Raw genomic sequence first — 72,089 nt, 5'->3', positions numbered from 1 at the left:
GGACACAATATTGTTCTCCGTTTTGCTCTACAATCCCCAAGCGTCTTGGGATTCGTCTAAAGCCGGTACATCCGATCTGCCAACTTTTGCCTGGAGCGTCCAAACAGTTTGGGCAACACACTAATATGACTCTCACGAACATGTTCACTGCATTCAGAAAATATTCAGACCCCTTCCCTATTTCCACATTTTGTTGCGTTACAGCCTTATTTTAAAATTGATTACATTGAAAACAAATAATCTACACACAATACCCCTTAATGACAAAGCGAAACAGGTTTTTAGAATGTTTGCAAATTTATAAAAAATAAAAAACAGAAATACCTTATTTACATACAATTGAAGTCGGGAGTTGACATACACCTTAGCCAAATACATTTAAACTCAGTTTTTCACAATTCCTGACATTTGATCCTAGTAAAAATTCCCTGTCTTAGGTCAGTTAGGATCACCACTTCATTTTAAGAATGTGATATGTCAGAATAATAGTAGAGAGAAAGATTTATTTTAACTTTTATTTATTTCATCACATTCCCAGTTGGTCAGAAGTTTACGTACACTCAATTAGTATTTGGTAGCATTGCCTTTAAATTGTTTCACTTGGGTCAAACGTTTCGGGTAGCCTTCCACAAGCTTCCCACAATAAGTTGGGTGAATTTTGGCCCATTCCTCCTGACAGAGCTGGTGTAACTGAGTCAGGTTTGTAGGCCTCCTTGCTCAGACACGCTCAGACAAGCCATTTTGCCACAACTTTGGAAGTCTGCTTGGGGTCATTGTCAATTTGGAAGACCCATTTGCGACCAAGCTTTAACTTCCTGACTGATGTCTTGAGATGTTGTTTCAATATATGAAGGCTGCGTGGTCCCATGGTGTTTATACTTGCGTACTATTGTTTGTACAGATGACCGTGGTACCTTCAGGCATTTGGAAATTGCTCCCAAGGATGAACAAGACTTGTGGAAGTGTACAATTTCTTTCTGAGGTCTTGGCTGATTTCTTTTGATTTTCACATGATGTCAAACAAAGAGGCACTGAGTTTGAAGGTATGTCTTGAAATACATCCACAGGTACACCTCCAATTGACTCAAATGGTGTCAATTAGCCTATCATCAGCTTCTAAAGCCATGACATACTTTTCTGGAATTTTCCAAGCTGTTTACAGGCACAGTCAACTTAGTGTATGTAAACTTCTGATCAACTGGAATTGTGATATAGTGAATTATAAGTGAAATAATCTGTCTGTAAATAATTGTTGGAAAAATGTCTTGTGTCATGCACAAAGTAGATGTCCTAACCGACTTGCCAAAACTATAGTTTGTTAACAAGAAATTTGTCGAGTGGTTGAAAAACTAGTTTTAATGACTAAGTGACTAATTTGGACTTTCATCATTTGTTTTTCAACGGACAGTGACCCAAAACACACCTCCAGGCTGTGTAAGGGCTATTTGACCAAGGAGAGTGATGGAGTGCTGCCTCAGATGACCTGGCTTCCACAATCACCCGATCTCAACCCGTTTACGTTCTGTCAGAACATGTTATGGTTAAATCTCATGTACCCTATGGAGAGGAGAAGGGTAACAATCTGGTTTCATTCACTAATAAGACAGGACAGCTGTGAGTTAGGGAGGAGTGAGGAATGTGGGCCGAGGTCAGGTCAGATGAATTGAGGAGGAACAGTCCTATGACATACATAGATAGGAGGCAGGGTCATGACTACACAAATGAGAGGAACCACTTAAGTTCCTGCCTAGCGACAGAGATGTATTGCCTGTCTAGATGTGCAAGGAGTTGACTCCGCCCAGTAGAGGGTGTAAATAAATGTACTTGAGAAACATGTATTTTTCTTTTCAGCTGTTTGACCCAGTGGGTGAATAAACTTGGTTTGAGCTTTTTCTAGTTGTCCGTTTGAGTTTTAACTCTGATTGTCAGAACCAAACAGTTGGCGTTGTCGACAGGATTCACCACAATTTATAGACGAATCAGTGGAACAGGAGCCGGCATATAAAAAACAAGGTAAGCAATGTTCCTACACCTGTTACTACTCATGCTGACATCTTGGGGAGACAAAAGTCGCATGCTGAATACAAATTACCGGATACGGATCTGAAAAGCTTGAGTTTATTCAGTAGGCCCACTGTAAATACTCCCGGTAGACCTAGGGGTTGGGGCCACCAGAAGGTTAGACTAGGCACTGTGTTCCTAGGAGGGTTAGCCACCAGAAGGTTAGACTATGCATTGCATTCCTAGGAGAGGTTAGCCACCAGAAGGTAAGCCTGAGCATGGAGGGTAAGTCCTAGGGGGTAAATCCCGATTGGGTTGGTTCCTGCAAGTACCATAAAGAATAGGGTAAGTCCCGGAAGGTTAGCCTGAGCAGAGGGTAAGTCCTAGGGGGTAAATCCAGAGTGGGTTTGGCTCCCTACTAGACCCATGACAGCACAGCTGTGGTGGCCGTGAGGCTGTAGAGTGAGCGTGTGCGTGTGTGCGTGTGTGCGTGTGTGTGTGTGTGTGTGTGGATAAATTGTTATGGAAGTGGGCATCAATGTCTTGAAAAGTAATTGATAGAGGGCTTTTATTGGAGCTGTGAATGAGGGAATCTAAACACCCTAGGTGTCTAAAACTCTCGTAACAGGGGGAATAGGAAAGGAAAACAATAGCAAACCATAGATGCGCACAAGAATTCTACCAATTCGGCTCGAATATTAAAACATTTTTGCAAACGGGGAGACTCGTCGAGGCCTGGTAACAGATGGAGTATACAAGGTTGACGTTTACACAGTAACAGCATGGACGAGTTGATAGCTCAGTTCGTCCGGGCCCAACAAGCACAACAGGCGGTTCAGGAACGAACGCTGGAGGAACAGCGACTACAAAACGTCCGCCTCATTGAGGAAGTCAGGAAGCTGCAAGGAGGAGCTTCTCCTGGATCACATCCCAACCAGTTTTTGATCAAGCTAACGGAAGACGATGACATTGAAACCTACCTCTGTACATTTGAACGGACAGCACTACGGGAAGGATGGCCAAGGCCGCAGTGGGCAAGTCTGCTTGCTCCGTTCCTCTCTGGGAATGTCCAAAAGGCGTATTGGGACCTGAATGACGAACAGGCGGCTAACTACGACGGACTCAAACGGGTGATACTCAGCCGCTATGGGTACAGCCTGGCCCATCGGGCTCAACAGTTCCACGACTGGAGGTTCATACCCGACGCATCCCCCCGAGCCCAGATGAGCGACCTACTGCGCGTCACCAGGGCATGGCTCCTCACGGACGTATCCACCCTCTCCGTCCTTGACAAAGTGGTCCTGGATCGCTTCTTACAGGCGCTACCGTATGACATGAAGAGGGCCGCGAGTCTATGCACGCCCCAGACCTTGGAGGGCCTCCTGGAAGCAGTGGAGACGCATAAGAACACTCAGGCACTACTGAGTGGGAGCCGGGACGAGTCGGCGACCCGTCCGTGGGGACGGAAGGACAGCCCCACCGCGGTGTACCCCGAACCGACAGTTGGCAGGGCCAATGGACCGCAAACCCGTGGAGAGACGGCGGGGGTAGGGCCGACTCACCACCGACGACCCCAGGTAGAGGGAGACCAAAGGAGGTGTTTTGAGTGTGGCGCCCGGGAGCACATTGCCTGGAATTGCCCGGCTTGAGAGGAGTCGATGCCATCAGCTAGCCCCGGAGGCGAGGTGGGTCACACCGTGAACTATGTCACCTCCTGTTGGGTGCACCACGAATCAACTGCACCCATGGTCCCTGTGAAGGTGGACGGACACGACACGGAAGCGCTATTAGACTCCGGAAGCATGGTTACGCTCGTAACCACGAGCCTGCTGAACCAGGAGACCGAACGGGTTAGGGAGATGTCCATTTCCTGTGTTCACGGGGACACAAAGCGGTATCCCACCGTATGGACCAACATCGTGACGCCACAAGGGAGCTGTCAGATGATGGTGGGTGCAGTACCAGAGCTGCCGGTACCTCTCCTAGTGGGATGGGATTGTCCGCTGTTCGCGGCCCTATGGGTCTGATTAACGGTTGCAAACCTGTTGTGGGGGGAGAGTCACTGCCACCGATGAAGCAAGACACCATTAAGCTGGGGGCTGGGAAGTCGATGGCGGAGGTTCTTCCAATATTACTTGAACGAGGCATAGTGGTATGAGCACCAGCTCAGTGCAGCAGCCCTTTATTCCCAATGAAAAACATGACTGCAATGGCGTGTTATGGTGGATTTTCACAGCATAAATCTGAAAATCACAACATTGGTGGCGGATTTGACAAACCTTTTGGCATCTATTCCAACTCAGAATGGTACAGTGACATGAAAAATGGATTTTGGTCAGTGCCGGTGGCTGAGGAGTCGCGACACTGGTTTAGCTTTTGTTGCCAGGGGAGCAGTATACATGGGCGAGAGTACCAATGAGGTTTACAAAAAAGTCCAACTTTGTGTCACGCCACATTGAAAGGTTGTAGATTTGGGGGTTCTGTGTTGGTACGGTATGTAGATCATTTGTATTGCCGTCAAAAGATGAAGAAACTCTTATGCGAGACCTCACCACATTAGTAAACTATTTGGCAGAGCAGGGTCACAAAGCATCGTATCAGAAAGCACTGCTAGCGAAACAAGAGGTAACATATTTAGGTGTTTCGATTTCAAAAGGCACGAAGCACATTACATGTTATCGAGTAGAAACAAGGCGTTTTTGGCATGACCAAACACTCCTCGCAGACTCAGGAAAACCCTAGGTGTTTTTCAATCTCGTGAGACACATTATTCTGTTTTATTCTGGAATAGCTTTATAGAATTGACGAGAAGAATGTTTCGTAAATAACTTGATTGTCAGGTTGTGTTGCTACCATGCTGTGTTGACATGTGTTACTGCCATGCTATGTTGTCTTAGGTCTCTCTTTATGTAGTGTTGTGGTGTCTCTAGTCGTGATGTGTGTTTTGTCCTATTCTTTTTATATATATTTTTTTATCCTAGCCCACGTCTCCACAGGATACACAAGGTGACGTCGCTTTAAGACTTCAGCCAGTAGTCCTCCCAACACCAGTCTACAAGATGGGCAGAAAGAAATTCCGACCCAGCTTCAATGAAACCAGAAAGTCCTTTATTGACTTGCAGCTTGTAAGTTTAAATAGTGGATAGGAATAAGGAGATTGATGGGGAAATTAGATGATAGCATTTTGTAAACCTTGAATGAAAGGAACAGCATTCCAAAATCTGTTACACATAACTGCACACTCCAAGACATTAGGAAGGTTTCCATCCAATTTGTGACAGGTTTTCATGTGAATTTTCAAAAATATGCATAAAAAATATGCACATTTTCCAGCAAACTGACTTTTTGCTGATAAAAGCCTTTGCATGATGGCACAGTGCACATAATAAATATCTTTCACCATTAAATTCCAATGTACCAATAAAAAAATACAAGTTTAAAACCTTTTGTCAATAGGGAGGCGCTATTTTCACTTTGTAAAAAATCGTTCCCAAATTAAACTGCCTCGTACTCAATTCTTGCTCGTACAATATGCATATTATTATTACTATTGGATAGAAAACACTCTCTAGTTTCTAAAACCGTTTGAATTATATCTGTGAGTAAAACAGAACTCATTTTGCAGCAAACTTCCTGTCAGGAAGTGAAAAATCTGAAATCGGGGCTCTGTTCCAGGGCCATCCTATTAATTTGCCTGAAATCTATGGATCTACATGCACTGCATACGCCTTCCACTAGATGTCAATAGGCAGTGAGAGGTGGAATGGGGTGTCTAGCTTGATCTGAGGCCGAACAAGAGCTTTTGGAATGACGTGACCAGACTTTTCATTGTTCAGGAAGGCGCGAGAAGGGACCCAAGGTTGCGTTCTGAAAACCTTTCTGTATAGACGTTAGATATCTCCGGCTCTGATTTTATTTGATATATGTGTTAAAAACATCATAAAGTAGTTATTTTAAACCGAGTTATATCAGTTTATATCAGTTTATTATTTGTATTTGTCAAAAAGCAGCCAAGCATCGATCGTCATGTCACCAGAATAAGACCCTCAATATTTATTGGAAAGGAGCATCAAGCTCATCACTTTACACATTCACTATCATGTGAAGTTAAGCATTTGTTTAATCTGTAGCCTAATAAACTGCATGCTTTCCCAAATGGTAGTGGGAGGACCACACAACATATCATTGCGTGACTCTAAGTTTACTTCAATATGATGGTTATTATATCAATATTTGCACATGAATGAGTTTCCACTGCCATTTCGCGCATAATTAATTTTAACGACACAAAAAGATCCCACCATGTCAAACAAAGAAATTGTCTGTAGGAATTTACAAAATTGTACCGGCCGTTCGTGACTTTTTTCCTGCGTCAGGTAATTCATCCGCATTAAATGGTTGGATGTGTCACGTATACTCCCTCTCTGGCCTCTAGGTCACCAGACTGCTGATTATTACGCACAACTGTCACCATCGTCATGTGCGCCAGCTCTTATTGACACTCACCTGGACTCCATCACCACCTTGATTACCTGTCACTCCCTCTGGGTCCTTCCCCAGGCGTTATTGTTTCTGCATCTGTTTCATTGCGGGCGCTGTTCGTGGTTTGTTCATGTTCATTTACTTATTACATGTATTCACTCCCTGAACTTGCTTCCTGACTCTCAGCGTACATCGTTACAGAATGGAATGTGGTCAGTGTTGTGTAAATTAACCCATAAGCCCTAGACCCAAATGGAAGATGTAGGCATTAAACAGGGATTGGTTCTTGATTGATTGTACAGGTAAATGGCTATAAAATATACAAAAATTATTTGTGTGTGTGATGGCAGTGTCAGTGGGCCCCCGTGCTTTGCACAAGTCCTCATATTCTAAAATCAAATTCTCTCTAACAGATTGGGACCAACATGGTTGAGTACCTGCACCAGATGGAGGTGACCAGCCCCCACCCATTTGTGTTTGCTCTTGGGGACTGCTCACAGGTGTTTATAGTCATTAGTACACTGGCATTGGAGCAAGGTACACTGCTTGGGGCACTGGATGTGTGTTTCAAGTCCTATTATGTATTTGATATCAACTTTCCCACTGTTCCCCAGCATGGTAATTCCTACAGACCACATATCAGCTGCCAGAAACAGAATCCCCTGCAGAATGACTGTTGCGAGAATGTATTTTTTCCACTGAATAGTGGATAAGTATCTGCTCTTGTCTGTAGTGTGAGAAGTGACAGGAGGATGTGTTTCTGTGAATTAATAGATCAATGGATACTTTTTTGTTATGTTTTATTTTTACTTTGTTTTACTTTACTTTTAACTTTGACTGTCATTCTATCCCCTGCCCAGCAACTCCACTCCCACTTGTCTCCAATTGCACATCCCAACCTTCAGCTTCCCTCAGCCCATCCCACCTATCTCTGCTGGCCACCCTCTTTGGATTTCTACGCACCGTATATCTTTCAAATATGCTGTGATGTTTAACGTACAATTTCAATCTATCTAATCGAATCCACAGATTGCAAACCATTTTGGGTCAAATAAAATGAGTGAGTGAATGAGTGAGTGAGTGAATCTTTTAGAGAGAGGTTTAGTGCTTTTATATTTAATAATCTCAACCCACCAAATTCATAATATAGATAGGCAGCTTTTGTCTGGTTTAGCGTTCCAGATAAAGCACTTTTTTTTTTGCTCATATGATTTGAAAAACAAATCATCAGGAGTAGGCAGCACCATAAGTAAGTGAGTAAATTGAGATATGACTGTTGTTACGCACGCCTCTGTGAAGAGGGAACGCAACACCCTGCTACAACTCAACTTTCTGTGAAGCGAAAGAGGTATGGACTGTAGGTGCGAGTAAGGATGACAAAAAAGCAGAATTGACCGCTTACTAGGATTTATTTCCTTACACGGTAATATGGGGAAAAGGGGCTGTACGGAACCAAAGCAAAGAAAGTAAATATCAAAGCTCCCCCTCTCCTATCTAACCTGCCTACCCACTACTTACCTAACTTAGCACCACCTGGTGCCCTAACCAAAATACAGGGGGTGGTCCGCCCAGGTCTTACCTAGTGTGCCTAGACATGGAATATACTACGGGTATATGTATGCCCGCAGGCCTCTTGCCTAAGCACTCCCTAGGTGCCTTCCCCTTCCCCCCTGGGAACAAATGAAACAGAATATCAAACAATACTCAAACAAACTAATAAACAAAGGACATCAAATAAGCTCTAGCTGAGCAACAATCTCACACGGAACATACCAACTGCTCCCAGCAACAACTAACACAGTACATACCAACGCTTTCTGATAAACAATCAACACTATCACAATCAAATTATCCAGCAATGATCTCTGCCTAGCAATGATCTCTGCCTAGCAATGATCTCTGCCTAGCAATGATCTCTGCCTAGCAATGATCTCTGCCTAGCAATGATCTCTGCCTAGCAATGATCTCTGCCTGCCAATGATCTCTGCCTGCCAATGATCTCTGCCTGCCAATGATCTCTGCCTGCCAATGATCTCTGCCTGCCAATGATCTCTGCCTGCCAATGATCTCTGCCTGCCAATGATCTCTGCCTGCCAATGATCTCTGCCTAGCAATGATCTCTGCCTAGCAATGATCTCTCTCTTCCTGAACAGAACACTGGCTTTTATATAGCTTCAGGTGGCAATGGTAATTAGAGACAGCTGTATCTTGACGAGGGGGCGGGGTCAGCTCTCCAATCATCCATTGGGGCCGACCAATCAGCTGCTTGGGGAGAATTTCAGGAAGCCATCTCCTGAAACACACACACTCAAATACAAACTCAACACAGAAACTGGGGAACGTAACACTAAGGAGTTAATCAGGGCAATTTTTCCATAAATAGGCAGGTATTTACCTCTCCATGGTTGCAGGATCTTGTCTATTTTTTATAAGTTTTCCATTGAAATTCATTGTGGAGAGCTTATTTATATATTTTGTGATATGAATACCGAGTATGTCTACTTCACCATCAGCCCATTTTATAGGTAAACTGCAGGGTAATGTAAAGGTTAATTAGTGCTGAAAATCCACTTTTTCCGGGCGTTGCTACGGGGTCCCTGAATGAGCTATCGGATAGAAACTTTAGGGTCCGTCTCTATGGGATGATGCGGTTTCAATGCACCTAGTCTTGTGACTCCCAGACTTTTCTAAATGTTGTCATTTTCACGATGGTCAAAATGAATTGAAGTCATTGCAAATGTATGAGGCTGTTTCTCGGCCTGAGAACCTTCTAGAGGGAGAGGACCCAAGCAGAGCTTGCCTTGTTGGAGCATGGCAAACAGTGAGCTGTGTGATGGTGCTAGGAGTTACTGTGGGCCTATGGGTTGAATACAAATCCTCTACTACTCTTCTCACAAAATCTAAGGTTGTGTCCTAAATGGCACCCTATTCCCTTTATAGTGCCCTTCTTTTGACCAGGGCCCGGTTTCACGATAGCGATGGAACTTAGGCTTAGAAGTGTTTTTAACAACGCACCTTCCCTACAACGGCCGAAGATGTAACATGAGTTTCCCAAAACACTGCACAGAGAGAACGGTCGCTAAGTGCATCGTTGGAGCATGTGTCGATACTGATAGGATTGAAAGAACGGGAGCACTGCTCGAGGATCAGCGTTCTCCATTCAAATGTTTCCTTAAGATTAGAATTACTTCACGATACTGATGACGGATCAGCTCCTAGAGAGGTGTTACTACCTACAGCTGCAAATATTGAAGTAGCTTATTCTACTGCTTACCAAATACAAATGCTCGAAATCAGGCTCCACATCATGACATATATTGAGACAAATTACAGACAGTAGCCTACAAGTAGCAACATAGAACGTGAAATGTATTTCAATATGATTGAAATAGGCCTATAGCTTACAGTTTATATTTAATGCAGTCATGTTTCATTTGGTTTGTATCAATTGCAAAGACATTGGCAACTTCGTACTGAAGTTATCGACATTCACAGAGAGACTAATAAACCATGTGATTCTAGGTTTAGCTGAGATCTTCTGTGTATAAAGTGAAGCGTAAGGGAACAAAAGCATCCAAAAATGCCTTTAGCTGTTCTACGAGTGGTCTGAGGCAGGCGTTAGATTACGAGCGTTTTCAAGTGCAACGTTAATAATAATAGCTTAACAATGCTCCTATGATGGTTCTAACAATGAACTTAAGATGTTTTGGGGAAACCGGGCCCAGGGCAGTACACTATGTAGGAAATAAGGTACCATTATGGACATAGCACATAAATATCATGGCGTAGTAGTGTGACCAGAGTTGACTGTAGAATTGTCACGGTGTCCTTACTTGCTTAACAGGAGCAGGGAAGAATAAGCATTGGCCAGCATCAGCAAGATGAAGTTATGAACAGCAGGTAAATAAGTGTGTGCTGTTTTATTAAGGGTACGAATGGATGAATCTAATTTCATTGGTGTACACACAGAGATAGTTCCAAGGGTGTACGTGTCTTTTGCTCTTTTTATGTCATGCAGAGCCATAAATAAATGTTTGCATAATTTGCATAATTTGAACAAGAGCAGATAATAATTAGAGATCAGACATATTTGCCATTTGTGATTAGGCTGAGATCCACCACTGGCTTAATGTCTACCGATGTGGGAGGCAGAGGAAGCTGCTACTCCAACACCAGAGGGATATTCAGCATATCAGGAGGACTGCAGCCCAGTTCAGACATTAAGTTCAGACACTTTAAACTTTAAACTATGCACTTTTATGTTTACATACCCTACATTACTCATCTCATATGTATATACTGTACTCGATACCATCTACTGCATCTTGCCTATGCCGTTCTGTACCATGACTCAATCATATATCTTTATGTACATATTCTTTATCCCTTTACACTTGTGTGTATAAGGTAGTAGTTGTGGAATTCTTAGGTTAGATTACTCGTTGGTTATTACTGCATTGTCGGAACTAGAAGCACAAGCATTTTGCTACACTCACATTAACATCTGCTAACCATGTGTATGTGACAAATAACATTTGATTTGATTTGATTTGAGACATAAGCTGCAAGGCCAGAGTGGCACAGATTTAACACTCAGGCAGAAGGAATGGTGTCTGCACTGGTTTCTCACCTCCCTCTCCTAGTAGGGATCAGCTAACCAAGACCAATGGTACTAAGTGTAAAGACAGTATAACACCTGTAGATACAAGGGAGTATGGGTTGGATATGCTATTGCATACATCTCATCAAATGTATGCAGACCATACCACACATAAGAGGAAGTATTTTTTTCCATGAGGATGGTGAGAGGATTGGGCAAAGAGATGTTGTCCAAGTAGAAGAAAATACTTGAAGTTTTGTCATACTTACACTGTCAACAAATGTCCACCTCTTACTGTCAAACATAATTCACAGTAGGTAACATATTTCATTTACTTTCAGTAACATCCTGTAGTCATTATACAGTGCAATGCATTCTCTACACAGGATATACAGAGGCCCACTGCAAAACCTGAGTTCCTGTCTGATGTGCCACCTATGGGCAAGCAGTCCAAGGAGGAGAAAAAGCAAGAGTGAAGTAAAGGTCCATCCTTTTAGGAAACATGTATTTAGTCATATAAGAATAATCTTAAGAAATCTCATTATCTTCAGAAACAATCTGTCACAATAAATCTCAGATCTTGGGAGAAAGTATGTGTGGTTCAGTAAAATCTGAAATTAGCAGTGAATGTCATTTTATGTTTATTTTTAACCTTTATTTCACTAGGTAAGTCAGTTAAGAACAAATTCTTATTTACAATGACAGCCTACCGGGGAACAGTGGGTTAACTGCCTTGTTCAGGGGCAGAACGACAAATGTTTACCTTGCCAGCTCGGGGATTCGATCCAGCAACCGTTTGGTAACTGGAACAAGGCTCTAACCACTAGGCTACCTATCGCCCCAAAATCAGTCATTGGTGTATCATTCTGTCAAAACCATTACTCATTCACTAATCATATTCAACACATAATGGTGCTAAGGTCCTCGCAACATTGTGTTGTGTAATGTTTACCCAGCAAACATGGCCCCATTTGGTGGGCAGGGGCTAGCCTACACTAAGGCCACAACAGCCAAACACGGGCTAGCCTAGCACAGGCTAGCCCACAGCAATCCCACATCATCCCAACACAGTTTAGCCTAGCACAGGCTAACCCACACCAAGCCCACACCAGCCAACATGGGCTATCCCTCATCAAGCCCAGCTCAGGCTAGCCCACATCAGCCCAACACAGGTTAGCATACACCAGCCCAACACAGGCTGGTCCACAACAAGCCCACACCAGTTCAACACAGGCTAGCCCACACCAGCACAACATGTGCCAGCCCGTATTGGTCTGGTGTGGGCTTGGTATGGGCTAGCATGAGTTGGGCTTGTTGTGGGCTAGCTTATGCTGGGCTAGACCGTGTTGGGCTAATGTGGGACTGCTGTGGGCTACTCTGTGCTGGGCTAGCTTTGTTAGCCCAAAATATGCTAGCATACACCAGCCCAACATAGGCTAGCCCATACCAGCCCAGCATGAGCCAGCCCACACCAAGCCCAACACAGGCTAGCCTACACCAGTCCATCCTGGGCTAGTCCAGCATGGACTTTCCTAAACCAAGCCTACACCAGTCCAACACAGGCTAGCCTACACCAGCCCAACACGGGCCAGCCCACACCAAGCCCAGTACAGTCTAGCCCACACCAATCCCAGCTACTTCATTAGAATATTTGGGGCCATGGTTTGCAAATACCCCAATTCATGTTGTTAAGTAAAAAAATAATACAAGATAGAAATTGCTGACACCATTTAAACCAATGAGGGTTCAGAACTTTAAAGCCAATTATCTCGGGAATCATATTTTTTCAGATTGAACCTTATAGTTCTAAGGTCACAAGTTATTTTTCTGCAACCGTTACTGATAGTGTTGTTTAAGTGTTCTGTTGTGTAACATTAAAAAAGTATTTTGTAAAAGACCAATGATGAAGTCTGTAAAAATAAGTGCATGTGACATATGAAAAATTATATATATATACAGGTGTCTTTTATACAGGTAACGAGTTCAAACAGGTGCAGTTAATACAGGTAATGAGTGGAGAACAGGAGGGCTTCTTAAAGAAAAACTAACAGGTCTGTGAGAGCCGGAATTCTTACTGGTTGGTAGGTGATCAAATACTTATGTCATGCAATAAAATGCAAATTAATTACTTAAAAATCATACAATGGGATTTTCTGGATTTTTGTTTCTGATTCCGTCTCTCGCAGTTGAAGTGTACCTGTGATAAAAATTACAGACCTCTACATGCTTTGTAAGTAGGAAGACCTGCAAAATCGGCAGTGTATCAAATACTTGTTCTCCCCACTGTATATATATATGTATATATATATGTATATATATATATATATATACACACACATATATACAGTACATATATGTATATGTACTGTATATATTGTTTTAAGTGAAATATTAGCTTTTGTCTGAAACTGAAAGACATTAAATTCAAAAGCTAATTTGGCCTATGCACTAACAAGGCTTTTCAGCATAAGCAGCTTGACTACTGCTAGTGTACTGTAGCTTTATTGATCTACTGTACTTGAACAACATATGTACTTACATTGGATGGGTTGATTAGGATTCAAACCTCTCGAACAGCCTAATACATACTCTTAGAGTAGTTTTAGCTCATTAATGTACTTGGTAATGAAAATACGTTTTATCATGTAAGACACACACATGCAATCTGCCATTTGGGAATCTGTTCAATGTTACAAATCTTGATATATACAGTACTTAAAGTGGCTCTTATAGGGACAATCTGCAACATGGCTGTCATTGGCAGCCTAAAGTGGTTGGTTTTATAAATGGTACAGCTCTTTAGCAGTTTAAGATACAGACATTAGATCAACTGTAAAAAGGTTTTACAATTACATAACGGGACAACGAGCCCAAGGGCTGGCATTTATATGCCCTCCAAAGAAAGGTCGGTGGACCAAGATTCAAAATTCAGATTAGGAAGGAAAAGGTGGTGTTTGCTCGGTTGCGCCTATGACATTGTATTCATCAATACCATGTGGTTTGCAAGCATATGACTAGTTTGTGTACAGAGTGTATGGTTGATGAAACAGTGAAGCATGTGTTGATGTATTGTTGTAAGTACCCGTATGTGGAAGAGCGGGAAAGAATGATGTGTAGGTTTATGGAGATTGGAAGGGGATGGGTGGGGTTTGGAAGGGATTTGGGGTATGGGGGAGGGTTTGTTAGAAGTTAGAGCTCTTTTTATTTTCTTCGTAGCACAGGATTATGTAGAAAGGTTTAGTTTTTCTTCATGTTTGTTTCTTTGTTCATTTAGTCTGTAAGCTGTGATTTGCCGCTAGAAATGCCACTAGAAATGTGTTCATTTGAAGGTAGAAATGTGTTCAACATCCACTAAAGTAGCTTGCAAATTTGCTAGATCGCAATAGTATCAGCCTTGGTAACCTGTAAGGGGTCCGTAACTGGTGGCAGGGAAGTCAGACTCAGGAGAGCAGAACTAGGTAATAGCCGGAGCAGTTTAATTGCAAAACCAACAGCATAAAGAATAACAAACATGGGTACAAAACCCGTCGCGCACCAGTAAACAAGTGCACAAGCACTTACAACAAAGATTTCCACACAAAGACATGGGGGTAACAGAGGGTTAAATACACAACACTAAATGAGGAAAATGAAAACCAGGTGTGTAGGAAAACAAGACAAAACAAATGGAAAATGAAAAGTGGATCGACGATGGTGTAACGGCTTTCTTCTGTGGACGAAGGAGATGACCAAAGCGCAGCGTGGTTAGTGTTCATCATGTTTAATAAAGACAATAAACGTGAACACTACAAAATACAAAACAACAAATGTGAAAAACCGAAACAGTTCTGTCTGGTGCAGACACACGAAGACTGAAGACAACCACCCACAAAACCCAACACAAAACAGGCTACCTAAATATGGTTCCCAATCAGAGACAATGACTAACACCTGCCTCTGATTGAGAACCATATCAGGCCAAACATAGAAACGGGAAAACTAGACACACAACATAGAATGCCCACTCAGCTCACGTCCTGACCAACACTAAAACAAAGAAAACACAAAAGAACTATGATCAGAACGTGACAGATGGCTAGAAGACTGGCGATGCCGACTGCCGAACGCCGCCCGAACAAGGAGAGGAACCGACTTCGGTGGAAGTCGTGACATAACCAAAACAAACATAATTATTCGTTTAGCTAACCAAACCATTGGTCCCAGCTTGCTATTATTAAAATTGAATTCAACAATGCCAATAATGTTTTCAATACAACTTTTGCTCTCTCAATTCTAAAAACATGTAAGAATTAACTATAGCCATTAACTACAGCACAGATTGAAGGGTACACTTCCAGCTTTTACTTTTTACTTCCTGGCATGAGTACACTCAAAATGGCTGCCAATCAACCTATTATGCCATCATTGACGCCCTTTCTATTCATTCTTATTTCTATGGGTTTTGCATAGGCGAGTGAAGACCATACTGTAACGTTAGGACGGCCGGTGGGTCGAAAATCCAAGCTGTTCAACTGATTCAAACCGCTATTTTGGGAGCTGAATGGTGGCGAGTAGTGAGGATGCGGCGATGGAGGATATAGATAGGTTGGAGAAGCAACGGCTGCACGGAATCATGGTGGAAGCAGAAGTGCTGGTTGATTCTGATTGAGCAAGCTCGGTGAGAGTGAGACTTTGGCAATGAAATATAGAGCAAAAATAGCAAAGGTTGTAAATTATCATTGGTTTCTTGTTGGCGTGTGATTTGTTAAGGATGTACAAAGTATTCAGATCCCTTCTCCACATTTTGTTAATTTACAGCCTTATTCTAAAATGTATTAAATATAAAAAATTATCAGCAATCTACACACAATACCTCATAATGACAAAGCAAAAACAGTTTTAGAAATTTTGGCACATTTCTTTAAAAAAACAGAATTTTTTTTTTTACGTAAGTATTCAGACCCTTTGCTATGAGACTCGAAATTGAGCTCCAGTGCATCCTGTTTCCATTGATCACCCTTGACATGTTTCTTCAACTTGATTGGAGTCTACCTATGGAAAATTCAATAAATTGGACATGATTTGGAAAGTCACACACCTGGCTATATATTGTTCCACAGTTGAAAGTGCATGTCAGAGCAAAAACCAAGCCATGAGGTCGAAGGAATTGTCCGAGGAGCTCCGAGACAGGATTGTGTCGAGGCACAGATCTGGGGAAGGGTACCAAAACATTTCTGCAGCATTGAAGGTCCCCCAAAAGACAGTGGCCTCCATCATTCTTAAATGGAAGAAGTCTGGAACCACCAAGACTCTTCCTAGAGCTGGCCGCCCAGCCAAACTGAGCAATCGGGGGAGAGAAGGGCCTTGGTCAGGGAGCTGACCAAGAACCCGGTGGTCACTCTGACCTGGAGGAAACCTGCAAGCATGGTGGTGGCAAACATCAAGAGATCCTTGATGAAAACCTGCTCCAGAGCGCTCAGGACCTCAGACTGGGGCGAAGGTTCACCTTCCAACAGGACAATGATCCTAACCACACAGCCAAGACAATGCAGGAGTGGCTTCGGGACCAGTCTCTCAGCAACTCCCCATCCAACCTAACAGAGCTTGAGAGGATCTGCAGAGAAGAATGGAAACTCCAAATACAGGTGTGCCAAGCTTGTAGCGTCAAACCAAAGACTTGAGGCTGTAATCGCTGCTTCAACAAAATACTGAGTAATTTGTCTAAATACTCATTTAATGTGATAATTATATATTTTTTTTATATGAATTAGCTAACATTTCCCAAAACTTGTTTTTGCTTTGTCATTATGGGGTATTGTGTGTAGATTGATGAGGGAAAAAAACTATTTAATACACAGAATTTTATGTAGCGTAACAAGATTTGGAAAAAGTCAAGTGGTCTGAATACTTTCCGAAGGCACTCTATACTTGGGGAGATCCATTTCAAATCAAATCAAATTTTATTGGTCACATACACATGGTCAGCATATGTTAATGCGAGTGTAGCGAAATGCTTGTGCTTCTAGTTCCGACCATGCAGTAATATCTAACAACTACCTTATACACACAAGTGTAAAGGAATGAATAAGAATATGTACATATACATATATGGGTGAGTGATGGCCGAACGGCATAGTTAAGACGCAGTAGATGGTATAGAGTACAGTATATACATATGAGATGAGTAATGTAGGGATTGTAAACATTATATAAAGTGGCATTGTTTAAAGTGACTAGTGATACATTTATTACATCCAATATTTCATTGTTATAGTGGCTAGAGATTTAAGTCAGTATGTTGGCAGCAGCCACTCAATGTTAGTGATGGCTGTTTAACAGTCTGATGGCCTTGAGATAGAAGCTGTTTTTCAGTCTCTCGGACCCAGCTTTGATGCACCTGTACTGACCTCGCCTTCTGGATGATAGCAGGGTGAACAGGCAGTTGCTCGGGTGGTTGTTGTCCTTGATGATCTTTTTTGCCTTCCTGTGAAATCGGGTGGTGTAGGTGTCCTGGAGGGCAGGTAGTTTGCCCCGGTGATGCGTTGTGCTGACCTCACTACCCTCTGGAGAGCCTTACGGTTGTGGGCGAAGCAGTTGCCGTACCAGGCGGTGATACAGCCCGACAGGATGCTCTCAATTGTGCATCTGTAAAAGTTTGAGAGTGTTTTTGGTGACAAGCCAAATTGCTTCAGCCTCCTGAGGTTGAAGAGGCGCTGTTGCGTCTTCTTCACCAACGCTGTCTGTGTGGGTGGACCATTTCAGTTTGTCCGTGATGTGTACGCCGAGGAACTTAAAACTTTCCATCTTCTCCACTACTGTCCCGTCGATGTGGATAGGGGGGTCCTCCCTCTGGTGTTTCCTGAAGTCCACGACCATCTCCTTTGTTTTGTTGTCGTTGAGTGTCAGGTTATTTTCCTGACACCACACTCCGAGGCCCCTCACCTCCTCCCTGTAGGCCGTCTCATCATTGTTGGTAATCAAGCCTACCACTGTCGTATCGTCTGCAAACTTGATGATTGAGTTGGAGGCGTGCATGGCCACGCAGTCATGGGTGAACAGGGAGTACAGGAGAGGGCTGAGAACGCACCCTTGTGGGGCCCCAGTGTTGAGGATCAGCAGGGTGGAGATGTTGTTTCCTACCCTCACCACCTGGGGGCGTCCTGTCAAAGTCCAGGACCCAGTTGCACAGGGTGGGGTCGAGACCCAGGGTCTCGAACTTCATGACGAGTTTGGAGGGTACTATGGTGTTAAATGCTGAGCTGTAGTCGATGAACAGCATTCTTGCATAGGTATTCCTCTTGTCCAGATGGGTTAGGGAAGTGTGCAGTGTGATTGCGTCATCAGTGGACCTATTGAGGCGGTAAGCAAATTGGAGTGGGTCTAGGGTGTCAGGTAGGGTGGAGGTGATATGGTCCTTGACTAGGTCCCGTGTGGCTCAGTTGGTAGAGCATGGCGCTTGCAACGCCAGGGTTGTGGGTTCATTCCCCACGGGGGGACCAGGATGAATATGTATGAACTTTCCAAATTGTAAGTCGCTCTGGATAAGAGCGTCAGCTAAATGACTTAAATGTAAATGTAGTCTCTCAAAGCACTTCATGATGACGGAAGTGAGTGCTACGGGGCGAGTCATTTAGCTCAGTTACCTTAGCTTTCTTGGGAACAGGAACAATGGTGGCCCTCTTGAAGCATGTGGGAACAGCAGACTGGGATAGGGATTGATTGAATATGTCCGTAAACACACCAGCCAGCTGGTCTGCGCATGCTCTGAGGACGCGGCTAGGGATGCCGTCGGGGCCGGCAGCCTTGCGAGGGTTAACACGTTTAAATGTTTTACTCACGTTGGCTGCGGTGAAGGAGAGCCCGCAGGTTTTGGTAGCGGGCCGTGTTGGTGGCACTGTATTGTCCTCAAAGCAAGCAAAGACGTTGTTTAGTTTGTCTGAGGTCACAAAGATGATAAAAGAGGTGTTAGGAAAGGTACAAATCAGTCAGTTACCAGTAGTGCTTTTGTTCTGATTTCATGAGTATCGGAAGAACCATAGGTTGGTGACATCTAAAGTGGAAAGCCATGACCTTTGGAGCAGGGCACTGATTTTAGGTGTGATATCAGGAGTATCGCTGGACATTGAGGCTTCATGTCTTGAGAAAAAGATTCCAGGAGTGTTGGAAGCACATTGGATGGAAAGAAGGAAGATAGTCAGTTTGTTTTCCTGATGTTTGATGAAGAGTATCTGCCTACAAGATTGGGTAAGTGAGATATACTGTAAGAGCTTTCATAAATAAACCGTTACAGTGCCGAAATTGCAAAAAGTATGGCCATATATCAAGTGTGTGTGTCAACAGAATCAACATGTAGTTGAAGAATCTGATGATGTCCGGTGTAGCAATTGTGGTGTAAATTACATTGGCGAGTTCCTGGAGTGCCCTAGTAGACTAAAGGAGTTTGAAGTTGCAAGGATCCGAGATGTACAACAGGTCTCTTACAGAGTGGTGCAGGAAATAGTTGAAAGAGAAAGTGGAGCTGTGAAATTGTAGGTGCGGCTGAAATGTTTTTGGTTCTGGAGGAATTCGTTTTTTTATTATCACATACACTGGATAGGTGCAGTGAAATGTGTTGTTTTATCAGCCGAAGCAGCATTGTATGGAATACTGAATGAATATGTTCCACCCCTCTCAGGCCCCTGAACCTGTGCAGGGATTTGATTTGGATTGGACTGTGACCGAAGGAGTGGGATGGTTTTTTAGTTCATATGTTGTTTTGTACAAAAAAATGACATTGTGCAATGGACAGTTTACTGTACAGTTTACTACCTGTACAGTAGGTGTGGGAATGGACATTAACACTAACTCACGTCAGCCATGGAGAACGAGAGCTGACAGTCCTCAGGAGCGGCCCGCGTCGGCAGCACTGTGTTATCCTCAAAGAGGGCGAATAAGGTGTTTAGCTTGTCCGGGAGCAAGACGTCGGTGTCCACAACATGGCTGTTTTTCCCTTTGTAATTCGTAATATTTCTACATTAAAGTTGATCAGTTTTCACCAATCCCAGTAGGTGGTGGCATGCACCTCTAACATTTGTTGCGGACCGCCATAATACTATAGAAGAAGAAGTAGTAACCATTGAGTAGTAGCTTTAGGACATGGTCATCAGAGATTGGATTATTTTACCAGTGCCTTGCTGCTATTCCAGTTTCAACTGTTCTGCCTGCGGTTATGGAACCCCTACCCGTCCTGCTGTTTTCAACTCTTAATGATCGGCTATGAAAAGCCAACTGACATTTATTCCTGATTTATTATTTGACCATGCTTGTCACTTATGAACATTTTGAACATCTTGGCCATGTTCTGTTATAATCTCCACCCGGCACAGCCAGAAGAGGACTGGCCACCCCTCATAGCCTGGTTCCTCTCTAGGTTTCTTCCTAGGTTTTGGCCTTTCTAGGGAGTTTTTCCTAGCCACCGTGCTTCTACACCTGCATTGCTTGCTGTTTGGGGTTTTAGGCTGGGTTTCTGTACAGCACTTCGAGATATTAGCTGATGTACGAAGGGCTATATAAAATAAACGTGATTTGATTTGATTTGATGTTGAATGTCCAAATATAAATAGCTAGCTATTATATTAAGGTAAAAAGTAGTTTGTTTGTCGCTGGGCAGTGACGTTGTATCGCCGATATTAGCAGACATGTTAACTAGCAAATGAACTATCTAACTAACTAACGTTAGGTCATAGACAACTAACTAGCTAGTAAGCCAAGCTATCTAGCTAGCTGGGCCTGGTTTCCCGAAAGCATCTTAAGGCTAAGTTCATCGTTAGAACATTCGTAGGAGCATAGTTAGATCTCCAAGCTGTTTCCCAAAACCATTGTTACAAAAGTTGCTTTCAAAAACGCTCGTTATTGAATGACAAGTTCAGAACACTCGTAGAACAGCTAAGTACATCTTTAGATGCATTTTTTCCCTTCCACGTCACTTTATACACTGAAGGTCTCTGCTAAACACAAAATCAAGTTGTTAATCTGTCTTTCTGTGTCCACCGATAACTTCAGAACAAATGTGACAGTACCTATGTTTCCATGAACTTGTCCAGTGATTTTGTTGTCGACATTTAGAAAGTTGGCATAAAAAAAATTATGCGCCTGCTAGGGTGCGTGTCGATAAAAACAGCTGGACGTAATGATGTCACATCAACAACAACGCAAAGGTTCTCGTAAAGACCTAGTATCGATCAAAATGTAGTTGTTAAAGTGTTCCCATTACCCATTTAGTCAAATGTACACATAAATAAATTGCCGACATGCTGTATGCCTTCCCACCTATCTGTTTCATGTCTCAGATAGACCGCGAAAGCCAGCATGGATATACAGTGGGGAGAACAAGTATTTGATACACTGCCGATTTTGCAGGTTTTCCTACTTACAAAGCATGTAGAGGTCTGTAATTTTTATCATAGGTACACTTCAACTATGAGAGACGGAATCTAAAACAAAAATCCAGAAAATCACATTGTATGATTTTTAAGTAATTAATTTGCATTTTATTGCATGACATAAGTATTTGATACATCAGAAAAGCAGAACTTAATATTTGGTACAGAAACCTTTGTTTGCAATTACAGAGATCATACGTTTCCTGTAGTTCTTGACTAGGTTTGCACACACTGCAGCAGGGATTTTGGCCCACTCCTCCCTACAGATCTTCTCCAGATCCTTCAGGTTTCGGGGCTGTCGCTGGGCAATACGGAGTTTCAGCTCCCTCCAAAGATTTCCTATTGGGTTCAGGTCTGGAGACTGGCTAGGCCACTCCAGGACCTTGAGATGCTTCTTACGGAGCCACTCCTTAGTTGCCATGGCTGTGTGCTTCGTGTCGTTGTCATGCTGGAAGACCCAGCCACGACCCATCTTCAATGCTCTTACTGAGGGAAGGAGGTTGTTGGCCAAGATCTCGCGATACATGGCCCCATCCATCCTCCCCTCAATACGGTGCAGTCGTCCTGTCCCCTTTGCAGAAAAGCATCCCCAAAGAATGATGTTTCCACCTCCATGCTTCACGGTTGGGATGGTGTTCTTGGGGTTGTACTCATACTTCTTCTTCCTCCAAACACGGCGAGTGGAGTTAGACCAAAAAGCTCTATTTTTGTCTCATCAGACCACATGACCTTCTCCCATTCCTCCTCTGGATCATCCAGATGGTCATTGGCAAACTTCAGACAGGCCTGGACATGCACTGGCTTAAGCAGGGGGACCTTGCGTGCGCTGCAGGATTTTAATCCATGACGGCGTAGTGTGTTACTAATGGTTTTCTTTGAGACTGTGGTCCCAGCTCTCTTCAGGTCATTGACCAGGAAATCAATAATTGACTAATATTTGCCATATTCTAATAATTCTCATGTGCCAACGTATCGCCACAGATCTAGCGCCCATGGGCATGCACTATGCCTAGGCTAGTCCGTGCCATGGTGTAACTTCTCTCTGGTAGATCTGAAATAATTGGATGGTGAAACTTGCCAGCCAACCAGAAAAGCAAGGCGAAGCAATTCAGGCTTTCTTGAAAGTCAGGACAATCCTGACAAAATGGTCGTTAAGACACTAACAGCTTACAGACGGTAGGCAATTAAGGTCACAGGTATGAAAACTTAGGACACTAAAGAGGCCTTTCTACTGACTCTGAAAAACACCAAAGAAAGAAGCCCAGGGTCCCTGCTCATCTGCATGAACGTGCCTTAGGCATGCAGCAAGGAAACATGAGGACTACAGATGTGGACAGGGCAATAAATTGCAATGTCCGTACTGTGAGATGCCTAAGACAGCGCTGCAGGGAGACAAGACGGACAGCTGATCGTCCTCGCAGTGGCAGACTACGTGTAACAACACCTGCACAGGATCGGTACATCCGAACATCACACCTGCGGGACATGGTAACAACAACTCCCCGAGTTACACCAGGAACGCACAATCCTTCCATCAGTGCTCAGACTGTCCGCAATAGGCTGAGAGAGGCTGGACTGAGGGCTTGTAGGCCTGTTGTAAGGCAGGTCCTCACCAGACATCACCGGCAACAACGTCGCCTATGGACACAAACCCACCGTCGCTGGACCAGACAGGACTGGCAAAAAGTGCTCTTCACTGACGAGTCGCGATTTTGTCTCACCAGGGGTGATGGTCGGTTTTGCGTTTATAGTCGATGGAATGAGCGTTACACCGGGGCCTGTACTCTGGAGCGGGATCAATTTGGAGGTGGAGGGTCCGTCGTGGTCTGAGGCGGTGTGTCATCGGACTGAGCTTCTTGCCATTGCAGGCAATCTCAACGCTTTACAGGGAAGACATCCTCCTCCCTCATGTGGTACCCTTCATGCAGGCTCATCCTCACATGACCCTCCAGCATGACAATTCCACCAGCCATACTGCTCGTTCTGTGCGTGATTTCCTGCAAGACAGGAATATCAGTGTTCTGCCATGGCCAGCGAAGAGCCCGGACCTCAATCCCATTGAGCATGTCTGGGACCTGTTGGATTGGAGGGTGAGGGCTAGGGCCATTCCCCCCAGAAATGTCTAGGAACTTGCAGATGCCTTGGTGGAAGAGTGGGGTAACATCTCACATTAAGAACTGGCAAATCTGGTGCAGTCCATGAGGAGGAGATGCGCTGCAGTACTTAATGCAGCTCGTGGCCACACCAGATTGATTTTGAACCCCCCTTTGTTCAGGGACACATTATTCAATTTCTGTTAGTCACATGTCTGTGGAACTTGTTCAGTTCATGTCTCAGTTGTTGAATCTTGTTATGTTCATACAAATATTTACACATGTTAAGTTTGCTGAAAATAAACACAGTTGACAGTGAGAGGACTTTTCTTTTTTTGCTGAGTTTATATATTGTGTTTATATTATTTATTTACAAACATTGGAGTAAAAAAGCTTATTTTGGGTTCTGATGGTGTCACGTTATATAAGAATCGGAGACAGGCGCAGGAATTCGAAATAGCGGGATTTATTACTCCACCCAAAATACAACATGTCATGAAAATGGGCACGGGGAAGAAGCCCAAAACAAACACGTATATAAAATACACAGGGTTGTAACCCAAACAAAAGAGCGAGGTTTATCGTCTAAAGATTACACGGGACGAGACCCGTAATAACACTACACGGGACGAGACCCGAAATAATAAGTGCACAGCCGAAACAACAAAGCACAGGTACTCACAAGACCAACGGACATTGGAACAATAACCGACAAAGACAATGGGGAACAGAGGGCACATATATAACATACTAATCAGGGGGAATGGGAACCAGGTGAGCGTAATGAGACAAGACATTCTGGGGTTGGTGGTACTGAATCCAGTTTAGTGAAGCCTAGAAAGCCGGTGACGTAGACCTCCGGAGCTGGTGCACAAAATGAGCAGCAGTATCGGGGGTATCTGTGACAGATTGGATATGACAGTTGAACTAAGCTCATGAGGCATCTATAGGTCATATTCTTCAAGAATCAATGGGTACATATAATTAATTTATAAGTCCAAAAATGGATGTAGCAACTGCTGATTGCCACTTTAATGTAAGAGGGAGATCCCAGAGCAGTGCTTCCTTTCTTTTGACCCTATCATTGTGGACACAGGCCTCAACGAAACACTTATCGAGCGTTCTCTCTGCGTTGTGTTTTGGGAAACGCATGTTAAGCCTGAGTTCCGTCGCTATCGGGAAATCGGTCCCTGGCTAGCTACAGAATGGCAACCTTGGGTCTCTACTTTGGCTAGATAGCTTTACATTCCTCCTGCTAGCAGTCAATTCTACTTTTTCCTGTCAGCAATCACGTCTAGGTCCTAAAAGTTATGACGTTAGCTAAATAGCCAGTTATTTAGCCTGCTAGCTAGTTATTTATGACTATGTCAGAAATACTAATATCTTGGTATATATTGCTTTGACCTAGCTAGTTAACGTTATCAACCAGAGAGACATTCAGGTCTTAGTTCCAATTCCTAGCTAGTTGTCGCAGGGTTTCCCAAACTCGGTCCTGGGGTCCCCCGTTTTGGTTTTTGCCCTAGCACTACACAGCTGATTCAAATATCCAACTCATAATCAAGCTTTGATTATTTGAATCCGCTGTGTAGTGCTAGGGCAAAAACCAAAACGTGCACCCAGGAGGGGCATCAGGACCGAGTTTGGGAATCCCTGGTCTAACACAGAACCCAAACCCGGCTGCGCGCGTGCGCTATCGTGCATAAATGTATTTTGCCCCCCCACACCAAACGCGATCACAACACGCAGGTTAAAATATCAAAACAAACTCTGAACCAATGACATTAATTTAGGGACAGGTCGAAAAGCATTAAACATGTATGGCAATTTAGCTAGTTAGCTTGCACTTGCTAGCTAACGTTAATTTGTCCTATTTAGCTAGCTTGCTGTTGCTAGCTCATTTGTCCTGGGATATAAACATTGAGTTGTTATTTTACCTGAAATGCACAAGGACCTCTACTCCGACAACCGAATCGTTTCTAGTCATCTCTCCTCCTTCCAGGCTTTTTCCTCTTTGAACTTATATGGTGATCGCATCTAAACTTTCATAGTATTACCACGACAACTGGCAACAAAGTTCGTCTTTCGATCACCCACATGGGTATAACCAATGAGGAGATGGCACGTGGGTAGCTGCTTCTATAAACCACTGAGGAGATGACTTTCGGCGCGATCTGCGTCAGAAATAGGAACGACTTCTATTTTAGCCCTTGGCATCGCAGATGCTCGTTGGCGCGCGCGAGCAGTGTGGGTGCAATAATTGAATAACATGGATTTCTACATTTATTTTGCGACGCTCGCGCAAGCGACATGTCCGGTCTGGTCAGCATGTAACGCTAACTGTAAACAGCCAAGTTGACTTCCTATTTTAACAGGTCTTGATGAATAGAAAAACTAGCTAGCTAGTTGAGACAATGAGAGGTAGGCTACACCTGTAGTCAAACTGTTACTAGGATGGTCTGTGTGGATGTGGTTGGTCTTTCTTCATCTCACCTCTCAATGATCATTTCTGTCATGCCCTGATCTCTTATTTTGCCTCTCTCTCCCTCCCTCCCCTTTCTCTCTTCCCCTTTTCTCCTTTTCTCTCCCAGTGTGAAGGCTGTGTATAATGAGCTACTAAACACTTTCATGGCCATCAATGAGCAGGGCAAAGCTGTACTGGTGGAAGAACCCCCACAGACCGGGCAACACACACACACACACACACAGCGGGCTAATGCGGCCCAATGGAGTGGAGTGTACTGTACTATGGGATGATGTAGACTTCAAACCCTTTGATATTGTCAGTTACAGTCTAATGTAGTGAACAGTGTTACAAGCTAATGGAGCAGACTGTATAGTAGCGTATGGTCCAACAATGTGACCATTATTAGAGACAGCTGGACGGTAATTTACTGGACCGGCCTGCCTTGTTGTTCAATGGAGTCTGATGAAACCTCTCAAGAGTGGGCACCAGAAAATAAAAGCAAAAAAGGCAATGAAAGAGGTAGAGGCACAGCAAGGCACAATAGAGTTGAGCATGTCTCCGTCTGTCTTTATGATCTCGTGCTACAGTACAACGATCATTCAGTTCTTACCATCTCATTATGATGAGTTATCAATTCTTAATTACTGATTGCTTTGTTAATTGTTTGTAGATACTGTTAGTGTATGGTTGATTTACAGTTGTTTCCTCTTTCTCTCTGTGTGTGGATGGATGCATTCACAGACAACAATCAGCTTGATGGGGATGAACTAGGAGCATAGTGCTTTAGCGGTGGGACAGAGGAGACGGCAACATAGAGGGCTTCGTTCTGAGCCCTATACTATGACTCATGTTTGAGCTGTTTGTATTAACTTTGGTTATAACCGGTAACATGAAAGTGGCTCACCTTTTAGCCAGGGCAAAATACTTCAGAACTAACCTGCCTGGGGGCAGGCTAACTCAGGGCTAACCAATGAAATCAGATACCCTCCCTCTCACAAAGATTGTGCAATCATCCCCTTCATTTGAGGAAGACTACTGCTTTCAATAATTTATTAACATGCTTTAGTGACTCTAAACCTAATATAGACGTGACTATCAATTATCGGGCCACCTGCCTTAGGGCCGATGTGGAGCTGATTGGCAAAGGCGCATCGGTCCAGTGTGGGCAGCCTACTTGGGTTCAATGTTTTAATATGCATTGGGCCCACATCGTGCCAATGTGGGCATGTTTTCTGGGAAAAGATGGGCTTATTTCAGGCGATGTGAGGGCTGCCATCACCAGAAATGGGCTGCCCACACTGGGCCAATGTCTTGGAGGCCAATGTGGAGCCGATGAGCAGAAGTCCATCGGCCCAATGTGGGCAGCCTAAGTGGGGCCAATATTTTAGCCTGCATTGGTCCCTCATCTTGCCAATGTGGACATGTCTGCTGGGTATGTGCTACAGCCACTGCAGTATAATATTTCAGGGGGAAAACAAAGATAATTTTGAACCTGAAGTGCTTCTTAGGGGATTTACATTGTCAGCAGTGTGTATACTGAGAGAAGATGTTAAAAGCTTTGTTACAGTGCGTCAGACAGGGTATACACTCAGAGAGAGAGAGAGTGAGAGAGAGAGGGGAGAGGGAGAGAGAACAGGAAGGAGTGGAGAGGAAAGGAGAGGGGAGGGTGTATACAGAGAGAAACTGATTGGCCAGAGAAAGCGAGAGAGAAAGTGGGAGTGAAACAAGCTAGAGAGGAGCAAGGGAAAGCTTCGGAGAAAGATGCATCCTCCTCGTGCTATGTGATCATTTCTGGTGTTAGGATAGTAAGATGGGTCAGACGGCTGAAATGAAAGAGATGCAGCCAGGGGTGTGGCTGCAGTCTCTCTCAGGAAAACTCAGTCTTGCCTTGAGCTGCAACATCTCTGACATAACAGTTGTGCCAGTATGCCAGTCATGAACAGGCCAGGGTAGGTGGAGGACATTTTTTCTCAGTATTATATATGCATGCACTGCTTGGTAGATTTCAAAGGGCAATATTTTTAATAGGACAATCTATGTAACATGGACTGGTTGAGGACAAAGAGTGTCCTGGGTTGGTGTGTCCCACATGTCTGAGCCATACTGATACTTAATATTATCATATGTCTATATGAGATTTATTAACCAGACCCAGGCTGGATCAGTGTCCAAAGGATTTCAGCATGGCTGCTCTGCTCTGAAGAGAGAATATTTATCTGTGTTTTGTCTTGTCAGGTTTTGGACAGGCTCAGGGTTGAGCAGACTCTTTTCATCTGGGGAACTATGGAACTATGACGGGAATTCTAAGGAACAGCGCTTGTCCAAGCAAGACCTACGTACAGCTAAGGAGCCAAGCTCCTCTCATAGTCACACTCTCAAAGGCTTACCTCGGTCTCAAAGTGTCAGAGTTGAGCTCTGTGCAGGAAAATCGCCTCGGTGTGAGACAGTGGAGCGAGGTGTGCAAATCCCGGAAGATATTCTAACAGGTAGGTGGAATGGGAACAGGCTTTGCAGACACTGCAATAATCTTCTTACAAAGTGGTTAATAAAGGTCAGAATAATTCATGATGCTTTCAAAATCTAAACTTCCACATTTGATTGGAGTGGATCTTTGAGATATGCTGTAGATTCATTCCCTGCTGCTGATACTAAAGAATATTATTATTATTGCAATACAGGCTGCAGAGGAGGAATGTGTGTCAGTAACACTACACTGTCTCATGATATACCTTTTTTCAGAAACTGATAAAGGCAGCATGTTAAATGTATTGCATTGGAGCTATTGATTCTTATTGTCCTGATTTTTAACAATATACTGCTACATAAAGATGACAATCTATATCCAGAAGATTTTCCAGCCTTGCATATATATTCATGCTCTCAGGCTGACTCAGCATATTTAGTCCAAGGCAAAAGAGGGTGGGAGGCAGAGACCGTTTTCAATTCGCGCTACTGTTTTTGGATTGACTGATTCAATTGCATCTGATGAGAATTTTATTCAATTGTGAACATGAACATTTATCTGTAAAATGAATCTCCCTGTCAGACTTTTTAAATTAAGCTGTAAGCTGTGTTGTATATGCTATGGAACAATGTATTATTATTATTATTATTTTTTTTACAGGATGTCTGACTGCTTACCCTGAGGAAAAGAGATCGTCTGAAAAGAATGGCAATAAAGAAACACTTCCCCCTTTACTCAATGTGGCCTCGTCTCTTGAGAATGTTTCCATCTGTCCATCATTCTCAAACACTCCGAAAGCAAAAACAGTCACTGTAAGTTCCATGACGGGATCTTCTTTCCTATCCAATAGCAAGGAGCTCTTTGAAGATTGCCAGAAGAGGTATGAGGGACAGAGGAATGCACAGGATCAGGAATTACCAATGACGTCCTGTGCTAATCTCGATGCTGTGGACACAGACTTCGCTATAGAGGCGATGTGCGACCCAGTAATTCTCAATGTACAGAACGACCAAAGATCACAAGGTCTATTGCCGTTAAGCAATAATGGCGAGACCAATCACCAGTTAACCAGTACAGGGACTGAGGAGTGTTTGGTATCCCACCCAGGCAGCACCATAATAGAACCTAAAGAAGCTGAACAAACAACGAAGACCAACATATTTGTATCCAACAGAGGAAGTCTGTTCAGTGCAACCTTTGTCCACAACACAGGCAATAGTGACACAAAGATGAGTCGTGAAAGCCCCTCGTGTGATGACAGTGTCTCTGAAACAGGGGATGAATTAGATGCATTTTCTTCCAGCAGTGACTGTCTGACCTACATTGAGGACGAGGAGAAGGCTGTTATAGATGGAACGAGAGGCGGAGGAAACACACGCTTTCCACACTTCACCAGAAGGTCAAAAAATGGATCACAAACTCAGCCTTTATGTCTAAACCCAGCAAGGATATACCACTCTTCTTCGAGTAAGCCATTCGCTCAGTCGTGCATTCCACTGGTTTTACAGATGTCCAAACCAGTTACTAGAGGGTTGTCAAAAACAACTGTATCTGAGGAGGGTCTGTCAGAAATCCTTTCCCCAGTTGATGAGGTTCTGTCCTATGGAAGCTACGAGCTCCCTCCACCTGTAGCGCACTGTGCAGGAAATGGGAGTGTTAGCTCCACTCTGCTACCTCCCCAACCTGATTTTGAGGTGATCACAAGTGAAGAGGAATTCCCGCCTTCTTCTGAAGGAAATTATCTTTATCTCAAAGAAGATCCATCCATTAACAGTGAGCTTGTTCCTCCTCTCCCTGATGATAAGACACTACATGTAAACAACACAAAAAACTCTGGTGAAACTAACAAAGACCTTGCTGAAGGTCAGAATGTTTTTGACAGAACTGAGAACTCCAGCTTGGTTCCAGCGGACGAGGATGTCACAGACTTGCTCTTCTCCTTTGACATTGGCGACAGGGTTCTTGTCTGCCTTTCCAGACCTGGTGTGCTGAAATACAAAGGGCAGGCAGCATTTGCTGGTGGCCTTTGGGCAGGTGTGGTGCTGGACAGGCCAGAAGGAAACCACAACGGGACCTTTAGAGGGGTGAAATATTTCAGATGTGATAGGAACTGTGGTGTTCTGGTCCGAGCGGAGGACATCTCTCCTTTACGAGGGACACAAGACAGTGATCTGGATACTGAGCCTGAGGAGGATCCCTTCTCAGATGAAGAACCACCAAACTGCTTGAAACCACAAGAGGATGGATTGAAAGAAGATGAAGCCTCAGGTGGACCATTGGAAGGCAACATAGACAGGGGACAAAATAAACCAATCAATGATCCTTTAACTACTAAAATGACCTATAAAGAGGGACAATTACAAGAGAAATGGTGCCAAAACCCTCAACTTGACTGTTGTAACGAGACACCTGAGGCATCAAGTTCATCCACCCCTATGCCTGTATCATCATTATTTCAAGTGAGTTTTGTCTTAATCAGACCGTGTAATAGCACAATTGAGGCAAAGCATAGTCATCACAGACTTTTACCTTGGGGGTATTTGATGTGTTTTTAAACTCCTTAAAAAATGCTCGCTCGTCAAACTATTTATTGGTCCTATTTTGCAGATTGGTTTTGATTCATGCCCCCAAACAGCAGGACACAACATGAGCTCTAGTTTTGACATAAACTCTTGGGTGGAAAGTTTGACCGAGGAGCTGATCCAAGACCTTATGATGGATGCTCTAGAGATAAGGATGAGAAACAGAGAGAAAGGCTTGCTCAAAGAGGACAACAAACAAATTGATGTGAGTAAAGTTTTAAATGTTTAGTTTTTTTACATCACCTTCCCAAAACAAACAGCATAGACCAGCATAAATGTTAAGCTTTTCCATACTTGTCTATTCTGTTTTATGCTGGTCGGAATCTGGTCAAGCTGGTCTAACCAGCATAGTTTAGCTGGTTTTGCTGGCTGACCAGCATGGTCTAGCGGGTTATGATGGGAGACCAGCATGGTCTAGCAGGTTATGCTTGCAGACCAGCTTTTGTTGTGTTTTCACTGGTGAAAAGCCTTTATTGTGCTTCCACTGGTGGCCAGCCTCCACTGTGTTTTCACTGGTTACCAGCCTACACTGTGCTTTGGACATTGGTGTCCAGCATAATGTAAGGGGTGTTTAACTGGCGGCAGAGAAGTCAGACACAGGAGAGAAATAACTGTATTTCCAACGGCGCAGTTTATTACAAACCCCCCCCCAGAAAACATAGTAATAAAAATCAACGGGTAAACATAACCCGACGCACACCAGTACAGACGTACACAAACACTTACAATAAACAATCTCCGACAAGGACATGAGGGGAAACAGAGGTTTAAATACACAACATGTAATTGATGGGATTGGAACCAGGTGTGAAGGAAGACAAGACAAAACCAATGGAAAATGAAAAATGGATCAGGGATGGCTAGAAGGTCGGTGACTTCGACCGCCAAACACCACCCAAACAAGGAGAGGGACCGACTTCCGAAGTCGTGACACATAAAATAAAGCAAAACCAGAATCAAGTATTGTTTTATACTGGCTTGCAAAGGGATGTTTCATTCCTATTGGAAACCAGCCAGGGTATATTCTCACAATCTGCATTCAGAATGACTGCCAAGGTTAGAAAGACTACCAAACCATCTAAACTGGAACAACCATTTCACTAATGGGTGCAATAAATCTAACAGATTGGATTAGTTTAGAAAAATGTATGTTATTTATCTTTGTGTGGCATAAGATATATTAACTGATCAATCAATGTACATGCAAAAACACAGATATTGAAATTCAAAATGTTTCAACTGCAATAGAGCATGCTGGGTAATATGATGAAATATAATAATGGGTGTGGTTTTGCAGACCAGCAAAATTATGATTATCAGGGGTCAACCTTACTTGGGATTTGGACTTGCAACATCTCGGTTGCCAGTGTCCTGGATTTCCTGCTACGCCATTGGATCTGTGGGTATGATAAAGATTGTTAAAAGGTTAGAAGCAATAGATATGTAATTTGTCCCTATGGGGGAACCCTTCATGAAGAACCCCCCACGAAGAACCCAACTGGCGGACCCCCCCATGTGTATCAGCAGTGTCTATTTTTTATGTCAGTCACTGACCGTTACTCAATTAGCCATGTGTGCTGAATTTATTTTAGATTGGTAATTTATTCTATGCAGCTGTCTAGGCTTGTTGTAATCATGGTCGAATTACCGATTTGGGGGCCCTCACTTATTTTGTGTTCACTCTCACTCAGACATCATATTAAGCAAAAGTCAGGGCTCTGACTGCATGTGTGGGTCTGTATGTGGGTAAACAGACCCATGAGTCACTACCACCCCTCATGATGAGTTCAGACTTTTTGTGGGCCCCCCCCCCCCATCAAAGATGCCCAACCCTGCTGTAGGGGAACCATTTAGAGTTCCATTTAAACCAACTCATGAAGAACCCTCTGGCTCCATGTAGAGCCAATGACAGGTTTTACAGTTTAAGTTTTTTCGGAAAGTATTCAGACCCCTTGACTTTTTCCACATTTTGTTACGTTACAAAAAATCTTCATCAATCTACACACAATACCCCATAATGACAATGCAAAAACAGTCAAGACATTTTTGCTAATTTATTAAAAATAAAACCCTGAAATGTTACATTTAAATAAGTATTCAGACCCTTTACTCAGTACTTTGTTGAAGCACCTTTGGCAACGATTACAGCCTTAAGTCGTCTTGGGTTTGACGTTACAAGCTTGGCACACCTGTATTTGGGGAGTTTCTCCCATTCTTCTCTGCAGATCCTCTCAAGCTCTGCCAGGTCTCTACAGAGATGTTTGATCGATTCATGTCCGGACTCTGGCTGGGCCACTCAAGGACATTTGGAGACTTGTCCCGAAGCCACTCCTGCAATGTCTTGGCTGTGTGCTTAGGGTCGTTGTCCTGTTGGAAGGTGAACCTTTTCCCCAGTCTGAGGTCCTGAGCACTCTGGAGCAGGTTTTCATCAAGGATCTCTCTGTACTTTGCTTTGTTTATCTTTCCCTCGATCCTGACGAGTCTACCAGTCCCTGAAAAACATTCCCACAGCATGATGCTGCCACCACCGTGCTACATTTCAAAGCGCAAAGATTATTGTGCTTTATATTCACGATATTGTGTAGAAAAATTTACCGTTGTAGATTATCCGCACATGTACCCTAAAAAAGTTCCTATGTGTGCCTTTGACCTTTTTGTACCCCAGGGAACAACACTGTACTGTACCTGCACTGTACATTCTTGGTAATAAAGATGTACCTGGTGGCACTTCTGAAACGTTAACGCACTTCGACCCCAAAGCTTGCAAATTCAAATCCACAAAGCCTTTATGCACGCTTTACTTCAAATGTCCTTGAGCACTGCTATTTTAAAGTTGGTGTTGTCAGATAATCTGAAAATGATTGACTTGACTCTGAGCAATGTTTATCAAAGTTCAGAAATGTATTCTTCATTAAATCTGTGGCCAATCTCTGTCATGCGGACAGACCTGATGACGTTTCAGGAAATTCTGGTCAGTAGCAACCAAGAGGTTGTGAGATTAAATCCCAAATGAGGAATAGTCTCAAGTAACCTGCTTTCAGGAGTATATTGTCCTTCTACAGCAATAACACCTTTATTCAGCTGTAAAAATTCAGTAATGTGTTGGTGTTTAATTTACTTTCAATGCAACCAGTAATCTTTTAGTGTACCGTAAAAAGTACAGGAACTTTTTAACAGTGTAGCATTTCATGGCATAAAAAGGAAAGCATGGTGGAGAGGGAAAGAACAGGATTATTCTTAACTGACAGATGGTTCTTAGCAGTAAAGAACCCTTCCTGAAATGCAAAAACACATATCACCCTCACCCCTGACAAATAACATTTTTGTCGTTGTTGTGTATTCTGGTCCAGTGGTTCAGTCCAGGTCAGTGGTCACCAACCGGTTGATCGCCAAACATTTCAGTAAATAGGTGCACCTGATTCAGCTGCCCTGCGCGCCAGGTAGGCAAAGTGTTTCCATTTTGAACCATTTTATGTGTCTGAAGGTACAAACTATACCCTCCCAGCGGGCCAGAAAGCAAATCACATGCACTATAGGCCTAACACTGGTCAATCGGATGGCTCAGATTAATGTGTCTGCTGTAATGTAGCAGGCATAAAAGAAAGCTAAAGCAAAGTTGATACTGTGAGATTTAAAAACTTTTAAAACCATGACTAGAGAGACTATCAACAAATACAGCAAAAAGCTGCTGTTTTTACGAGTGAGTTTAGGTTTAAGTTTTTACTCAGCAGTGTCAACACTTTTATAAGCCATAAAATGTGTGCTCTTCTTACTCCCACTACAACGAGCACTGCAGCTGTAATGAATGAGTAGGAAAGTGTATCGATAGGCTTGCATTGTTATTATTAGCGACTTGGGTATTTTTTAATATCGAGGAATATTTCATTTTCTCTCTTCATAGCAGTAACAACATGGATTTGTGCATGAGGCAGAAATAATGCGGTGCGACTCGAGTTTTGCCATCAGCTGGAAGACGATGTCCTTTTTTGGTCAGTCAGAGGAGGAAAGGGAGAGCAGAGGGAAATTGAGAGGTGGACCCTCAGTCTGCTGCTCTCTCCCTTCACTGAGAATGACCATCAGATTCAGGCACCATCATTCCAGTAAAATCAAAAGGAAATTATTTAAATGTATGCTCACTCAGCTGTGCCTCACAAGTAATACAACAACTGATCTATTACTGTGTGATCATATAGCTTACCATAATTATTATTTTTTTAATAAAAAAAAATGGGGTGAACAACATTGCATTGGCAGGGCAATTCAAGCAAAGCCAATATGAAGTGATAATGTATTAGTGTCACGCCCTGACCTTAGTTATCTATGTTTTCTTTATTATTTTGGTCAGGTCAGGGTGTGACGAGGGTGGGTATGCGTGTTTTGTCTTGTCTAGGGTTTTTGTAGATATATATATATTTTTTGTAAGTCTAGGTATTGTAGGTCTATGGTGACCTGAATTGGTTCCCAATCAGAGGCAGCTGTTTATCGTTGTCTCTGATTGGGGATCCTATTTAGGTTGCCATTTTCCCTTTTGGTTTTGTGGGTTCTTGTCTATGTGTAGTTGCCTGTCAGCACTTGTTTTTGTATAGCGTCGCGTTTGTTCTGTGTTCTTTCTTCATTAAAAGAAGAATGTATACATATCACGCTGCGCCTTGGTCTCCTCCTTACGACGAACGTAACAATTAGGTCTATAGATTACTGCACAAACTTAATTGCTACAGTACAGTACTGTTTAATAGATTAATGTTGCATAGGCTTATATATAGGCTTATATATCATGTAAAAAAAAAAATCTTAGTGGGAGATCTCAGCTTGCATTTTGACTCAGACAGTGCTCTGGTGACCACTGGTCTGCAAAACCACGCCCATTGTAATAGGTCTGGGTGTAGCTGGTGCAGAGGAGTCAGGCGCAGGACAGCAGAGATGAGTAATATACGTAATTTTACTCAAGACTCAAATACTAGTCGATAATACCTAGCCCACAATACGGACCGTAAAGACAACAAACAAACACGCACAAAAACCATGGGGAAAACAGAGGGTTAAATAATGAACATGTAATTGGGGAATTGAAACCAGGTGTGTAAAACAAAGACAAAACAAATGGAAAATGAAAAGTGGATCGGCGATGGCTAGAAGGCCGACCGAACAAGAAGAGGGACCGACTTCGGCGGAAGTCGTGACACCCATCATTTTCATACTTCCCAGCATGCTCTATTGCAGATTGTTTCAAAATCTGTGTTTTTGCATGTACATCGATTGATTAATTAATCAATACATGTATCTTATGCTACAGATAAATAACATATTTTTCTAAACTAATCCAATTTGATAGGTGGGTTTATTGCATCCGTTACTGAAATGGTTGTTCCAGTTTAAATGCTTTAGGTAGTCTTGTTTACAATTTTTTTCCTACTTGGCAGTCATACTGAATGCAGATTTTAGGTGAAAAAAAGTTCAAATTGTTGGATATCCCCGCTAAGGCTGGATTCCAATAGGAATTAGACATCACTTTGCAAACTAGTGATGGGCATTCCGGCTCTTTTCAGTGAACAGGCTCATTCGGCTCAGCTCACCAAAAAGAGCTGACTCTTTTGGCTCCCAAACAGCTCTTTGAAAAAAGAGCGATAGTTTGACTATGATTGGTGTTAAAACAATTGTAATTAAATTATTAAATGAAATCATACTCTACCTTAACCACGATGTATTTAAAAATGCATTGGTTTATTATGAAAAAGAATGCTATTAAACATTTGCATTTAAAGTATAACTTTTGAATGTATATAAACAAAGTGCATATAAATCTAACCATTCAAAATGAATTCAATCTGAACAGCATAATAGAATATTGCACCATATCAAAGAAAAATAAGTAACAATTTGCAGAACTACAGCATCCCACAAATTGAAATAAATGTAAAAACAAAGGATGTGTAACGATCTGGGTGTCGTGGGTGTGAAGTCAGGCGCAGGAAACAGAGAGTTCAAGGTAGTGCTCTTTAATGCACACACGGTGGACATAGGCCACCCCACTAAACACTGGGTGCTACAAAACAAAATGCCCCAAACATGGGGACTAAAACAGTCCAGCAAAACCCACGAACAGGAACAAACACGTTCGTCTCCAACATACACAAATGTTACAACAAACAATCCCGCACAAAGAAACAGGCGGGCCGGCTGACTAATAAAGCCCAACTAATCACCACAAACACATAACAGGTGTAACCAATAACAGACAAGGAGGGGGAGGAAAGAATCAGTGACAGCTAGTAGGCCGGCGACGACGACCGCCGAGCGCCACACGAACGGGAAGGGGAGCCACTTTCGGTCGGAGTCGTGACAGGATGCTATTACACATGTGCATTAAAGTCTAACTTTTTTAATGTGTAGAAACAAAGTGCATATAAATGTAACAATTCAAAACAAATACATTCTGAACAACATAATAATAGAATATTGCACCATGTCAAAGAAAAATAAATAACAGTGCAAAACTGCAGCATCCCACTTAAAACATTAAACGGGTCCCTCTTTTCTCTCTCTTCTTTATTGGCATGTTATAACCAGCAGCACACAGCAATACTGACCATGGTTTCTTCTCTCAGTAACTATTTGTCCCGTTTTCGAGAAGACCCTCTCAGAGGGAATGGATGTGGCCGCTATGCAGAGTCCCCCTGTCATGACTTTAGTAAGCCGTGGGTAGACCGAGGCCTTGTTTTTCCACCAGCTCAGAGGATCTGCAGATCTTTGGGGCTCCTCCAAATAGGATCGGCCTCCATTATGACATCTGCTGAGGGATTCCTTCGTGTTGCATCCCCAGTTGCTCTCTCGTCAAACAGCATCCAAACAGCAGACGTTTGTGGCACTACTGCTGGTGCTTCTGTTCTCTCTTCTTCCTGTTGCCCTGGTGCCTGAACCACCTGACTGCTGCGGCTGTCCATCCCTGCTGCTGAGGTTATTCCTTGAAGAGCCTCATCAATCGCTCTGGCTTCACTGAAGGCTAACTTCTTAAACCTGGGGTCAAGTGCAGCGGTTTCTGGGGTCAAGTGCAGCGGTTTCTAGCACGTGATTATATTCCATTCTGTGCAACTTTCTGTCCATTGATGAACATAGGGTGTCCATAAACTCTGTCACATGTCCTGTGGTTACATTTGCTTCTCTCTGGCGGCTGGCTGTGATTCGCTGCAGACCCTTACACAGGAGTATCTTTTTTGAGGCTGTCACATAGCTGAAAAGAGAGAACAGTAACTTATTAGTTCATGTTTTGTCTACATTCTCATCTACTGCTCATAGGCATTTATAATACTGGATTAAATAATGATGTAGTAATAACTGTTTACTGTACCTCTCTCCACTGATCTCCACAGTGACCTGCTCAAAGGGTTCCAGGACTCTGCACACCTCCACCACCACCTTCCATTCCTCTTGAATCAGAGCATCAACAGGTGCATTGACAATGGCCAGGGTAGAGATGATGGCATCCTTTGACTCAAGAATCCGCTTCAACATATAAAATGTTGAATTCCACCTTGTAGTGGAATTGTAGTGCAGTCTTGTTTAGACCTCAGCTCAGGCATCCCCATCTGGCATTGTGTAGACTTTAGTTTTTCAGGAAGTATTCCACAGCTGCTTTCACTTTGTCCACAGTGGGCTTCATCACCTTCAGAGCATATTTTACAATCAGTTTGATTGTTTGGGCAAGACATGGATGATGGGTCCATTTTTAAATTTTCATGACTTTGGTTATGTTAGCTGCATTGTCGCTAACACAACAGACCACTTTTCCATCTACTTGCCATTCTCTGGCCACTCTCAACAGTTCCTCTGCCAAGTTCTCTGAGGTGTCTGTCGCTGAACTCAAAGCAGTCCAGCAGTCAGTGGTAAGGCAAACTGCAGTAACTTTTTGGACTCTTTCCCGCACTAAAGCCTGTGTGCTCTTGTACAGTTGTGGAATAAGTGATTTTGAAAGGGTTTTCCTGATTGGAATTGTGTACATTGGATTTAGACTATTGCTATCATTTCTAAAACCTCTGTCCTCCACAATCGAAAATGGCTGGAAATCGGAGGCAGTCATTTTAGCCAATGCAATATCAATTTGGCCTTGTTTTGCTACAGACATTGGCATAAACTGGTCCACAGAAGACTGCGTTGCTGTGGGTCGCGGAGTAGGCCTACTTGACTGAGTGGATACATCTCCACGTGTGGAGGTGCTGGCTCCACCACTGTCACCAGCAGGCCCGCTAGTTTCTCGAGGCTCCGCTACAGCTAGCTTCACAGTTGTGTGCACAGTTCGCTTATGCCGGAGTAGGTTGTGCGTAGAACCGGCTTCATATGAGATTTTGTTTTGGCAAATCCTACACTGTGCTCTAACATTGTCTACATTATTAAAATGGAACCAAATGCTACTGTGCTTCCAACTCATTTTCCAGCTGTTGTTTTCACAGCTGTCCTTCCTCTCTCCTCGGCTGCTAAGTGTGTGACTGTTAATGAGTTGGCTCGGCCCTCCCTTACGCATCTTTGGTTCATTGGTTGACACTGCGTGTCTGATTGACAGGAACAACAGGTGAGGCTGTTAGTCTGAGCAGACAGTCAGAACGAATGTGTGTGCGCGTTAACATTTAGGCCTATATTATTTTATTTATTTTTTCGTTCTTTGAATTAGTTAATTCTATTCATTTAAATCTTTTGATTATTCATATGTCGTGTCTTTGACTATGCCAGATTAATTGCTATGACATGCTATTCTATAAAATAATTTCTCCGTAATTAATATTACCTGATTGAACTAATCATGTAAATGTTAATTAACTAGAAATAATATTTATAGAGCTGTTATCTTTCGAATAAACTCTTAAAGATTTAGTAAGATTTTACATCCATAACAGTCACATTAATCGTCATTTTATTCAGTCTCATCTGAAAGTTGTAAATCCTTGATTATCGGCAAGAATCCTGGCTAACAAGTTGAATCAGCAATACAAAATTGGGTTTAATTATTTATTTACTAAATACCTAACTAATCACACAGAATCACACATATACAATTAAATCATAACTTGATTACAAAGTGCCGTCATACAGAAAAACGTCCCTAGCGGGCGGAATAGATATGACAGCTTGTTACACAAAGAAAAGGGGCGGGATTTTAGTGAAAGAGCGGGAGACTGGAACAGAGGCGAAGCTGTGCTATCGTAAATACAGTATCTTATGCATTCTAAATTAGCGCCCATTTGAAGGAGGAAAATGCAATAAATATTTACTCTGAGCTGCGCTTCAGTAGGTTGGTGGTAGATGGACCGTGTCGCCAACCCGAGTCCTCTGTCCTTTGAAGAATGTCTCTGGTGCCTTACTGGATACGTTGGAGTAACGTTGTGTGTAGTAGACGGGATACTCGGACTGTCCTTCCTAACCTGCGTTTGTAGCAGCTGTTGCTAACTCAACGGCTAGGAGATATCACTTCTGTAGTGAATACGAGTTCAAAGTTCATACCATTCACAATCAAAGTCCATGCTGCTGTTGGCTTGGTTCTGTAGTTATTATCTGAACCATTCTGACACCGGATCATCATCCTAGCGTACCCGGAACAGAAAGTTATATTCTTGTCAATGGCTTTTATAGTGGAGGGAGAGGGGTGTGTCTGAAAAGTTTATAACCCATGCCTCTTCACAGGGGCGGGCCACTGTGAGCAGAGGAAAACTTATGAAAGTCCAAATCTCTCATTTGGAAGCTAAAATTACATTTAATCTCTTCACCAATAATTTCATATTCAAACATTTGAATTAAACAACAATTCCCTGTGAATCCGATACCTCTGACATTTAGACTTTCCACAGTAGAGTTTATGTCATTCTATCATTGATGAGAATGTGTCAGAGGGCAACCGAACTGACATAATATACCTTAAGTACCACCGCATATGTTCAGTTGGTCGGATTAGCAAAATATAGTTCATTTCCCCCCACTTCTGATGTTCTCAGAATCTCTATGTTAACCAAGGGGTTTTCTTATGTCACATCAGTTATAGTAGGGAGAGGGAAAAAGGGGGAAAGAGGTATTTATGACTGTCATAAACCTACCCCCAACCCAACGTCATGACACATATCTTAATTTTTAAATATTTGTATAAATAGATTTGGCTCTTCTGATATGCGAGCCGGCTCCCAACGTTCACCTACAAGAGCCGGCTCTTAGAGCCGACTCGTTCGCGAATGACCCATCACTATTGCAAACCAGCATAACGTCTTGTGGGTCACCAGCAAAAATACAGCGAAGGCTAGTCACCAGTGAAAACACAACAAAGGCTGGTCCATGCTGTTTTTTTCAGCAGGGAACCACCACAATGATGATTTCAAACCATAGAGATGGATAGAGGGTTCACTTGCCACATCTTGTTTTAGGATGGGGAGTGCCATTAAGGGCTTTCACCATAAAACTCATGATCTAACATTCCAGCACTGCAGGTGGCAGTTAATCCCCACCCTTGGCTTTATGGCCAATCAGTCTCCATCATTGTAGCTGGTATGCACCTTCTCTGTTTATTAATAACTGCCAATGAGCTCAGAGAAGCAGGCAGATTGCTAACACAAATCGAGTGTTAACAAGAACCTGGCATCCCCTGCTTGTAAAATGAGGGTGCCCTATTTTTAAATTGAGATACAGTAGCATGGGCGGCACTGAATTGCAGACTGTCAGAAATGATCATGGCAAAGATAGGTGTACCCTATTTCCATTCAAAACCTTCCATTTTCTGTTTAGCGCCTATTGAAGGACATATTTTGTTTAGTAATGCAGTAATAGTTGTCTCTCTTGTTGTGATGTGTGTTTTGTACTATATTTATATTTTATTTATTTTTATTTTTAATCCCAGGCCTCCGTCCCCGCAGGAGTCCTTTTGGTAGGCTATCATTGTAATTAAGAATTTGTTCTTAACTGACTTGCCTAGTTAAACAAAGGTTAAATAGTTTGAATTCATGAATATGCAATGTGTAGGCCTATTACTTGTCTTTTTCTTTTGAATTATCGTTTTTGTGATAGTTTTGTATGCTTTTCAGACAGTAAAGAAGAAAGATGACAGCACAGCCAGTAAGCTGTGTTTCATAGAACAGTGGCACGATACTCTCTGCTCTGCAGCTCCTGAGAAGGTTCAAATCCAGCCCCACGACCGTGACATAGTGTACAGACTGGTTGATACTGCCTTGGAAACCCTCTTAGGCCAAGCAAAGAGTACCATGATTTACAACCCAGAAGCACCAGGCTATATCATTGACGAAGAGAGTGTCAGAGTTTACGGACGGGTGAGAGTTTGTGTGCAATTATTGGATGATTGTAAACCTGGATGAATTCACAGATCAGGATGCTAATGTTGTGTATGTTTGAGGTCATTAGCCAACTATATCTTACTCTAGATCATGCACCAACTCACCTCTGAGATTCTTCATGGGGTGTTGACCAATCACTTTGGGATTACAAGATCTATGTGGCAGACAAAAAATACACTCTCAAGTCTCCTATCAAGTAGAGTCTTTCTCACCGACCTGAAGGTAACAAGTAGCCTTATATCTGCTATATACACAATCTCCTGTCTAAATAAATATGAAAATGAACATGGAACCTATGCACTTACCATATTTTGTGTATTATGTATATGATATGTACAGTATAATGCAATGCACAAATATCTATGTACAGTATATAGAAAAATAACAATAACCCACTTGGTGTTGATTTTGTGCAGTAATCATCCCCAGGTGAACTTCTGAAGAACATAAGTGCAAAAATGTCAAAATTTGAAATGTAATGTCATATTTCGCAGGCTGCTGTTAAATCTGAGGTGCAGAAAGAGCTCAACTTGGAACGGACGGACCTTCAGATGAAAGAGATTCTCCTGACGTTGTGCAAATACAGGAGTACAAAGAGAGACAGAGTAGACTACATTCTGGTATGTGATAATCATTTTGTTCAAATGCCTTGGTGGGAACAGTTTATTGGCAGTCCTACGTGAAAGATATTTAGAGTATATGAGCATCAATAAGTGCAATGCCTAGCTAGGTTGTAGTGGGTGAAGGCATACACATCTTTCAGCAACAATGTTCAAGTTCATGATCACATTGAATCCTCAGATCCAAGAGCTTCACAAAGAAGAACTGCAGTGGGTGGACTACAGCGCTGACCAGATGACTGTGAAGATGAGACTGTCTGAGGAGATTTTCAGTCTTCTCCTGGAGGACACTATATCAGTTCTCAAACACATGTACATGACACCATCCTTTTGAACCTGAGAAAGAAGGTTACGGTTCCCTCTATAAAATATATCTTATTAATTGCCATTCTATTCTCAAATGCTTTGAATTCACTTACAATTACATGTATTGATTATCTATGATCGTTGAAGAATTTAAATAAATCACTCATATTGGAATTAATTTGACCCTACGTGTACATCTTTTTATTGCGCATTCCTCCCTGATTGTCGGTCTATCAAGCAATAAGCACATAACCTCCATTAACGACTGCTGATGAAACATAACACAATAATGTGCAACATTGCTCCTAAAACCGTATGTACAGTACAGTGCCAAAAAAGTGTACACCCTCTTACACAATGTTCACATTTTCTTTACTAACAGCCCGGAATTTAGACACATTCAAGAACAACATAGGTTTTCCAACAAAATAAACTGTGAAATGGTTAGAACAAAGTTCATTAATATGCACCACAGCCAGACACTATTGATCAGTCTTTTACTGGAGAAGAAGGAAACTGCATCATCATGAGGCCAATCTGAGATTCAAACAACAACAAAGTGGTCACCCGGCTGAGGAGACTGGGCCTGAGACTGTTCTTGACTTCTGACCTGATGGACTTCCTGTTTTTGCTAAGTGGGATGCTTTTGGTGCGTTCAAGACAATTGGGAACTAAGAAAAATACGAAAGAGGCCTGAGTTCCCGAGTTGGAATTCTGAGTTGGATGACCGTTCCAAACTATTTTTCCCAGTCGGAGCTCGTTTTTTTCTGCCTTCCCAGTTGTCTTGAATGCACTGAAGTAGGAAGTCTGAGATTTCCCAGTTTCCAGCTGTTTTGAATGGATGCCGGCATGTTTGATGACCCACAGTCCTTAGCCGATAACCCACAGCCCTTAGCCGTGGTATATTGGCCATATACCACAATTCCCTGAGGTGCCTTATTGCTATTATAAACTGGTTACCAACGTAATTAGAGCAGTAAAAATAAATGTTTTGTCATACACCTGGTATACCACTGCTGTCTGCCAATAAGAATTCAGGGCTCGAACCACCCAGTTTATAATGTAAAATATACTGTATCCGTAAAATGTATATAGTATGTACAGTATAAGCTGGATGTAACGACTTTCTTCCTGGGATGAAGGAGAGGACCAAAATGCAGCGCGGTTAGTGTTCAACATGTTTAATTAGACAATAAACGGTGAACACTTACAACCATACAAAAACAACAAACGTGAAAGCCGAGACAGTCCTATCTGGTGCAGAACACAAACACAGAGACAGGAAACAATCACCCACAAAATCCCAACACCAAACAAGCCTCCTATATATGATTCTCTATCAGGGACAACGATTACCAGCTGCCTCTGATTGAGAACCATATTAGGCTGGACACAGAAACAGACAAACTAGACACACAACATAGAATTCCCACCCAGCTCACGTCCTGACCAACACTAAACAAGCAAAACACATAATAACTCTGGTCAGGACGTTACAGTATCCCCCTCCTGAGGTGCGGACTCCGAACGCACCCCTACAACTCAAGAGGAGGGTCTGGGTGGGCATCTGTCCACGGTGGCGGCTCCGGCGCAGGACGAGGACACCACTCCACCACTGTCTTTGTCCCCCTCCTTAGCGTCCTTTGAATGGCGACCCTCGCCCACGACCTTGGCCTAAGAATCCTCCCCAAGGCCCCCACATGATTTAGGAGGTAGCTCAGGACAGAGAGGTAGCTCAGGACAGAGGGGCAGCTCAGGACAGAGGGGCAGCTCCGGACAGAGGGGCAGCTCCGGACTGAGTGGCAGCTCCGGACTGAGTGGCAGCTCCGGACTGAGTGGCAGCTCATGACTGGAGGGCAGCTCATGACTGGAGGGCAGCTCATGACTGGAGGGCAGCTCATGACTGGAGGGCAGCTCATGACTGGAGGGCAGCTCATGACTGGAGGGCGGCTCCTGACTGTAGGGCGGCTCTGGCGGCTCTGGCGGCTCCTGACTGGCTGGCGGCTCTGGCGGCTCCTGACTGGCTGGCGGCTCTGGCGGCTCCTGACTGGCTGGCGGCTCCTGACTGGCTGGCGGCTCTGGCGGCTCCTGACTGGCTGGCGGCTCTGGCGGCTCCTGACTGGCTGGCGGCTCTGGCGGCTCCTGACTGGCGGACGACTCTAGCGGCTCCTGACTGGCGGACGGCTCTAGCGGCTCCTGACTGACGGGCGGCTCTAATGGCTCGGGACAGACGGGCGGCTCTGAAGGCTCGTGGCAGACGGACGGCTCAGATGGTGCTGGGCAGACGGATGGCTCAGATGGCGCTGGGCAGACGGATGGCTCAGATGGCGCTGGGCAGACGGATGGCTCAGATGGCGCTGGGCAGACAGATGGCTCAGACGGCGCTGGGCAGACAGATGGCTCAGACGGCGCTGGGCAGACAGATGGCTCAGACTGCGCTGGGCAGACGAGCAGTGCAGGCGGCGTTGAGCAGACGAGCAGTGCAGGCGGCGTTGAGCAGACGCCCGACTCTGACCTGCTGAGGCGCACAGTAGGCCTGATGCGTGGTGCCGGAACTGGTGGTACCGGACTGGAGACACGCACCTTAAGGCTAGTGCGGGGAGCAGGAACAGGGCACACTGGTTTCTCAAAGCGCACTATAGGCCTGGTGCGTGGTGCCGGAACTGGTGGTACCGGACTGAGGGCACGCACCTCAGGGCGAGTGCGGGGAGAAGGAACAGTGCGTACAGGGCTCTGGAGACGCACAGGAGGCTTGATGCGTGGTGCCGGAACTGGAGGCACTGGGCTGGAGACACGCACCACAGGGAGAGTGCGTGGAGGAGGAACAGGGCTCTGGAGACGCACAGGAGGCTTGATGCGTGGTGCCGGAACTGGAGGCACTGGGCTGGAGACACGCACCACAGGGAGAGTGCGTGGAGGAGGAACAGGGCTCTGGAGACGCACAGGAGGCTTGGTGCGTGGTGCCGTAACTGGAGGTACTGGGCTGGAGACACGCACCACAGGGAGAGTGCATGGAGGAGGAACAGGGCTCTGGAGACGCACTGGAAGCCTGGTGCGTGGTGTTGGCACTGGTGGTACTGGGCTGGGGCGGGAAGGTGGCGCCGGATATACCGGACCGTGCAGGCGTACTGGCTCCCTTGAGCACTGAGCCTGCCCAACCTTACCTGGTTGAATGCTCCCCGTAGCCCGTCCAGTGCGGGGAGGTGGAATAACCCGCACCGGGCTATGCACACGTACAGGAGACATCGTGCGCTCTTCCGCATAACACGGTGTCTGCCCGTACTCCCGCTCTCCACGGTAAGCATGGGAAATGGGCGCAGGTTTCCTACCTGCCCTCGCCACACTACCCTTTAGCCCCCCCCCAAGACATTTTTGGGTGAGCCTCTCGGGTTTCCAGCCGCTCTGCCTTGCAAGCGCCTCATAATGCCGCCTCTCCGATTTTGATGCCTCCAGCTCCGCTTTGGGGCGGCGACACTCCTCTGGCTCTGCCCAGGGTCCTTCTCCGTCTCGAATCTCCTCCCATGTCCATTCCTCCTTGTACCACTGCTGCTGTTGCTGCTGCCCGTTTCCACGCTGCTTGGTCCGGGTTTGGTGGGTGATTCTGTAACGACTTTCTTCCTGGGATGAAGGAGAGGACCAAAATGCAGCGCGGTTAGTGTTCAACATGTTTAATTAGACAATAAACGGTGAACACTTACAACCATACAAAAACAACAAACGTGAAAGCCGAGACAGTCCTATCTGGTGCAGAACACAAACACAGAGACAGGAAACAATCACCCACAAAATCCCAACACCAAACAAGCCTCCTATATATGATTCTCAATCAGGGACAACGATTACCAGCTCCTCTGATTGAGAACCATATTAGGCTGGACACAGAAACAGACAAACTAGACACACAACATAGAATTCCCACCCAGCTCACGTCCTGACCAACACTAAACAAGCAAAACACATAATAACTCTGGTCAGGACGTTACACTGGAAGTAAAAAGCCTAAATGTTATTTTCCATTAGTTTACTCCAATTAGGGGAGGGGTGGTAGGGTTAGGGAAAAATAATAAAGGAAAATATATAAAGATCTATATTTAGATTATATATACAGTACCAGTCAAAAGTTTGGACACACCTACTCATTCAAGTGTTTTTCTTTATTTTTACAATATAATAGTGAAGACATCAAAACTATGAGAACACATATGGAATCATGTAGTAACTAAAAAAGGGTATTTAAGATTCTTCAACGTAGCCACCCTTTGCCTTGATGACAGCTTTGCACACTCTTGGCATTCTCACAACCAGCTTCACCTGGAATGCTTTTCCAATAGTCTTTTAGGAGTTCCCACATATGCTGAGCACTTGTTGGCTGCTTCACTCTGCGATCCAACGGATTAAACCATCTAAGTTGGGTTGAGGTCGGGTGATTGTGGAGGCCAGGTCATCTGATGCAGCACTCCATCATTATCCTTCTTGTTCAAATAGCCCTTACATAGCCTGGAGGTGTGTTGAGTCATTGTCCTGTTGAAACACAAATGATAGTCCCACTAAGCGCAAAACAGAAGGGATGGCGTATTGCTGCAGAATGCTGTGGTAGCTATGCTCGTTAAGTGTGCTCTGAATTCTAAATAATTCACAGTGTTACCAGCAAAGCACCCCCACAACATCACACCTCCTCCATGCTTCACAGTGGGAACCACACATGCGGAGATCATCTGTACACCTACTCTGCTTCTCGCAAATACACTGTGATTGGAACCAAAAATCGCACATTTGGACTCATCAGACCAATTTCCACTGGTCTAATGTCCATTGCTCATTTCTTGGCCCAAGCTAGTCTCTTATTCTTATTGGTGTCATTTACTGGTGGGTTCTTTGCATCAATTCGACCATGAAGGTCTGATTCACGTGTCTCTGAACAGTTGAACTCTGTGAAGCTTTTATTTGGACTGCAATCTGAGATGCAGTTAACTAATGAACATATCTTCTGCAGCAGAGGTAACTCTGAGTCATCCTTTCCTGTGGCGGTCCTCATGAGAGCCAGTTTCATCATAGCGCTTGATGGTTTTTGTGATTGCACTTGAAGAAACGTTCAATGTTGTTGATATTTTCCGGATTGACTGACCATCATGTCTTAAAGTAATGCAATTTCTCTTTGCTTTTTGAGCTGTTCTTGACATAATATGGACTTGGTCTTTTGAAGAATCTCAAATATAAAATATATATATAACTTTTTTGGTTACTTCCATATGTGTTATTTCATAGTTTTGATGTCATCACTATTATTCTACAATGTATAAAATAGTAAAAATGATGAAAAACCCTGTAATGAGTAGGTGTGTACAAACTTTGACTAGTACTGTATATACAGTACGGTCGGAAAGTTTTTTGTTGTTGCACATAATGTTGAGTTACAGCCTTATTCTAAGGCTCCCCCCCAATCAATCTACACACAATACCCCATAATGACAAAGCAAAAACAGGGTTTTAGACATATTGGCAAAAATAAATTATTTTTTATTTTTTAAATATGACATTTATATAAGTGTTCATACCCTTTACTTGGTATTTTGTTGAAGCACCTGTGGCAGTAATTACAGCCTGCAGTCTTCTTGGGTATGACTCTACAAGCTTGGCACACCTGTATTTGGGGAGTTTCTCCCATTCTTCTCTGCAGATCCTCTCAAGCTCTAAGGTTGAAACAACAACAAAAAAGAACACCGTGGTCTCCGTCATTCTTAAATGTAGCAGAATTTGAAATTGTGTTTTTTAAATTGGATAAAAGTAGAGACTCAGAGCTAGAAAATGGTATATCATACACTACAGTCGAGGAACAAAGGGAAAGTAATTCTGCTTTGAAAGTTGATAAACTTGTAACCTCACTTTTGAGAAAATGTTTCTTGAATGTTTTGGTACCTACTGGAGAGCTCATCTTTGTCTACACCCATTCAGCATTATTCACACCATTTTAAGCTTTTTCCCCATCCATCTCTATAATGATTCACATGTGAGGCTATGTACTGAACAACCAAAGATTTCAAGACAAAAGGCTGTCTCATACTACGGGTGTGTTCGTGAATTTATTCTGGAGTGCCAGAGTGTGCTCTGGGCGTTCGTAAACTCAGAGCATTGTCAGATTGGCCATTTGTAAATTCTAAGTGCTTCGCTCTCGGAACACACACTGGACGCTCTGGCCGAAAAGTAGAGTTCATCCGAGCGTTCTGCCCTAACAACAGCAGTCAAGCAACCAAGCTAACTGGCTAATGTTGGCTAGCTTGCTAGCTACTTCCAGACACAAATGAGAGAAAGGTTCGCTGACCATTTTACTCGCCCTAGCAGAGCTTGTTAGGCTGTTTTTATGTTATCCAGAGCATTGGTGACTGCAACTGTGCTGCTGGTGTCACGCCCTGACCTTAGTTCCTTTTTTATGTCTCTATTTTGGTTTGGTCAGGGCGTGAGTTTGGGTGGGCATTCTATGTTTTTTTTCTATGTTTTCTTTTCTATGTGTTTGGCCTGGTATGGTTCCCAATCAGAGGCAGCTGTCTATCGTTGTCTCTGATTGAGAACCATACTTAGGTAGCCTTTTCCCACCTGGTGTTTGTTGGTAGTTGTTTCCTGTTTTGTGTTGTTTCACCTTTCAGGACTGTTTCGATTTTCGTTTCTTTCATTCACTTTGTTATTTTGTATTTTCGTGTTCAGTTATAATAAATTAACATGGACACTTACCACGCTGCGTTTTGGTCCGATCTTTCCTGTTCCTCAGATGAAGAAGATCGTTACAGAACTACCCACCACCAACGGACCAAGCAGCGTGGTAAGGAGGAGCAGAGGGTTCGGGACTCCTGGACGTGGGAGGAGATATTGGACGGTAAGGGACCCTGGAGACAGGCTGGGGAATATCGCCGCCCGAAAGCAGAACTGGAGGCGGCGGAAGTGGAGAGGCGGCGGAAGTGGAGAGGCGGCGATATGAGGTAAGGCATCGCAGCAGGCATGAGAGCAGCCCCCAATTTTTGGGGGGGAGGGACACGGGGAGATTGGTGGAGTCAGGCGATAGACCTGAGCCAACTCCCCGTGCTTACTGGAAGCAGCATAGTACTGGTCAGGCACCGTGTTATGCGGTGAAGCGCACGGTGTCGCCAGTGCGCGCTCATAGCCCGGAGCGCTATAGGGCAGCCCCCCGCAAGTGCCATGCGAGAGTAGGCATCCAGCCAGGGCGGATTGTGCCAGCCCAGCTTGTTTGGTCTCCGGTGTGCCGTTTCGGCCCAGGGTATCCTGCGCCGGCTTTGCGTACTGTGTCTCCGGGGCGCTGGGAGGGTGCTGTTCGTCCTATGCCTGCGCTCCGCCCGTGCTGGGCGAAAGTGGGCATTGAGCATAATGGAGAGGTGCGAGTGGTGAGCACCAGATCTCCAGTGCTCCCCCACAGCCCGGTTCGACCTGTGCCTGCACTCTGGAGGGGCCGGGCTAAAGTGGGCATTCAGCCTGGAGGAGTGGTGCCAAGGCTGCGCACCAGAGCTCCAGTGCTCCCCCACAGCCCGGTTTATCCGGTGCCTCCTCTACGCACCAGGCTTCCTGTAGGTCTCCCCAGCCTGGTGGGCCCTGTGGCAGCCCCACGCACCAGGCTGTCTCTGCCTCTCCTTCCAGAGTCTCCCTCCAGTCCGGACCCTCCAGAGTCTCCCTCCTGTCCGGAGCTGTCAAAGTCTCCCTCCTGTCCGGAGCTGTCAGAGTCTCCCTCCTGTCCGGAGCTGCCAGAGTCTCCCTCCTGTCCGGAGCTGCCAGAGTCTCCCTCGTGTCCGGAGCTGCCAGAGTCTCCCTCGTGTCCGGAGCTGCCAGAGTCTCCCTCGTGTCCGGAGCTGCCAGAGTCTCCCTCGTGTCCGGAGCTGCCAGAGTCTCCCTTGTGTCCGGAGCTGCCAGAGTCTCCCTCGTGTCCGGAGCTGCCAGAGTCTCCCTCCTGTCCGGAGCTGCCAGAGTCACCCTCCTGTCCGGAGCTGCCAGAGTCTCCCTCCTGTCCGGAGCTGCCAGAATCGCCCTCCTATTCGGGGCCCGCTGCAAGGGTCTTCAGTCCGGGGTCGGCGGCGAGGGTCGCCGCTCCAGAGGCGCCACCTAAGTGGGCCAAGACTAAGGTGGAGTGGGGTCAACGTCCCGCGCCAGAGCCGCCACCGCGGATAGATGCCCACCCAGACCCTCCCCTATGGGTTTAGGTTTTGCGGCCGGAGTCCGCACCTTTGGGGGGGGGGGGGTACTGTCACAACCTGACCTTAGTTCCTTTTTTATGTCTCTATTTTGGTTTGGTCAGGGCGTTAGTTGGGGTGGGCATTTATGTTCTTTTTCCTATGTTTTCTTTTCTATGTGTATGGCCTGGTATGGTTCCTAATCAGAGGCAGCTGTCTATCGTTGTCTCTGATTGAGAACCATACTTAGGTAGCCTTTTCCCTGGAACACTCAGACGAGAGTGCTCTGAAATCAGGGAGAAGATAGCCAGAGCGAATTTACCAGCTACAGTTGAAGTCGGAAGTTTACATGCACCTTAGCCAAATACATTTAAACTCAGTTTTTCACAATTCCTGACATTTAATCCTAGTAAAAATTCCCTGTCTTAGGTTAATTAGGATCACCACTTTATTTTAAGAATGTGGAACATTATTTCTTTCATCACATTCCCAGTGGGTCAGAAGTTTACATACACTCAATTAGTATTTTCTAGCAATGCCTTTCAATATTTTAACTTGGGTCCAACATTTCGGGTAGCCTTCCACAATAAATTGGGTGAATTTTGGCCCATTCCTCCTGACAGAGCTGGTATAACTGAGTCAGATTTGTAGGCATCCTTGCTCGCACACACTTTTTCAGTTTTGCCCACAAATGTTCTATAGGATTGAGGTCAGGGCTTTGTGATAGCCACTCCAATACCTTGAATGTGTTGTCCTTAAGCCATTTTGCCAAACTTTGGAAGTATGCTTGAGGTCATTGTCCATTTGGAAGACCCATTTGCGACCAAGCTTTAACTTCCTGACTGATGTCTTGAGATGTTGCTTCAATATATCCACATAATTTTCCTTTGTCATGATTCCATCTATTTTATGAAGTGTACCAGTCCCTCCTGCAGCAAAGCACCCTGACAACATGTTGCTGCCACCCCCGTGCTTAATGGTTGGGATGGTGTTCTTCGGCTTGCAAGCCTCCCCCTTTTTCGTCCAAACATAACAATGGTCATTATGGCCAAACAGTTCTATTTTTGTTTCATCAGACCAGAGGACCTTTCTCCAAAAAGTACAATCTTTGTCCCCATGTGCAGTTGCAAACCGTAGTCTGGCTTTTTTATGGCGGTTTTGGAGCAGTGGCTTCTTCCTTGCTGAGCGGCCTTTCAGGTTATGTCGATTTCGGACTCGTTTTACTGTGGATATAGATACTTTTGTACCTGTTTCCTCCAGCATCTACACAAGGTCCTTTGCTGTTACTCTGGGATTCATTTGCACTTTTTCGCACCAAAGGAAACAGAACGTGTCTCCTTCCTGAGCGGTATGACAGCTGCGTGGTCCCATGGTGTTTATACTTGCATAGTATTGTTTGTACAGATGAACGTGGTACCTTCAGGCATTTGGAAATTGCTCCCAAGGATGAACCAGACTTGTGGAGGTAAAAAAAATAAAAATTAGGTCTTGGCTGATTTATTTTGATTTTCCTATGATGTCAAGCAAAGAGGCACTGATTCTGAAGGTAGTCCTTGAAATACATCCACAGGTACACCTCTAATTGACTAAAATAGGCACAGTCAACTTAGTGTATGTAAACTTCTGACACACTGGAATTGTGATACACTGAATTATAAGTGAAATAATCTGTCTGTAAACAATTGTTGGAAAAATTACTTGTGTCTTGCACAAAGTAGATGTCCTAACCGACTTGCCAAAACTATAGTTTGTTAACAAGAAATTTGTGGAGTGGTTGAAAAATTTGTTTTAATGACGCCAACATAAGTCAAAATGATAAGAAGTTGAAGCTCAGTATTGAGAAGTCAGAAGAAAAACAGCGCTTGACCAGTATTGATTAGTCAGCTCTGGAAGGTCATGGATCTTTACACATGATAATAGCCCCTAACATCTTGTCTATTTTTCTCATATCACAAGATGGGGTCAGAGGGTGCCCAATCTATAGCCGATTACCAGCATGCCATCTAAGCGCTCTTGGCTTTGAAATCAAGGAGCGACTACGAACACACACTGGACAGTGTGTGTCCACTGGAGCCCTGATTTCGAGGCCTATTTTCATCAGTTGCTGTCCGACGCCATGGACAAGAGAGCACAATATGTGCTAAACAGCTTGGGCATCCAATCAGACGTAATTACAATTGGTCAAATCAAATCAAATGTTATTGCTCACATACACATGGTTAGCAGATGTTAATGCGAGTGTAGAGAAATGCTTGTGCTTCTAGTTCTGACAGGGCAGTAATATCTAACAAGTAATCTAACGATTTCCCAACAACTACCTAATTCACACAAATCTAAAGGGGTGAATGTGTTCCATCTGCTCCTGCCAAGCCCTCTACTGCTCATCCTGTGTCTCCCTGACCTGCTGCCACTCCCCCAGTTCCCTCTCCCTCTCTTTCTGTGTGTGTGATTGTTTGGGTGGAGACAGGGGTGCTGGAGTCAGAGCAGATCCGCACCAGCTGCAACCTGTTCCATAATCAAGACCTCTACAAATACTCAGTCCTGCCACTTCCACACTGCCAGATCGTAATCTCTGCTCAGTCAGTCTACGTTCCTAGCTGTTTGTTACTATTTAGATCCTGTTATCCTGTTGTGCATGTTTTCCTTGCCTGACACGGTTTTCCTCCCCGCTACAGTTCTGCCGGCTCTGACTCTTGTCCCTGTCTCCAGTCCCATGTCTCCTCATCCTGCTACTCTGCCCTGGATTCCCCACTCTACTTCTCCCTTGGATTCCCCTCCGGACCTGCTTACTCTGTCCCAACCCCTCTCCCTCTAGCCTTAGCCTCCACACCTGGTTTCCTGCAACACCCGAGCTTCGCCTGGCCTGCACTCCCATCTCCCCCCTGTTTCAATAAATACCTTAGTTACTTCATCCCATTCTCCTCATCTGAGTCTGCTCTTGGGTTTCCCTGTTCCACTCCGCGTAACAGAATGAGAATATGTACATATAAATATATGGATGAGCGATGGCCGAGGGGCATAGGCAAGGTGCAATAGATGGCATAAAATACAGTATATACATATGATATGAGTAATGTAAGATATGTAAAGATTATTAAAGTGGCCTTATTTAAAGGGGCATTGTTTAAAGTTACTTTTTCATTTATTTTATATCACCTTTATTTAACCAGATAGGCTAGTTGAGAACAAGTTCTCATTTGCAACTGCGACCTGGCCAAGATAAAGCATAGCAATTTGACACATACTGCCTGTAGCTCAGGCCCAGAAGCAAGGATATGCATATTCTTGGTATAATTTGAAAGGAAACACTCTGAATTGTGTGGAAATGTGAATTGAATGTAGGAGAATATAACACAATAGATCTGGTAAAAGAACATATAAGGAAATAAACATACGTTTGTCAGGTTTTGGCCAAGACTGTTCGGGTTTTGGTCACTAGATGTCCCCATTGCACCTTTTTTGTACCTTTTGTTTTTCTTGCTCTAATTATTGTTTGCACCTGTAGGTCATTCCCTTGTTAGTATTTAAACCCTGTGTGTTCCTCAGTTCCTTGCTCAGTGTTTGTAAGTTAGCACCCAGCCCCAGCCCAAGCCTTGTTTTATACAGATATTTCTCTTGTTGGATTTTCCAGAGGTTCTCTGGTTTAGTTCTTGTGTATTATTTGAGTAGTCTTTTGAGGTTTGTTTTTCCCTGCTGTTTTTTACCACTTTGTGGAGTTTCTTTTGTATTTTGGAGGATTTCCATTTTGTGCCTTTTGGCTTTATTTTTGGACATTGTGGATTTAGTTTCTTTGCCTGAAGATTTTGTTCTTTAATTAAACCACCATCTCTAGTACTGCTGTGTCTGCCTCATCTTCTGGGTTCTGACGATTATTAGTGACTGTTTCTCGCACCGGGTCCTGACAACGTTTTCAGTTTTTTATTGTTGCTGCATCATCTTTCAAATGACCAAGAACAGCCAAACATACAGATAGGATGCTGTGGATAATTTGAATGAAGAACATAAGATGGCAACAATAGCTGAGCAAAGTTTTAGACAGATAACTTCAAAAATGAGCGAGCTACATGACATTGAGCATGAAGTCACCCAGGTGTCCCACACAAATGTACCCAAATGTACCCAAGTGGCCGAATTGGTACAGTGATACATTTTGAAGGAAAGAACTATATACAAAATACATAAATGCTATTCTAACACACCCCCCTCAAAAAATATTGATATATGAAAAAAAAATATATATATTTTTTAAATAATAAACAAACAAATAACAAGGGTAACTATTTACACATTTTGTATTTACAATATTGTGAAGACCCTCAGTCCTCTACACAATATTGTGCTGCTGGTGCCATGGCCCATAGCAGTCTCTTTCTGCTGTAAAGCAGAGGCTTACTGAACAGGTGGTGCAGGTGACGGGGCATTTCCTGTGACAAAGGGCACAACGACGTCTCCCTATTGTGCCCTTTTAGCCCTGAGGCACATTCATGCCTGCAGAGATGAATCTGGGCAGGTGAACACCACTGGTTGGAGCAGAAGGGAAAGAAGGTGCTGCAGTGGACTTGCTGTAGCTAGCAAGTTCCTGGATGAGCAGCTCCCTGAAGGCTAGCTGTGAGATGGGGGACTGTCCACAGCTCTTGGCCATTTCCTTCTGGAGGATGAAGGAATTCACCACAGCAATGTCAATGAAATGATAGAAAAATGTCTTGTACCATTTCATGGTCTTGTGGAGAACATTGTAGTATCCTATCAGCGCATCTGACAGGTCCACACCTCCCATGCTCTTGTTGTAGTCCTTCACAGCAGCTGGAATGGGTACATTTTTTTGTGGTCCATGCCCCGGCACGCCTGACGACGTGATCTCCACTGAAGGACTTGTGGATACTGGAGCACATGATCACCTCTCTGGTATCCATCCACTTCACAAACAGCAGGGCATCTTCACGGATCCATCGCATGGTACCCCGCTCAGCCCGCTTAGGCATGTGATTCACCTTTGTTTTTGGAAATCACACCCTGTTGGTACGAATGGTGAAACAAGCCCACACCTCCCGCTTCCTCAGCTCTGTAAACAGGGTAGGGCTTGTGTAGAAGTTGTCCACAAACCCTTCCCCAGCAGTTGAAAATCCAATAACTCTATAATGGAATCATAACTCAGTCCATTACCGGTAGCAAAACTGTTTTTCCCCTCATAAACAAAAAAATTGCAAGTGTAGGCACACACAGAATCAGCCAAAACAAACAGTTTGTAACCCCATTTGGTTGGTTTGTTACGCATGGATTGTTTGAGGCTGATTCTGGCCTTTGAGGCTACCATCCTCTCATCGATGGACAGGTTCTGGGCGGGCTGAAAATAGGTCTTGCAGGCTTCAACGATGCTGGGGTAGAGAGGTTTTATTTTGCAGAGCCTATCAAACCTTGGTGTGCCTCTCTTCTTGTCATTCTCCCCATCAACTTCTGGGTCACTGATGTGAAGCGCCCGTGAGATAGTCAGAAACCTTTTAGAAGACATGACAGTCATGGGGAAAGGCAGTTGATAGAGAGCTGACGTTTTCCAGTAGTCCCTTAGATTTTTCAACTTCACCAGCCCCATGTAAATGACCATTGAAAAGTAGCAGAAAGGTCTGACATAGAAATGGTCTTCCATGCCTCTTTCTTTCCGGCCTGCTTCTTAGCCCCGTACTTATTGGTGTTCGACACCAGGGAATCAACAACTGACGAGGTGAAAAACAGTTGAAAAAGTTGAAGGGGGCTGTACTTTGCAGTCATGTCTAGTTGAGGTCCTGGCTGCCTTTTTGGTCTAAAAACTGGTGGATTTGGTTCCACATCATCTTCTAACACAGAGTGCCAACAACCCACTGGCACTCTGTCTGCAGGTTTCTCTCTTCCCCACCCCCGCTTCTTTGTCACTGACTTCACACCTCTAGATGGCCGGGTAGGTGTGGAGCCGGAGACAGCAGGGGTCCGGCTGGATGAACCAGCTTCAGAGGGAGATGGACACCTAGACATTGGCGGCTCATAATCAGAATCACTGCCACTGTGAAAGATAAAAAAATTCAGTAACAATACTTTCACGTATGAGCCCTGTATCAACACGTAAAATAAACAGATATATATAGAGTACAGAGAACATAATCACTATGGTGAAGTGCTGTTCCATTCCATGTTTATGTAAAATAAATTTAAAAAATATATCACACACACACACACATACACACAGTATAGCCAATGTGTACTTTACACATTTCATTACAGATTATATGTTTATATATTGCAAATAAAATAAGAAAATCTGAAAAAAAATCTCAAATGAATAATATTTCATATGATTAATTTCAAACAATGACATTAGCATTAGAACTTATCAATCCAGCATGGCATCCTCGCCGTGCAGAAACATTTCTACCGCCTGGGAGTCAAAACTAGCTTCGCTGAAAGATTAATCTACCTGAAGCAACTCGGTCTCGCTGTCTCTATCAATTTCCTCTATAATTTGGGTTAAATCTGTATACCTAGACTTTGTTTAAGCTTTTCCTGATTTATTCGCCATAATTTAAATATATAAACTTGTTGAAAATGCTATTGAATATGTACTGCTATGCGTAACACTGGTGGCTCCGTCAAGTAGGATTTGCAATGGCGAATTAACCTCTTTTACGCCAGAGTTTACGACAAAGGCTGGTCTTCGAACGTATAACCATTACATATTGCCGTTTACCTCAGCTCATTGGCTATCTTCCAAGCTAGATTTCAAGATGATCAGTGGGCATTGGGCCAAAATACAGTCAATCAACGATAGGCCAGTCCTACCATTGGTGCGCAATGAGGTCATTGATTGGTGTCTTCAAATCGGTTTGTTTCGGTGAATACGTCCCGGGAAAAGAACCATCATGTATGGTTGTGTTAGTTTATCCATGACTGGATAAACGTTTGTTTAGTGTGTGTAATTACCACGAACGCTTCGTCCAAAGTTGAATGAGACGGAAATCATGACGCAACCGGTTTACAAATGTTTCGTGTTAGGCTATCAGAGAAGTATCAGAAGTATCAAAGAAGTAGTTGGTAAACCAGGCGAGGCAATCATTTGAGAAACCAAGGCTGTCGAGTCTGCCAATAAGAATGTGGTGATTGACAGAGTCAAAAGCCTTGGCCAGGTCAATGAATACGGCTGCACAGTAATGTCTCTTATCGATGGCGGTTATGATGTCGTTTAGGACCTTGAGCGTGGCTGAGGTGCCCCCATGACCAGTTCTGAAACCACATTGCATAGCGGAGAAGGTACAGTGGGATTCTAAATGGTCGGTAATCTGTTTGTTAACTTGGCTTTCAAAGACCTTAGAAAGACAGGGTAGGATAGATATAGGTCTGTAGCAGTTTGGGTCTAGAGTGTCACCCCCTTTGAAGAGGGGGATGACTGCGGCAGCTTTTCAATCTTTGGGAATCTCAGACGATACGAAAGAGAGGTTGAACAGGCTAGTAATAGGGTTTGCAACAATTTCGGCAGATCATTTTAGAAAGAGAGTTTCCAGATTGTCTAGCCCGGCTGATTTGTAGGGGTCCAGATTGTGCAGCTCTTTCAGAACATCAGCTATCTGGATTTGGGTGAAGAAGAAATGGTGGGTGCTTTGGCGGGTTGCTGTGGAAGGTGCCGGGCAGTTGACCGGGGTAGGGGTAGCCAGGTGGAAAGCATGGCCAGCCGTAGAGAAATGCTTATTTAAATTCTCAATTATAGTGGATTTATCTGTGGTAACAGTGTTTCCTAGCCTCAGAGCAATGGGCAGCTGGGAGGAGGTGCTCTTACAGTGTCCCAGAACTTTTTTGAGTTTGTACTACAGAATGCAAATTTCTGTTTGAAAAATCTAGCCTTAGCTTTCCTAACTGCCTGTGTATATTTGTTCCTAACTTCCCTGAAAAGTTGCATATCACTGGGGCTATTCGATGCTAATGCAGAACGCCACAGGATGTTTTTGTGCTGGTCAAGGGCAGACATGTCTGGAGTGAACCAAGGACTATATCTATTCCTAGTTCAACATTTTTTGAATGAGGCATGCTTATTTAAGATGGTGAGGAAGGCACTTTTAAAGAATAACCAGGCATTCTCTACTGACGGGATGAGGTCAATGTCATTCCAGGATACCCCGGCCAGGTCGATTAGAAAGGCCTGCTCGCATAAGTGTTTTAGGGAGCATTTGAAAGTGATGAGGGGTGGTCGTTTGGTCGCAGACCCGTTACGGATGCAGGCAATAAGGCAGTGATCGCTGAGATCTTGATTGAAAACAGCAGAGGTGTATTTGGAGGGTAAGTTAGTGGTCTATAGCAAGCGGCAACAGTGGGAGACTTGTTTCTGGAAAGGTGAATTTTTAGAAGTAGAAGCTCGAATTGTTTGGGTACAGACCTGGATAGTAAGACAGAACTCTGCAGGCTATCTTTGCAGTAGATTGCAACACCGCCCCCTTTGGCAGTTCTATCTTGGCGGAAAATGTTATAGTTAGGGATGGAGATTTCAGGGTTTTTGGTGGTTTTCCTAAGCCAGGATTCAGACACGGCTAAGACATCCGGGTTGGCACAGTGTGGTAAAGCAGTGAGTAAAACAAACTTAAGGAGTAGGCTTCTAATGTTAACATGCATGAAACCAAGGCTATTACAGTTACAGAAGTCAACAAATGAGAGCACCTGGGGAGTGGGAGTAGAGCTAGGCACTGCAGGACCTGGATTAACCTCTACATCACCAGAAGAACAGAGGAGAAGTAGGATAAGGGTACGGCTAAAGCCTATACGAACTGGCCGTCTAGCACGTTCGGAACATAGAGTAAAAGGAGCAGGTTTGTGGGAACGATAGCATAGATTCAAGGCATAGTGATCAGACAAAGGTAAGGTAGGATATGAGTACATTGGAGGTAAACCTAGGCATTGAGTAATGATTAGAGAGATATAGTCATTGGGGGACGTCGCGATGGAGGTAAGTCTGTTTTTGCCTCTTTGTGCGTTGACGTCGATAGACCATTCGTGGATTAGTAGGGTTCCAAGTAGCTCTAGGTAGCTAGCAGTTCGCGGTTAGCAGAATGTGCCTTCCGCGGACGTCGCACCTGAGGGGCCTGTTCGAATCCTCGGGCAGATTATGTTGGTATTCCAGTCGTAGAGGATCGGCGGGGTTCCGTGCCCCGTACCGGCTGTAGAAGGAGTGGGCTTCGGTGGTAACCCAGGAGCCCTAGCCAGGCTAGCTTCAGGCTAATTGGTGCTTGCTCCAGGATGGAAATGCTAGCCAGGAGTAGTCACCCGGGATTGCGGTTAGCTAGTTGTGAAGATCCAGATGAAAATGTTCAGAGTTTGCGGTAGGAATGCGGGGATATGGAGAGAAGAAAATAGGTCCGTTATGCTCTGGTTTGAGTCACGTTGTACGAACTGGCGAGAGCTTTCCGAGCTAAAGGTTAGCTGATGACAGCTAGCAGTGGTTTGCTGACTGATAGCTGGTATGTAGTTAGCTGGCTAGCTTCAGTTGAGGGATTCCAGATCCGAAGTAAATAGAAATACTTTACAAAACCCAGATCCATGCCACATTGGGTGATGCGGGTTGCAGAGTGTTTAGAAGTTGAGGTTTAGGAAAATATTTTTAAAAGATATGCGAAGAAAAATATATACAAATATATATACAAGGGACACGACAGGACAAAGACAAAGACGTCTGACTTCTACGCCATCTTGGAATGCTGACTAGTGATCCGTGGCCAGTGATTGGGTCTCAATGTAGGCAGCAGCCTCTCTGAGTCAGTGATTGTTGTTTAGGAATCTGATGGCCTTGAGATAGAATCTGTTTTTCAGTGTCTCGGTCCCAGCTTTGATGCACCTGTGCTGACCTCGCCTTCTGGATGGTAGTGGTGTGAACAGGCAGTGCCTCGGGTGGTTGTTGTCCTTTATCATCTTTTTGGCCTTCCTGTGACATTGGGTGCTGTAGGTGTCATGGAGGGCAGATAGAATGCCCCCTGGAGAGCCTTGTGGTTGAGGGTGGTGCAGTTGCCGTACCAGGCTGTGATACAGCCCAAAGGATACTCTTGATTGTGCATCTATTAAAGTTTCTTCAGCCTCCTGAGGTTGAAGAGACGATGTTGCGCCTTAACCACACTGTTTGTGTGGGTGGGCCATTTCAATTTGTCTGTGATGTGTACGCAGAGGAACTTAAAACTTTCCACCTTCTCCACTGCTGTCCCTTCGATGTGGATAGGGGGGTCCTCCCTCTGCTGTTTCCTGAATTCCATGATCATCTCCTTTGTTTTGTTGACGTTGAGTGAGAGGTTGTTTTCCTGACACCACACTCCAAATGCCCTCATCTCCTCCCTGTAGGCTGTATCGTCATTGTTGGTAATCAAGCCCACTACTGTTGTGTACAGGAGAGGGCTGAGCATGCACCCTTGTGGGGCCCCAGTGTTGATGGTCAGCAAAGTGGAGATGTTGTTTCCTACCTTCACCACCTGGGGGTGGCCCGTCAGAAAGTCCAGGACCCAAATGTACAGGGCGGGGTTGAGACCCAGGGCCTCCAGCTTGATGATGAGCTTGGAGGGTACTATGGTGTTGAATGCTGAGCTATAGTCAATGAACAGCATTCTTACATAGGTATTGCTCTTGTCCAGATGGGATAGGGCAGTGTGCGGTGTGATGGCGATTGCATCTTCTGTGGACCTATTGGGGTCGTATGCAAACTGAAGTGGGTCTAGGGTGGCCGGTAAGGTAGAGGGGATATGATCCTTGACTAGTCTCTCAAATAACTTCTTGATGACAGAAGTGAGTGCTACTTTGGCTGCTATTCTTTTTGTAGTACGTGATTTCCTGTAGACACTGCCACATACGTCTCGTGTCTGAGCCATTGAATTCCAACTCCACTTTGTCCCTGTACCGGCATTTTGCTTGTTTGATGAGAGAATAACTACACTGTTAATATTCAGCCATATTCCCAGACCGCTTTCCATGGTTAAATGCGGTGGTTCGCTTTCAGTTTTGCACGAATGCCGCCATCCAACCACAGTTTCACGGTTTCTGGTTAGGGTAGGTTTTAATAGTCACAGTGGATACAACATCTCCAATATACTTCTTTGTAAACTTACTCACCTGGTAAACGTATAGATCTGTCACGTTCGTCGTATGGAGGAAGAGAGGAGGACCAAGGCGCAGCGTGATAGTAATACATTCTTCTATTTATTTACCAAAACGAAGAACACTTGACAAACTATACAAAAAACAACAAAACGAACGTGAAGCTAAATACGAAAAGTGCAGACACAGGCAGCTTACACATAGACAATAACTCACCTGATATGGTTCCCAATCAGAGACAATGATAAACAGCTGCCTCTAATTGAGAACAAATCTAGGCAACCATAGACATACAAACACCTAGACTAGACAACGCCCCTTTAACATACAAAACCCCTAGACAAGGCAAAAACACCTACATCCCCCATGTCACACCCTGACCTAACTAAAATAATAAAGAAAACTAAGATAACTAAGGCCAGGGCGTGACAAGATCGATGTTGTTATCTGAGGCTGACCGGAACATATCCCAGTCCGCGTGATCAAAGCAATCTTAGTAGCTTTGTTCTCATAATTTCTTTGTTAAAATCCCGAGCAACAATAAATGCAGCCTCAGGATATATGGTTTCCAGTTTGCATAGAGTCCAGTGAAGTTCGCTGCCAGACAAGGCTCCGCTGATAGCCAGGTGTAGCAGTGGTAGGATGTTGTGACTGCTGTTGGGACAGCTTTATGTAGGTCGTTTGTGGGCAGCGTTTGTCACCGCTATAGTGCGATTAATGTATAGTTTAGCGTTATGTAGTGGCTTTGCTGGCATGCATCCCACTTTCTTTTCGTTTTTTTGCCCCACAAGCTAAAATCGCCACTGTCTGATTCCCAGTTACCTTCAAAACATTGTTTTGAATTTTTATCTTCAAACAATTTCACCCATAATATTTGCAGGTCTCCATTTAAGCCCAACAGCAATCACCAGGTATATAATTATATATACTCCATGTTTCACTGTTGGGGAAGGGGGATCAGGTGTAGTAAAGACATCCTAAGAGTCTGGGCCTGGAACTGCATAAAGTTGGCTGCAGCTCGATATACCCAACACATATGGCCTATAGCGCAGGCCTATATCCTTTGTTAGGCAATGTGAGCTGTAGTGCCACCAAATTATAATATCTTAAGTGCTACTCAATACCTTAAATCATTGTTATTAATGACAAAAAGGGGGGTTGAGAGGAGGGGGGGTGAACCTAGTGCCCTGTGGCTGCGCTGAACTCCCATGTCCATCTCGGGTGGGAGTTATTTTATGCAATAGTTATTTTATGAAGGGCTCAATTAATTTCTGTTTATCTCATTTTCCAATCTTTTTGGCACTCCATATATTCTCACATTATTTTCCCTCGATTCCAAATCTTGACATTTGCTGTGAAAATATTGTTGGTTTTTGAGAGTGAAAGAGAGCAGTTTTTCTAGAGTACAACACTTGTCTTCCAACTCACCCACTCGGCCCTCCGCTGTCTCGAGTATGGTGTCAAGGTTCTGGATGGAAGTTTTCACGTCTTCTATTTTCTTTTCCACTGATTCAAACTGTTTGTACACATTTTCAAAACCACCATTCACTTCTGATCATTTTTTTTGCTCTGTTAAAACATCAGCAATTCCGGGCACTTCCGCCATCTGTTTATCGCACCCCGGCTTGTTGTCTTGTTTCTTGTATTTACTGCCGCATCTTGTGGTCATACCTTTCACCTATCTGGGGAAAATTCACTTAATATTTTCCCCTGCAGTTTTGTAAGTTAGTATAAGGGTTTAGTAACTTAACTTTGATATGCAGTCAAATATATCTCTTGATTTTCTGATTTAAGCTAAACTTGAATATGGATTGTTGGTTGCCAAGTCAATTTAAAAAAAAATATTATTGGTATGTAACTGTATTGAAAATTATATTGTCAATTTTTTTTTGTATTTAAACGTCACTTTAAACATGTACATGACACTGTAACAAAATTTCCCCATGGGGACAATAACGTCAGTAAGTAAGTAAGTAAGTAATTACACCATGCCAATTTCAAGTCTATATTTCTTGAAAATATAAAATTATTCCGATTATTTAGGATAGTTCACTGGCTAATTTATTGATCTTGCTTTCTGGAACACCCCAGAGGAGATTCCCTATGCCCTATACCTGTCACGCCCTGTTATGTTTCATCTGTCTTTGTCATTGTCTCCACCCCCCTCCAATGTGTTGCCCATCTTCCCCATTATCCCCAGTGTATTTATACCTGTGTTCTCTGTTTGTCTGTTGCCAGTTCATCTTGTTTGTCAAGTTTACCAGCATTTGTTCTGTCAGCTCCTATCTTTTCCCAGCCTCTCTTTTTCTCGCCCTCCTGGTTTTTGACCATTGCCAGTCCTAACCCTGAACCCGCCTGCCTGCCCACTCTGCCTGCCTGCATCCTGTACCTTTTCCCCTATCTGGATTTCTTACCTCTGCCTGACCTGAGTCTGCCTGCCGTCCTGTACCTTTGCCTCTGTTGCTGTAATAAACATTGTTACTTCGACACTGTCTGTATCTGGGTCTTACCTTATCCTGATAATGCCATTGCCTCAAAACCTCCAGATATTGTGTTTATCTTTAACTTATTTAAGTTATTCAAAACATAAATTGGTATGGCTAAGATTGTGTAAATTGTGTGTGTAAAACCTAATCATTTATACTTTTGCTTTGAGTAAATTGCTATGAATTTCATTGTGTACAATGCAGTGGTATTAGGATATTTTCTAAAATCTTTAATGCTCAAGATCTTTAATTTCCTCACCATCTCTTGGTGAATTTTTATGTGCAATCAATATTATTTGGTAGCTCTGTGTTAGTCTATGGTGATCTTTCATTGTGACCACTGTAAGAAATCTGCCACTGACACACAATAGCACTTTCATAATTGCATCATGTTAAAAACTATCATGTTGATCTCATGAACTGACGGTCCTTGCTGCAACCATAAATCCGTCTATGAATCTGAGAGCGGTTACATTTCCCCAGCCCTATTTACAAACAAAGTGGCAGGGTCAGGGCTGTTGAAATTCCATATTGTGCCTTTAATGTATCAAATTCATGTTACCTCTAGCCTATGTTTGGAGGGGTGTCAGTTTAACAAAAATACGTATTGTTTTTATGATCAGCCTACTACTAACATCACATCTGCAAACCCATTGACAGTGTCCTTAAAGAACCAGTCCCACATGCCCTCATATGCCCCAGCGCCATCTAGAATCTTGCATTACAAGGGTAATTTAGATTAATGCTGGCTACATGCTTAGAAGCTGTCTTTTCAAATCAAGTTGGCATGCCCTTCCTCATTCCTGGTTGAAAATATATCCATTTCAATATAGCCTTAACACAATAATCCTAGCAGTATCGGATAATAACCAGCTATCCTCAATAACCTACAAGTCATCCTTGCCATATTATAAGAAATAACAGGCACATCCAGCCCCTTCTTTATTCACAGATGCGTAGTCTACTCATTTGTGTGCAGTGCCCTGTGTGTCTGGCTCCTAGTTGGTACATAGACGCAGTACGCACACTATGTACTCAACATGCCAAGTTCAGACAAGCACTGCATTGCAGTGCAAGTCATGGCACACAAGCTGAGTGTGATCACATGGTGCAGGCCATCTACTGTTACGAACATGAGTCTGCAGTGTTATACCACAGTGTGCGTGAAAACACATATGTTGGAGGTCTTTATTTGTCTATTGTATTTTAGACAGTCTCGGTAACAATCAATCTAAGGTCTTACTCATCCCTGAAACAGATTAGTTATGTCATACATGTATTCCTTTCCCGGCTCTATAGTACACAGTCACCCTCTGCAGGGCAGTTGTCCATATTAGCTCTCTCCATGTCCATAAATAACTCCTCCTCTGTCTCACACCCACCCTTCCTCTGTCTGTGTCTATAGCCCGCCCCCCTTTCCCTGTGACACATACGCTAGACGTTGCATTGACGGAGAGAATCAGAGTGCTTCTGTTCTTTCTGGTGGGCAAATGTATCTTCTATCTGAATTTATGTTTGACTTGTTTAGAGAGGGCTGTGCCATACATGTTAGATACTTGTGATAGGAGGATGAGTGTTTTTGCTGACTGTCTGTTAAGATTCCATTTAGTCTATTGGACACCTGAAAGCTTATGCAGAGCAGTTCAAAACTCAGACCTTATATTCAGGATTGTTGATACAATGGAATAAGTTCAGGAATTTCTCTTTTAGCTTACTGACATTCGCAGATTTTTTTGTTGTAGTAAGTAGTTGCAAAGATACTGTGAACTCAGAATGTTATTTGTAAATAGCATATTAACATGCATGTTTTGTCTGAATGTGGATAACTTTTTTTCTCCATCTCCTCTTTCTCTCGTTGTCTCTATCTGTCTGCAAATGCCCTTTCAGCAAGACCTGTCTCCAGTGAAGACCCGCTGTCGTCATAATGTCCCACCTCCTGCATGTGGAGATCCCCAATTTCGGCAGCTCCCTGCTGGAAAGTCTAAATGAGCAGCGCATGCAGGACCACTACTGTGATGTGGCCGTCATGGTCAACGACCAGAACTTTAAGGCCCACCGCGCTGTGCTGGCCACCAGTAGCCTCTACTTTAGAGACCTGTTCAGCGGCAGCTCCCAGAACATGTTTGAACTACCCTCCTTGGTCACCCCAACCTGCTTCCAGCAGATCCTCTCCTTCTGCTACACGGGCAAGCTGACCATGGCCGCCAGCGAGCAGCTCGTGCTCATGTACATGTCTGGCTACCTTCAGATCCAGAACATTGTGGAGCACGGTATGGATCTCATGCTAAAGGCCAACTCTCCACACTGCGATTCCCAGACGGCCACCACCGAGGATCTGGGCTTCGAACCGTTGAGCCCCAACATCAACCATCCGGACCTGTTGCCAGTTGGCACGCCAATGGCAATTTGTAGAAATAAGCAGGAAAGATGTGAGTCCCCAATGAGTGAAGAGCACACAGCCAGGGACCTTGAGGGACACGCAACAATGAGCAGCGCTATGTTACATGGTACCCGGAGTGCAGTTGTACCCTCTGGCCTCTGGGGAGCACTCTAGCCCAAGGCCCTCCAACCTCCCAGCCACTAACAGCCCCACTTCCCATCCCAACGAGGAGGAGTTTGAAGAGGAGTTATGCGGCAGCAGAAATACAAACGGGGCCTACGGACAGATCTATGGGCACCCCACCAACTCATACAGCAGTAAATGATCCATCCTCTGGGTTACTTTTGAGAAAAAACAATAGTTCTCCTTTGACAGTCACTACAGGATTTTTTTTTTGCAAAATCAAGAATTGTACATTTGTCCAAACTTTGCACTATCACCGCATAAAATCACTAATGCTGCATATTACCGTTGAATCCCCGCTAATGCTGCATAAAACTGTCAGATCATCTCACTACACCATACTTTTACCACATAAAACTAAAGTTTTCCCCCGTCAGTGCATTTTCATGACAAATTGGACAACAATCATCACAAAATGTAAAATTTTGGCCCGCAAATATCATTTTAAAAAACACTGCAAAATCCTGGAGGGACTGCTTTGAGCACATCTTCAGCTTTAGAACACTCACTGGCTGGTATTGAAATTCCGCCACTTCTTGTGTTCCCCAGTGCAGGATAAGTTGGATGTGTTCTCCCTACTTCTGGCCACTCAGAGGCGGCCCTTTGTTCTGATCGGCAGGGACAAGATGGCGCTGCCAGCCAATCTCCTCAGCCAGATTGGCTACCACTGTCACCCCACACTGTACATGGAGGGAGATCCCGGAGAGAAGGTGCAGCTGGTAGTAGGTAAGACACAAGCAGTTTCCATGACATAGGCCTCTCTGGTAATATGTATCTCTATGGTGTATCTCAGCTTGCCTCAAGGACTCAAGTAAAGATCTAAGCCCTCATGTGCAGACCATTCTTTTTGTATCATACAATACAAATATGCTGTCCTGGAGATATAAATAGTTAGGGAGACCCGTCATTTTATTGTTTCATCATGGATGTGAACCCAAGTTTCATTGTTCTGTCCTTTTCCCCAGGTTCTGGTGTGTATACATATGACTCGTGGCCAGTTGATGAACTGTCATTTGTGTGCTGGTATTAGGCACAAAGTGCTGCTGCGTCGGCTGCTCACCACCTTTTTTGACAGGTTAGAAAGTCCAATTCAACAGTGCAATTGTAAATACACTGCTCAAAAAAATAAAGGGAACACTTAAACAACACAATGTAACTCCAAGTCAATCACACTTCTGTGAAATCAAACTGTCCACTTAGGAAGCAACACTGATTGACAATAAATTTCACATGCTGTTGTGCAAATGGAATAGACAACAGGTGGAAATTATAGGCAATTAGCAAGACACCCCCAATAAAGGAGTGGTTCTGCAGGTGGTGACCACAGACCACTTCTCAGTTCCTATGCTTCCTGGCTGATGTTTTGGTCACTTTTGAATGCTGGCGGTGTTTTCACTCTAGTGGTAGCATGAGATGGAGTCTACAACCCACACATGTGGCTCAGGTAGTGCAGCTCATCCAGGATGGCACATCAATGCGAGCTGTGGCAAGAAGGTTTGCTGTGTCTGTCAGCGTAGTGTCCAGAGCATGGAGGCGCTACCAGGAGACAGGCCAGTACATCAGGAGACGTGGAGGAGGCCGTAGGAGGGCAACAACCCAGCAGCAGGACCGCTACCTCCGCCTTTGAGCAGGAGGAGCACTGCCAGCAGGCCACAAATGTGCATGTGTCTGCTCAAACGGTCAGAAACAGACGTCCACAGGTGGGGTTTGTGCTTACAGCCCAACACCGTGCAGGACGTTTGGCATTTGCCAGAGAACACCAAGATTGGCAAATTCGCCACTGGCGCCCTGTGCTCTTCACAGATGAAAGCAGGTTCACACTGAGCACGTGACAGACGTGACAGAGTCTGGAGACGCCGTGGAGAACCTTCTGCTGCCTGCAACATCCTCCAGCATGACCGGTTTGGCGGTGGGTCAGTCATGGTGTGGGGTGGCATTTCTTTGGGGGGCCGCACAGCCCTCCATGTGCTCGCCAGAGGTAGCCTGACTGCCATTAGGTACCGAGATGAGATCCTCAGACCCCTTGTGAGACCATATGCTGGTGCGGTTGGCCCTGGGTTCCTCCTAATGTAAGACAATGCTAGACCTCATGTGGCTGGAGTGTGTCAGCAGTTCCTGCAAGAGGAAGGCATTGATGCTATGGACTGTTCCCCAGACCTGAATCCAATTGAGCACATCTGGGACATCATGTCTCGCTCCATCCACCAACGCCACGTTGCACCACAGACTGTCCAGGAGTTGGCGGATGCTTTAGTCTAGGTCTGGGAGGAGATCCCTCAGGAGACCATCCGCCACCTCATCAGGAGCATGCCCAGGCGTTGTAGGGAGGTCATACAGGCACGTGGAGGCCACACACACTACTGAGCCTCATTTTGACTTGTTTTAAGGACATTACATCAAAGTTGGATCAGCCTGTAGTGTGGTTTTCCACTTTAATTTTGAGTGTGACTCCAAATCCAGACCTCCATGGGTTGATAAATTTGATTTCCATTGATCATTTTTGTGTGATTTTGTTGTCAGCACATTCAACTATGTAAAGAAAAAAGTATTTAATAAGAATATTTCATTCATTCAGATCTAGGATGTGTTATTTTAGTGTTCCCTTTATTTTTTTGAGCAGTGTATATTGCCGTAGCTAGATTGTAGACCTACACAGTAGGCAACTAGCTCTTTATAAGGGAGGGAGAAAGAGATTATCCATAGAAACACTGGCCATTAGCTTTGGAACTGGAATTCGCTCCTCCACCAATGATCCCAGACGAAAACCTTTGGACAACTGTGTCCTAAACACTGTCAAACGTAGGTGCCCTTCTATTTTCTCAAGTCTTAAACACCACACTATATTAATATGGCTCAACACTGTAAGCAAATTAAGGCAGCGTGCATTTCTTTCAGTGTTGCATTTTCTCTTTTCCCCCTTTTCTGCAGTCTACTGTCAGAACTTTGCACCTAATTTCAAGGAGATAGATGAACATGATCGCAGCCGACATGTGCATAAATGCCCGGTGCGTGCGAAAGCGCTGGCTGCCCAATATCCAGTCCATGCTCCCGGAGACCAAGAAAAGCAACGTGAGCTCCAGGAAGGGACAGTCCAGGGCCTGTGCCTCATCCCAGACAAGAGCTGCGTCGTTGGCCTTACCCGTTGAAATGCACTTCAGACACCTGGCATCGTCCTACTGTTGGGGTTTGTTCTTTATATTCCTTGTCAATCATTGGCTCATTGGTGAAATTAGCATTCAGACAATATCTTTAAGTAAATCAATCATTCATTTATTAATGCAATTGCAGACAGAAGTTGACAACAGGAACATAGCACGCATGTTTCCGAGTAAGTTCTGCAAAATAGTTAAGGGTCCAAGTTATTTTATTAAGCCCGAAGTCCAGCCTTTTTATTTTTATTTTTTAAAAATTTTTTAGGGGTGGATCAGCTTAATATTGCGGAAAGAATGTTGCTTCCATCAATGTAATTGTCTGCATAATTTCCAATCCCCCATATTTTTGGGGTAAATATATATATCCATACACGCATACATACACATATATACATACACATACCTATATAGACATACTTTTTTAAAGAATATACCTTTATTATTATTCCCCGCAAACCCTACCACCAATCCCCCAATTGGAGTAAACTAATAAACACTTCTGCTTTTATCTTCAATTTATACATCTTATACACATTTTACAGACACAGTCTACTTTACAATAGTTCTCTCTTGTTTGTTCTTAGTCCTTCCTCTATTTCTAATGTTTTTCCAGTTTGATATCTATTTGTAACTGTGCTATTTCACAAAAGTTCCGAACCTATATACATTTTACAGATCCCGTATGTTTTACATTGTTTATCTTATTATTAGTCCCTCCATTCAACCCCTCCCATCTATCTCTCAACATCATCCATTTCGGATTTCTATTTGTCATATATTTTTCAGCTGTGCTGTGATGCTTCACAAAATAATTTAACCTTCCTATTCTCATAGCTTCTACAGATTGTAAATGAAAAATATATTTTTTAGCTAAAATAATAATTATATTATTGATTGATTGACTATGGCTTTTCAAATCACCCAGTATTGCTATCTGTAGCGTTAGTTCTAGGAAAATGTTGCAATTCTTCAGCCATTCCTGGACCTGTGACCAAAAACGAGCTACATATGGACAATATCAAAATAAATGATCTAATGACTCTGCCTCCTCACAGCAGAATCCGCAGAGCTGGGACGATTGTATCCCCCATATATATAACATTCTATTGGTTGCAAGAATTTTGTATAGTAATTTAAATTGAAAAATTCGAAGTTTTGAATCCGGCGTTGTTTTGCGTATCAATTCATAAACCATGTGCCATGGAATGGGTACATCGAAAATCTCTTCCCAACTATTTTGCAATTTATATGGCACAGCTATCAGTTTTTTGGTCCTTAAATGAAATTGGTATATGTTTTTATTTATCA

General features: G+C 44.0%; 1 protein-coding gene and 1 pseudogene across 2 annotated transcripts; both read left to right on the top strand.

The window, feature by feature from the left end:
• Positions 1-27,768: 27,768 nt before the first annotated feature.
• On the top strand, positions 27,769-43,513 carry LOC139545811 (centrosome-associated protein 350). Of its 2 annotated transcripts, XM_071354018.1 has the most exons (9): positions 27,769-27,989; positions 28,276-28,526; positions 29,165-30,963; positions 31,112-31,291; positions 41,954-41,980; positions 42,138-42,380; positions 42,492-42,626; positions 42,899-43,024; positions 43,206-43,513. In XM_071354018.1, the coding sequence occupies exons 1-9, from the start codon at positions 27,967-27,969 to the stop codon at positions 43,356-43,358; spliced, it is 2,937 nt and encodes a 978-aa protein (XP_071210119.1). In that variant the 5' UTR covers positions 27,769-27,966; the 3' UTR covers positions 43,359-43,513. The 2 variants fall into 2 exon arrangements, with proteins under 2 accessions (XP_071210119.1, XP_071210120.1); XM_071354019.1 differs by lacking the exon at positions 41,954-41,980.
• Positions 43,514-66,964: 23,451 nt separating this feature from the next.
• LOC139545979 (nucleus accumbens-associated protein 2-like) lies at positions 66,965-71,058 on the top strand (annotated as a pseudogene).
• Positions 71,059-72,089: the final 1,031 nt, after the last annotated feature.

This window comes from Salvelinus alpinus, chromosome 19 (genome assembly GCF_045679555.1).
Source record: "Salvelinus alpinus chromosome 19, SLU_Salpinus.1, whole genome shotgun sequence".
NCBI classification, from domain to species: domain Eukaryota; kingdom Metazoa; phylum Chordata; class Actinopteri; order Salmoniformes; family Salmonidae; genus Salvelinus; species Salvelinus alpinus.
The sequence above is the reverse complement of the archived record's forward strand: the minus strand, read 5'-3'. Positions and strand labels throughout refer to the sequence as shown.

Coding starts and splice junctions, on each gene's coding strand:
- LOC139545811 (XM_071354018.1), top strand. CDS start 27,967: ATGCCAGTCATGAACAGGCCAGG. Junction 42,381..42,491: donor GTGTCAGAGTTTACGGACGG/GTGAGAGTTTGT, acceptor ATCTTACTCTAG/ATCATGCACCAACTCACCTC. Junction 42,627..42,898: donor TCTTTCTCACCGACCTGAAG/GTAACAAGTAGC, acceptor CATATTTCGCAG/GCTGCTGTTAAATCTGAGGT.